This window comes from Rosa rugosa, chromosome 3, assembly GCF_958449725.1.
Source record: "Rosa rugosa chromosome 3, drRosRugo1.1, whole genome shotgun sequence".
NCBI lineage: Eukaryota > Viridiplantae > Streptophyta > Magnoliopsida > Rosales > Rosaceae > Rosa > Rosa rugosa.
Genome location: NC_084822.1, coordinates 31,647,767 through 31,719,641, shown reverse-complemented (window position 1 = coordinate 31,719,641; position 71,875 = coordinate 31,647,767). Strand labels below are relative to the sequence as shown.

The window sequence follows — 71,875 nt, the reverse complement described above, 5'->3', positions numbered from 1 at the left end:
GCCCAATCCAAATGAATCAAGAAGTCATGGAGTTTTGCAAAACAGAAATCAAAGATTTACTCCATAAAGGAATCATCAGACAAAGTAAATCTCCTTGGTCGTGTCCTGCCTTCTATGTTCAAAAAAATGCTGAATTAGAAAGAGGCACTCCACGCTTAGTCATCAATTATAAACCTCTCAATACAGTCCTCGAATGGATACGATACCCTCTCCCAATAAACAAGATCTCATTAACAGATTAAACAATTCTGTCATTTTCTCCAAATTTGATATGAAATCAGGATTTTAATTGGCAAATACAAATTAGTGAGGAAGACAAATACAAAACTGCTTTTGTCACACCCTTTGGTCATTATGAATGGACTGTAATGCCATTCGGTCTCAAAAATGCCCCTAGTGAATTTCAGAATATCATGAATGATATCTTTAATCCATATAGTCATTTTTTCCATAGTCTACATTGATGATGTCCTTATTTTGTCACAGTCCATCGATCAACACTGGAAACATTTACACCAATTCTTTACTATTATAAAAAACAATGGTCTAGTCGTCTCAGCTTCAAAAATTAAATTATTCCAAACAAATATAAGATTTTTAGGATTTAACATCCATCATCTCCAAATCAGTCCAATAGATAGAGTAATCCAGTTTGCTGACAAATTTCCTGATATAATCTTAGACAAAAATCAATTGCAAAGATTCTTAGGTTCCTTAAATTATGTGGCAGATTTCTACCAAAACCTAAGGAAAAACTGCAAACCTTTATTTGATAGGTTACAAACCAACCCCCCTCCTTGGTCATCAGTTCATACCGCTTTAGTCAAAGAAATTAAGAGTTACGTCAAAACTCTACCATGTCTAGGCATTCCCCTAGCTAATTCCTTCAAAATTGTAGAAACTGATGCTTCAGAAGTAGGCTATGGAGGTGTCTTAAAACAACAAATCTCTCCTACTCATCCTGAGCAAATTGTTAGATACTATTCTGGAGTTTGGACCCAATCACAGAGCAATTATAGTACTATAAAAAAAGAAATTTTATCTATTGTCTTATGTATTAGTAAATTTCAAGATGATTTATTAAATCAAAAAATTTTAGTCAGAGTTGATTGCAAAAATGCTAAAGATGTTTTAGAAAAAGATGTTCAAAATATTGCCAGTAAACAAATCTTTGCCAGATGGCAAGCAATTTTAAGTATTTTTGATTTCAAAATTGCATTCATTAAAGGTAGTGACAACCATATTCCAGACTTTCTAACCCGAGAATTTCTACAGGGTTCCAAACATGAAGACCCGATCATCCACAGGGAGAAATCCCTCAAATCCAGTAAACGAAGACCCTTTTGATATTTGCCCAAATGCTCCCAAAAATACAGTCAAAACAGAATCATCAACCCCAGTCAACACAAGAGTCATCCTCTAGTCTTGTCCCATATGCTGGACATCCACCACTACCATTACCACCCAATAATAGATTCAATACCATTAGTAGCACCCTTGGTACTAATCGTCCCAATTACCAGTCAGCCCTAGTCAATCAATATGACCCATTCAAAACTGACTCTCAAACACATTACAAAAAAACCTCTCCATATATCCAGCGATTTAGTTATGAACTCTTCTATGTTGAACCAACCATGAGTCACCTCAAAAATCCAATGTCCCTAGTCAAAGCCTATTACCCTCCTGGTTTTCACTTTTTACCTAGTCACCCCACCAAGTCATTAAAATTTTATCGAGATATTCTCTTTGACACCAAATTAGTCACCATTAAACCCATTCCTGACGCCAAGGATCCAACCAAGATCTTATATCATTCTCTATATATAGTACGCATTATTTCTCTCTCCCAATGGGGTGATCCTCCATACACCTATCACCAAATGGGAAACTTATCATTCAATTATTATGATTATAAAGAAGCCTGGAATACAATATTCCTTCACCAAACTGAAGATTCCAGTCACTCCTGGTTCCTAAACTTTGGTAAAGTATTCAACCGACAATTCCCACTATGGTTTCTCGGTTGGTGGAGGTCTCATGGATGCCCATCTGATATCCTTCCACAATAATTAAAAAATGCAGTTACCTGTTTTTCAACAGTCATGAAGTTCACAAATTATGATCTGAACTTCCCAATCACACTACATTTCATGTCCAAATACAAACTCCCCTGGATCTTTAAATGGCACTATGAAGTCAAAGAACAGGTAGTATCCAGACATCTCCTAGTCAAATGGTGGGATAAATTCAAAACATACAGGATTCTTTCCCAATTCAATGAAGAATTTCCAGTCACTCCAGCACAGCCTTCTCAGTCAAGACCTCTAGTCACTCCAATACCAACTCAACTAGCATCCACTTCTCAGTCAAAGTCACAATCCCTCAAGTCATCTTCCTCTTCCAAATCCAAGGGGAAAGTGAAATCAGATACATCCTCCAAGTCAGAAGAATTGAAAGAGTTAGCCAAAAAACTCTTAGAACAAGCTGCTAATCTCAGTAATGATGAAGATGAAGAAGAAGAGGAAGTCTCTTCCCGTTCCTCATCCTCATCTCGCAGTCATCCAGGCACTCCCGGTAAACCAGTCAAATGGGCTGATTACCAAGATAGTCAAGATCGATCCATATGAAGATTTCGAGTAAAGTCACTACCAGACAGTTCACAGTTCACTTTTTACTATTCACTCACGAGGCAAAAACACAGCTAATCGTGTTGCTTCCTGTTTTTGGCATTTTCCTAGTAAAAGCAGATTCCCTGATCCAATTGTCGGGGCGTCAAGTCCTATATAAGGAGCATCCCTCCTTCAGTTAAACCAAGTTCATTCACAAGTTCATTTTTCAAGTTCATTTTTAGAAGTTCCATCTTTCCATTTCTCTCTAGTTTTAGAAGAGCAACTCATGTGTTGAGTAGTCTCTGCCTTCGTCATTCCCTTTCCCTTTTGTACTCACTATAAACCCTTCATGCATTCAAACTAGTAAGTTTTATGTTTTGTAATTTAAAAAACAATTTTATTATCAGTTATCAGTAATCTAATTTAATGTTAATGTTATTTTTATTATCAGTTATTTTTATTTCCACTTCCGCTCGGTTTCTGGTATCAGAGCCGTAAGAGTTGATTATACTTTATAAAACTTCTCAAACCCCAGGTGGCTGATTACCGCCTAGGAGAGGTATATATATATATGTAACCACACACACACACACACACACACACATATATATATATATATATATATATATATATATATATATATATATATAGAGAGAGAGAGAGAGAGAGAGAGAGAGATATGTAAACACACACACACACACACACATATATATATATATATATACTTTATATAAAGTATAAACATACACACACACATATATCCATATATATATATATATGTGTGTGTGTGTGTGTGTGTTTACATATCTCTCTCTCTCTCTCTCTCTATATATATATATATATATATATATATATATATATATATATATATATAGATGATAAACACACACACACACAGATAGATATATATATATACAGGGCCCTTCTAGTGAGGTATCCATTTTTGGGGTCTTTTTTAGGGATAGGGCATTAGACTAATTTTTCGATCATATTTTAGCATTTTAACCGTTTAGTTTTTAGTTTCTAATGTATAGATCACTTGTGCAAATTTTCAGCTAAATTGATTATCATTAAGGCATTCAAAACGACGACTTAAGATTATAAGTATGAACGGTTCAAGTTTGACAGATTTAGTTCTTTCATTGAGTTATTCTAGTTTGATACCTTAACGATCACCGATTGGCTAAAAATTTCCAGAATGATCTACACATTAGGACATAATGGTTGAGATGCCGAAATGTGATCAAAAAATTGGTCTAATGCCATATCCTTATAAAAGACAAAAAAAAAAGATATCCATTAGTGGAATGGCCCTCTCTATATATATATATAGATCTTATCCAGAGCGATGCCTCGCTTTGAAATTTCAGAGCAAGGTTAGGGTTTAGGGTCACTTTTCAGTCTCATATCCACATCTCGACCGTTCAGGCTTTAAGTACTAATGTATAGATCATCTCTGCAAAATTTCAGCCAAATTAACGGTCCTTAAGGTATCTAACTCGTTTAAATCAATGGACGAACTAAATATGTCCAACTTGAACCGTACTAGCTTTACGGCAATTATCAATGCCTTAACGACCATTAATTTGGCTGAAATTTTGCAGAGATGATCTATACATTAGTACCTAAAACCTGAACGGTCAAGATGTAGATATGAGACCGAAACCCTAAACCCTAACCTCGTTCTGAAATTTCAGAGCGAGGCATCGCTCTGGATAGGATCTGTATATATATATATATACAGATCCTATCCAGAGCGGAGCTCCGCTTTGAAATTAACGTGTGAAGTTCGAGTTTTGGGTCACTTTTCGGTTGCATATCCACATCTCGACCGTTCAGTTTTTAGGTACTAGTGTATAGATTCTCTCTGCAAATTTTCAGCCAAATTGATGATCGTTAAGGTATCTAACTCGCTTAAACCAATGGACGGACTAAATCTGTCAACCTGAACCGTACTAGCTTTAAGGCAATTATCAATGCCTTAACGATTATCATTTTGGCTGAAAAATTGCAGAGACGATCTATACACTAGTACCTAAAAACTGAACGGTCGAGATGTGGATATGCGACGAAAAATGACCCAAAACTCAAACTTCACACGTAAATTTTCAAAGCGGAGCTCCGCTCTGGATAGAATATGTATATATATATATATATAAACTGAACGGTCGAGATGTGGATATGCGACGAAAAGTGACCCAAAACTCAAACTTCACACGTAAATTTTCAAAGCGGAGCTCCGCTCTGGATAGAATATATATATATATATATATATATATATATATAATAGTTTACGGGCTTTTACTGGCTGGGCCTAGTGGGCTTTTACGGGCCGGGTTTCAAACCCCTAAACCAAGCCCGACCCTCTACCCACCAGGCCGGGCCTATGGCGAGCTTTTTGACGGGCCGGGCGGACAGGCCTCTATCGGCCCATTTGATCCGCGGGCTTTTTGATGAGGCCTAACTACTAGGTTTTTCAATTTTATAGTGGTAAACTTTGTACCTTTATTTTGTACATATGACATCAAGTTTTAGCCATTTTTAATCAAATTATGTTATTTAACCATCTTTGACCAGGTTACTTAAAATACATGTGCTATTAATGTAGTATATGTAATAATGTTCATACTATTACGAACATTTTTTTGTTTATTTCTTAACATACATGTATGTGGATTGAAAATTATAATATATAAAGCTAATATTTAGATAATCGGTTGATTCGGTATTTACCAAAATCAAACCAACTTTTTCGGTAATTTTTGATTTCAGTTTTATCAGTATCGATTACCAAAAGGTTGGTTTACCAAACCTAAAACATTAGTTGGTATCAATGTTTTAAAACGCTGAGGCGTAGGCCGAGGCGTTTTTCGGTGAGCCTCAAGAAGGCGTTTGCCTTGAGGCGTAAGGCATAAGCCTTACGTATAAAAGACCTATATTGATGTAATTATTACTCTTATATATACCACATTAAGAGTAACTAAGAGAACATTATTAATTATCATTCACTCGTAATAAATACTAGAATATGATTCAACAAAGCCACCAACACAAAATGAAATCAAAGATCTAAAGTTGAAAGACCAAAGATGAAGAACAATTGTTGAAATCTACTTCATGCTTGGAAATCATCATCCTCATCAACTAGGAGATCGCCATCCCAACTATATTACTACCTAAATGGGTGCCAACTAAATGCTGCTTGAATCTGAAAATACCACCGGTATTTTTTTTATCACAAACCGCACACAAAAAGTACACTTTAACTCCCCCGGAATTGGTTTAGTTCATTTCCAAGCATGATCTTTCTTTGTTGTCCAGAACTCATCGCTTCTTTCACTAAACATAGCAGCATATCACCATAATTGATTATACAATTGTAAACAATTATGATAGCATATCAATTAACACAATTATGATAGCCGAATACAACTAATAACTTCAATGAGTTATTTGACCAAAAAAAAAAAAACTTCAATTGATCCATTAATCTAGATTAGTGAAAAAAATGACTAAATGCATTGATGAAGGCCCCTACCCGCTTGCACGGAAGAGGAAATAAAGAAAAATGGTAACAGGAGAGAGACGGAAGAGGTCAAAATTAGCCCAGAAATCCCAGAAACGCCGACCCGGAAACCCGCGAAGGAGCTCGGCCGGAACTTCACCTTCCGGCCATCTCTGGCCGGCAAACCGGCGCCAATCTCTTCGCCTCGGTGTCGTCGTCCCATCTCCAGTCTTCGTTCATCGAATCGTTAAGTTTGGAGAGCAAATCAACGGTGAGAAGCTTGAAGACTCCGGCGGTTTCGCAGCAAATTCCGGCGACTCCGCGCCTCTGCACCTCAGCTGTAAAACAGAGGCGTTTTCCCGTACGCCTCACGCTTTCGAAGCCTTAAGGCACGCCTGACGCGCGCCTTTTAATTCACTGGTTGGTATTCAATCGGTTTGGTAATTACCAAACCAAGTGGCAACCCTATAATTTACTATGTGGGGGTACATATCAGTGTGCTCTCGACTCGTTCTATTAATTTTTTAAGTTTAATGCTGCTTTTAAAGTTATGTTCATTGAGGTTTTTTTTGTATAAACGGGCCAACGGCTTTTCATTAAGGAAAAAAAAAAACCAACAACAACAACAGTGGCAAAAATGATAAGAGTACTCAGTACTTAATTTACTACTGATCGATGTGATGTGGTATGATAACAGTGGCAATCTCCAAGTCCACCCAAATCAAAATGAATTTTGATGATGCATGCGATGAGAAAAATGGTAGAAGAGGATTGGTGTAGTGTTTTGTGATCATAATGGGGCTTTAGTACTAGTTCGAGCGATATCAATTAAATCAGTACAAGGTAACTTCTCTTCATTTGCAACTGAAGCGTTAGTAATTGAAAGACGACCAGATCCTCACCTAAGTGAGGCTCTGGGCTCAGATTCTGATTAGTTGTTGGCGTTATGCACCAGAAGTTTCAAAAGTATCGTTCACCACGCCAACGAAAGTTTAGTAGCGACAGCTAGCTAATACCGTATGCGATGCGAGAGGTCCACTCCGGTTGATAAGTCTAATTGAGGAGGAATTGATGTAGTATTTGAGGCTTTTGATTAAATTCCGGTCTATGCTGCTCTTCTCATGCCTATGATTTTTTCAAATGGTTATTTAGGGAAACCTTTAACGAGGCCACTATTTGAACACTCATTGCCAATGAGTTGTGGCCTATTGATTTTTTGGAAAATCCAACAATGTAAAGATCACATATTCGAATCTCATTGGCATCATAAGTGGGCAGGATGGAGTAACACGAAAAAAAAAAAACAAAGATGGAAGCATGCTACATAAGGTAACTGATGAATTTAATAAAGTTAGACGTTGGTTATCGGTGTGTTGTGACATGTCGGTTATCTGCTCTAAGTCTATAACTGACAATATGAAATTTGCAAGTTCAAATCTAACTGACACCATAGGATGAATATGTGTGGTATAGTAGAGTGGGTAAAGTGGGAATTTAAAAAAAAATTGACTTTCGTTTTATGTAGCCGATTTAAAGAGAGCAAAAAAAAACCGTTTATTTTTTCTCTTGTTTTTATAGAAATATAACTACACTAACATCAATGGCATAGTTAGAAATCTTCTCGAGATGAAACTTATAAAAAAAGGAAAATTGAAGAATCATTCCTTATAATAGCAAATTCAAAGACCCCAAATTCGCTCAATAATGATTTATTAGAGGTTCAAAGAAATGAAGAGATTTTTTGGCTCAACGAGCTAAAGCTAACTGGCTAGCTCTTGGTGACAAGAATACTAGATTTTTCCAAACTAAAGCTACTATAAGAAAAAAAAAGATGAAGCTCCTAAATTGGCTAAAGTGGGAGAACACGCTTGCACGCGCCTGAGAAAGAAGAAAAGTTCCTGCTCCCTGTCTGGCGGCGAGCCCTTACGGCGCCGTCGTCGGACGGGTCTTTTTCCGACTCGGGTGGGTCTGATGTGAGGCTAGGGTCCTCGATGGCTGTCTGTGAGTGGAGGGAGGAGAAGATTGCGGCAGTTATCAGGCCTTGGTTCCTACTTCGCTGGCCTGATTGGCGGATTGGCTTGGAGGCGTGGGATCAGAGGCTGCTTCGTGGCGGCAAGCTTGTGTCGGCGCGGTCTGGATCGGATCAGAACGATCTGATCTGGATTGGGTCCCATGATTCGGATCTGGGGAATGGTTTGGGTGGAAGGGAGCGCGTTTCTCCATGGCTCGAAGGGGAACGTGGTACGACGATGACGACTGTCCGGCGAAGGGGGTTGTGCGGCGCTAAGCGTGGTCCGTCGGTGGTGGCAGGGCTGGGCCAAGCTTGGTTGGCCGACTGCGATCTTCTTACTTCCTGTGTGGCTGCTTGGGCTTGCGCCCTCCTTTTGGGCCCAACCTGGGTTGCTGGCCTTTTTATTTTTGTTATCAGTTTTATTTACTTTAGTATTTTAATCTTGTCTTGCCTCTGGCGTGTAATAAGTCCCTACATGTATCTTGTAGGGTTAGTCGGGCTCAATGCTTGTGTGTGCACTCTAAGTGCCTTGTCTGGCCTAGTGAGGCGACAATCCATTGTTAAATGGGCGCAACCTTCTAGTGGCAAGATGAAACTACGTGTTGTCGGATTTATCTTCCGGCGGCAACATAGGAGGAAAACTGTGCTAAAGCTGGTAATTATGCTATGTTGTAATCGGGTTACATATCGAGTTATCTTTCCGCTGTGTCACTGCTATGTTAAAGCAAATGAAGTAGCTAATTGTGCACTCTTTGCTAGTTGGTGCTTGTTAGAATACAAGTCTCCTGTAGAGATTTCTGATATTATTTCGGAAAATACTCTAGATGCTTATTGTAATCAGGGGTTTAGGCTCAATGTCCCCCCCTTGTATTCGACAGTTTCATTAATCAAGGCTTGAGGGCAGCCGCACCAGCCCTTTATTCAAAAAAAAAAAAAAAAAAAGGAAGAAAAATTAGTAGAATCAAGAATGATGCAGGATTTTGGCTTGAGAACCATAACGATATTGCTGATCTCTTTGTGCAGGATTTTCAGAAAAGATACAAGGTTATTAACCAAGCTTCTGCAGAGGATATCTTTAACTTTATCAATATTATAGAACCAATTATTACAGAGGAAGATAACAATAGATTATTAAAAGAAGTTTCTCAAGATGAAATTCTGACCCTGAAGGCCCCAGGACCTGATGGCATTCATGCCATATTCTACCAGAAACATTGGGAAATAGTCAAGGGAAGTCTCTCTTCTCTTGTTTGTGATTTCTTTATGAACAAGTCTTCTTTAAACTTGCTGAATCATACTAATATTGCCTTAATCCCTAAAGTTGAAAAACCTGACCTAGTTTCTCATTACAGACCAATAAGCCTTTGCAATGTGGCTTACAAGGTGATTTCGAAAATTATAGTTACTAGATTGAGGAAGATCTTAGATAAATGTATTTCGAAAAACTAGGGGGCCTTTGCTCCTGGAAGATCTATCCTGGATAATATATTAGTGGCCCATGAGATGTTCTCAAATTTTAACAAAACCAAAGCGACTAATGGAGCAATGGCTGTTAAACTTGATCTTGAAAAAGCTTATGACTATCTAAATTGAGACTATATTAGATGTTGTCTTGCTAGATTTGGTTTCCATTCTTTTTTTTTTTTTGAAAGGATTTGGTTTCCATTCTAGTTGGATTGAGATTGTAATTGAGTGCATTTCTTCTGTTTCTTTCTCTCTTATTATTATTAATGGGAAACAAGAAGGACACTTTACCCCTTCTAGGGGCTTGAGACAGGGAGACCCTCTCTCCCCTTTATATCTTCATTCTTTGTATGGAACCACTTATAAGACATTTGAACAGTGTTTCTGTGAGAACAAAAAATCACATTGGTCTCCTCTCCTTTGCAAGAGGATTAAGAATTTCTAATTTGATGTTTGCTGACGATTGTTTAATCTTTGGCAGGGCCACTTCGTCTGCTGCAAATAACTTAAAGACTATTTTAACCAGATTTGCCAAAGCCTCTAGACAGAAGATCAACTTAGATAAGTCTTCAATCTATTTCTCTAATAAAGTTTTGGCTAATAGAAAAGTTGTTATTTCTAATATCCTTGGGATCAAACACAGATCTACTATTGGTAAATATTTGGGTATCCATAACATTATTTTCTGGAAAGATCCAGTGAATGCTAAGGAATTGTTACTCAAAGTAACTAACAAGCTTAGTGGTTGGAAGAATTCTACTTTGTCTAGAGCTGGGAAACTAACCTTGATCAAATCTAATATTTCAGGAATTCCTAATCATGTTATGTCATGTTTCAAATTCCCTACTAAGGTAACTAATGCTTTAGATAAAGAAGCTAGAAATTTCTTCTGGGGGAAGGATGTCCATTCTCCTCCAGTTGCTTGGAGTCAGGTTTGTCTTCCTAAATCTGCTGGAGGTTTTGGAATTAGACCTGCTACCTTCTTCAACAAGTCTGCTTTAGCTAAATTAGGATGGAAAGTTCTCACTAGCCCTAACAACTGGTGGGTTGAGCTTGTCAGGAGAAAGTATTTTAGGAAACATTTGTTCTTTACTTTAAAAAATCAAGCCAATCACTCTTTGGCTTGGAAAAGTATTTTGGATTCTAGAGATCTTATCTTAGAGGGTATGAGATGGATTGTTGGAGATGGTCAAGATATTATGTTTTGGACATTTAATTGGGTTTTTCCTTTTCCTCTTATTAACCTTGTTGATACAAATGTTAGATATCGTGTTGATTTGAATGAGAAAGTGTGTGACTGTATTCAGAATGGTTGTTGGAATGTTCCTAAACTTGGACTTGTTTTAGATCAGAATACTATTAGTACTATTCTTAGTACGTATTCCTATTCCTTTTAGTGATTTTAAGGATGAGTTTGTTTGGGGCCCTGTTGCCAATGGACAATTTTCTATAAAATCTGCTACTTGGATGCAATGTAGTGTTATTCAACCTCACTTGAATGCCAAGATTATGAATGCTATTTGGAAATTAAATATCTCTCCCAAGGCAAAAATCTTTGCTTGGCTGCTTGTGAGGGGTAGATTGAAAACTAAAGTAAGAATTGCTAGTTTTAATAACAGCCTTGATACCAACTGTGATCTTTGCCATTTCGGTTTGGAAGATATAAACCATTTATTTTGCTCTTTCCCCTTTACCGCAAGGGTTTGAAATTTGTCTAGACTCACTGCTGACTCCAATCTTCCTTGCAATTTTAACAATATCTCTGATTGGTTTCATCAGATTTTTAACATTTCGAAAAATCTCACCTTTATTGAGAATGCTATTGTGCTTTGTTGGAAAATCTGGCAAGCCATAAATAATCTCATCTTCAGGAACATATCTGCTAACCCAAACATGGTGGTGCATGCTGCAACTGCAACTGGGAATTCTTATAGAGCTCACAATCCTTCCCACATGAAGGGCTTTGTTAACAACTATAGACTGATCAGGTGGCTTCCCCCCTTGGAGAACAAATTCAAACTCAATTTTGATGGCTCTGTGAAGCATGATAGGATGGCTGCAACTGGTTTTGTCATTAGAAACCATGCTGGCTCCCCTGTGGTGGCTGGAACTAGGAAGATTGGTTCCACTACTGTTCTTGTGGCGGAGTGTAGCGCGCTCAAAGATGGTCTCCTCCATGCGCTGCATCTCAACTGCTCTAAGATTCTAGTGGAAGGTGATTCAAAGCTGGTGATCGACTGTGTTAACAAGATTAGTGACCCTCCTTGGAAAATTCGTTCTCTTGTTCGTGACATCCAAGGCATCTCTAGTATGTTTGAGGAAATCTCTTTCTCTCATATTCCTCGTGAAACAAATTTTGTGGCGGACGCAATTGCCTCCTTTGGACATCAATCTTCGGATGCAATCATGGCGAGACAAACTTCCTCTTTCAGCTTGCTCGGCTTTTAATTTAGACCAATTTAATTAGTTTTGGTATTGTTAGAGGCTTTGTGTTGTAATTTTCTTTTCCTCTTCAAAAAAAAAAAAAAAAAAAAAAGACCATTAATCTATGTTGAGGGAGAAACCTTCTCCACTTTTCATTTCTTTGAAAATTTTTCTTTATAGAGCTTCAATTACTACAAGACCCATCTTCTTCATGTTAGATCAAAAGTGGACTCATCACAAGTTATCCTAGAGCAACTAGGAAACCATCAAAGCATTAAATCGAATACAACATGGATTTGGAAAAGAATCAACCTAGATATCTAATGTGATAGTGTATTTATCATTGGATTAGGAATCCATTAATTGGACTACAAGAAAGTCCTAAACTGTGATGCATTAGGATTCTTAGGTACAAGACTAGATCCTTAAGGAAAACCTTTATGGGAGGATTCTTAGGACTAGTACTTGTATAAATAAGAGGTTAGGGTCCCTGTTATCACCACCGTCTACAAGCATTGTGTTCTGCCCATTCAGAAGCTACAGTTGGTGAATAGCAGAAGACTTCAACCTCGTTTTCATCCTTGATTTTTGCAGCTGCAACAATGGCCTCAACTTATGACGTCAATGGTATGTTTAAGGTTAATCATGAACATGTTTTTTTGTGTGAGCTTGTTTTGTAAATTAGTTTTACAATTGGTATCAGAGCTTAGGCTCACAAATTGTTCTTCAAATTTATTTTCGATGTAAAAATCGTTTTAGGTTTTCAAACAAAAACAAAAACAAAAATTTTGTTTTGCAATAAACAGGCCACGTTTTGACCACCTCAAGAAAACCCTTCTTGACCCAAGAAGCAACATAAGCTGATCCGAAGCCCAGACCCGGCCCAAAAGGCTCCTTCAGAAACTAAAGAAAGTGACCGTTATCGTAACGGTCACATGAACTGGGATTGTTTCTGAGCATTCAGAATCGGAGACGCACATGATGAAATCATCTTGTAGGGATTCAAAACCCCTATGTTGCCTGATTAAGATGTCAAGAAGGATGATTTGCTGCCTTCTGTTTCTGAATTCATGCTTCCGCGAAGAGTGTTATTGCAGCAAATTTGGAAAAATTGCAAAGATCAGGTTTTTCAGAAAATTCAGTTTTCGATTCAATTTTGTTTTGTGGATTGTTGAGCACAAGAACCCTAGAAGCATTCCTGGCGTGCGCATAGGCTAGAGTAGATGGTGACCGGATGAAATTTAAATTTCTTGGATGCTTCTGTGCCTTGTGAAATTGGTTTTGTGTTTGCATATCTGTGTTACTTCTGCTTGTGAACTGATATGCATGTTTGAGATGAATTTTTGAGTTTTGTATCTGTGTTTCGGTATAACAATGTATGCAGAAATCTCCCAAAATTCTTTGGCATTGTTAAAATTTTACAGGTACAAAGAGCTTAGTTTCTTATAAAGATCATTGATCCGGATAGAAAACAAGTTTACAAGCTCGTTTTGGTTTGTGTTTTCTATAGGTTTGAATGAACATATTGCACAAAGCATTCTTCATTAATTCTTGCAGAAAGCCTTGAGTTAACAAAACCTGAAAAATTGTATCTTGTGTTTTAAAATTATGCATATAATTTGGTTCCAAAGAAGTAGTACAGTATGATTTTAGAATGCAAATAGCAATATGCATAATTGTTGTTTTCAAATATGGATACTTAGAATACAAATTTATGTCTAAAGATGTGATTTGTTTTCTTTGGATAACTTGTTTTCAACAGATATGGCTTATTGATTTGGAACCTTCAGAATATTATGTCTTCTGCTCAAAAGTGTTGCATGATATTTATTTTGGTTAAAGGGCTATTGATATGTGACATTGCTTGTGTTTTGTTTTCTGTTTGCATTGTTTTGGTTTTGATATTGCTTGAAGTTACAGAAAACATAAAACTTAAAATTTTAACAACTTTACAGATGGAAAACTTACAAAGCTTTACTTTGTTTTGCTCTTTAGGAATCCCTACTGTGACCTTGAACACCATTCAGCTCCTAACTGGCTATAACTACAAGAAGTGGAGAAACCAAGTAGATTTTTACCTAGCCATGAACCAGAACATGGATCTTTGCATAACTGAGGATGAACCTGAAAAGCTTACTAGTGAAAGTTCAGATGAAGAGAAGAAATATTTTAAGGAGTGGCATAAGGCTAATAAGATGGCAAAGAATGTTATTAGGACTACCATGTCAGACACAGTTAGAGGCAGTATAGAAGAACCTGATCTAGCCATGGATTTTTTATATGCCATCCATGATATGTACCGGGTAAGTGATAAGGCTGAGGCGGCTAGGCTGGCAAAGGAATTTAAAGACCTTAAGTACACTGGAACATGAAAAGTGAGAGAGCATATCATGAAGCTTATTGAGATTAATTCTCAGCTAAGGGACCTCAACATGGGGGTCACTGATGATTATGTAGTGCACACTGCACTGCATTCCTTGCCTAATAGTTTTAGCCAACTAAGAACCAGCTACAATGCTCAGAAGGAAAAATAGAGCCACAAGGAGCTGATTGCCATTTGTGTAGATGAGGAGGACAGAATTAAGAAGGAAAGAGAGCCGAGTACCTCAGTGAACCTTGTTGAGAAGCCTAAGAAGAAATACCAGAACCAGTCTAAGCTCAAGCCTACCAAAACCATCTTCAAAGGATCTACCTCAGGTGCAGCTAAAGCCAACAAACCATTTAGGTTCAAGTGCTATTTCTGTAAGAAAATATGGCACATGAAGAAAGACTGCACAGGCTTTAAGAATTGGTTGATCAAAAAGGGTAATTTTTCTAACTCACTGTTTTCTTTAGAAATTAATTTAGTTAATGTTGAACCAAAAACTTGGTGGATTGATTCAGGAAGCCCCTTACATATTACTAATTCTCTGCAGGGATTCATAAGGAAGAGAGTCCCAAGAAGTAATGAAGTGAACCTGTGTGTAGGCAATGGCATGAGAGTGGCAGTCAAAGCTATTGGAACCTTAAAATTAGATCTTGGTTTAGGAAAGTTGTTAGTTTTGGATAATGTTTATTATGTACCTTCCATGAGAAGGAATTTAATTTTAGTTTCTCTTTTGGTTAAATCTGGATGTAGACTTCTTATTGACAATAATGGAATTATTATTTCTAAAGATTCAGTTCAAATTGGTTCTGGTGTTATATTGAATGATTACCTACAGTTAAATTGTTCATACAGTCAACAAGAAATTTCTCTTGTTGAAAATAATAACACATCGAGTAACACTTTAACTGGTGTTAAAAGAACTAAATGCAATGAAAAGTCTGCATATTTGTGGCATAGAAGTCTTGGCCATATATCAAAACAGAGATTGAAAATTTTGGTTAAAAACAATATCTTGAATGAACTTGACTTTTCTGATTTACAAGATTGTGTTGAATGTTTTAAGGGAAAAATAACTAACTTAAGGAAAAAGACTGCATACAGAAGCCAAGCACTTTTAGAGCTCATACACACTGACATTTGTGGTCCATTTAGAACTCAAACAATCTATGGAAACGTATATGTCATAACCTTCATCGATGACTTCTCTAGATATTGTTATGTTTATCTACTTTCAGAAAAATCTCAAGCACTTAAAGCTTTTCAAATATTTAAGGCTGAAGTAGAAAAACAACTAGAGAAGAAAATCAACACTGTTAGATCAGATAGAGGTGGTGAATTTTATGGAAAATACACAGAGAGTGGACAACAAAAGGGTCCTTTTGCCTTGTTTCTGCAAGAACAAGGCATTAAGGCTCAATATACCACACCATATAATCCTCAGCAAAATGGTGTGGCTGAGAGAAAGAATAGGACACTTTTGAATACGGTCAGGAGCATGATGTGCACAACAGGCCTACCTAGGTTTTTATGGGGTGAAGCTTTAAGGACTGCAAACTATGTTTCAATAGAACACCTAGTAAAGCTATAGAGAAAACTGCTTTTGAGTTATGGTGTGGCAGAAAGCCTAGCCTCCACCATTGTCATGTGTGGGGCTGCCCTGCAGAAGCTAGAATCTACAATCCAAACATTGACAAACTTGATCCTAAAACAGTAAGCTGCTATTTTATAGGCTACCTTGAAAAATCTAAGGGTTATAAGCTTTATGCAGCTCAACACTCACCAAGAATTTTTGAAACACATCAAGTAAAATTCTTGGATGAGAAAATTCACAATACAAGTTTGGAAGATTTATCTTCAGAATTTGAAGAAATTGTGGATAATGAGCATACTGAAAGTATATTGCCTATAGTTCAAGATACACAAGCAGCCACTAGTGTTCCAGAAACTCAAAATGCACAAGATCAACTTGTTGATCTACATTGTTTATTTGCAAGAACATGAAGTTGAAATTGATCTTGCAGATGACAATGATCCAGTCACTTTCAATCAAGCTGTTGAAAGCAGTCAGTCAAGTGAGTGGAAACAAGCTATGGAAGCTAAGATTGAATCCATGAACCACAATGCAGTTTGGGATTTAGTGAAATCTGACCCCAAACAAAAGGCTATAGGCTGCAAGTGGGTGTTTAAAACCAAGAGAGATGCAAATGGGAATATTGAGAGACACAAAGCTAGGTTAGTTGCTAAAGGTTTCACACAGAAGGAGGGTATTGATTTTACTGAAACTTTTTCCCCAGTTTCAACCAAAGACTCTTTTAGGATCATTATGGCACTTGTAGCTCAGTTTGACATGGAGCTACACCATATGGATGTCAAGACAGCATTATTAAATGGAGAACTCGATGAGGTTATTTACGTGAAGCAGCCTGAAGGGTTTATAGAACCAGGAACAAAAGACTTAGTATGCAAGCTAAGAAAATCCATTTATGGTTTAAAACAAACTTCTAGACAATGGTATAAAAAGTTTGACTCTGTGATTTCTTCTTTTGGATTCACTGAGAATTTAGTGGATGAGTGTGTTTATCTCAAAACATCTGGAAACCAATTTATATTTCTGGTACTTTATGTTGATGACATTTTGTTGGCCAGTAGCAATTTAAAGCTACTTAAAGAAACCAAAGCCTTTTTGTCAAAGAATTTTGACATGAAGGATTTAGGTGAGGCATCATATGTACTAGGAATAGAAATTATAAGAGATAGGGCACAAGGTTTGCTAGGATTATCCCAGCAAAACTATATTGCTAAAATTTTGAAAAGATTTGGCATGGAGACTTGTGCATCAGGGGAGGTTCCAATGTCTAAAGGAGATAAACTCACTAAGAAACAAAGTCCAAAGAATGAAGTAGAAAAGGTGGATATGGAGTCCAAGCCTTATGCAAGGCTTGTTGGCAGCCTAATGTATGCTCAAGTCTGCACTAGACCTGATTTGTCTTTTGCAATTGGTATTCTTTCCAGGTTTCAGTCTAATCCAGGTCAGGAACACTGGGTAGCTGGAAAGAAAGTACTCAGGTACTTGCAGAGGACTAAAAACCACATGCTTGTGTATAGACAAGTGGAACAGTTGAAGCTTATAGGATACACAGACTCAGACTTTGCAGGAAATTATCCTGATTCCAAGAAATCGACTTGTGTATATGTTTTTATGCTAGCAGGAGGAGCTGTTGCTTGGAAAACTATGAAACAAACCTTAGTGACAACATCTACAATGCAGGCAGAATTTATTGCAGTATATGAAGGAATGTGTGAAGGGCTATGGATTAGAAATTTCTTGATGCGGACTAGAATTTTAAGTCATATAGTTTCTGATGCTCTTGTAATTTATTGTGACAATGAGGCAACTGTGTTCTTCAGTAAAAACAGTAGAAGGTCAAATAACTCAAAGCATATTGACCTCAAGTATTACAGTGTGAGGGAGAGAGTCAAGCATGGTGAAATTTCAGTATTGAGTATAAGCACAGACTTTCAGCTTGCATATCCATTCACTAAGGCATTGTCAGTTGCAGCCTTCAAGAAACATATTGAGAACATTGGTGTTTTACCTAGTTTAGGTTCTTGAGTTCAGTGGGAGCCTATTTAGTAAGAGCAAATTTTTATGAGTTTTGTAATTTTCTGAGTTCTTGTAATTTTGATAGTTGTGATTTTCAATTCAGTTATTATCACAACTTTATGTATTATTGAATTTTGATTATCAATAAAATTTCTCGAGGTATTTCATTCAAGTTGTGTTACTGCAATTTTATTAAAATTCTCTGCAACTTTTATTTTGTGTTCTTGATTTACCTTGATATCAGATGGTCTTGTAATTTAAGTGAACACGTTCTTTTAGTTAAAGTACAAGCATTGAGACCATCAGTGTTTTCAGTTATGCTTGAGTTTCATTTTGAAACATTCAGTTGGACCATTTAGGTATATGATCTTCTAGTAATACACAATGTTCATATACTGCATCATTTTGTTTTTAATAGCATATGTGAAATGCAGGAGGTTGTGTTAGTAGTCTGGAAGTGCTGCATTTTTGTTAAAGTGTATGCTTTTCCTTGCTCTGCATAAGCTACAGTGTTTTGACCATATTGAATGGATTTTGAGACTTTTCCTTATTCTGGTGCACACTACAGTTGGTTGTAAACGAGTTAATGTTATTCAGTTTTGGTTGTCCTTGATAACCAGTGATAGTCCAAGTGGGAGATTGTTAAATCAAAAGTGGACTCATCACAAGTTATCCTAGAGCAACTAGGAAACCATCAAAGCATTAAATCGAATACAACATGGATTTGGAAATGTTTCTGCTGAAGAATACGGAACGGGAAGTGTGTGTGGGTCATGATGGGGAGAGAGAGAGAGAGAGATAACACCGCATGTATAGTGGTTCACCTTGCCCTTGAGGCAAGGCTACGTCCACTTAGATATTTTACTATGTAGTGAGGCCAAGTAGCCTTTGATAGTGATACAAGTGAGGGGATCATGGATCCATCCTCTCTAAGAAGGGGAGGACTTCCTCTTATAGCTAAGGGAAGTCCCATTCTATTCTATATTTCCGATGTGGGACATAATACACATATTTACTTCTCTTGAAGCCTCTTGGAGAGCATGGGAGAGTAGCCTCCCGTCTAGATACCGGCCGACCTCCACCATGGCAACGTAGCTCGGGTGTCGGCCTACCGGATGCATGTCATAAGCGGGGCTAGCCATGCCGCGGGGCCCACCTATGAGGTCGTTGATTATGCTTGGCGGTATGTAATATAGGTGGTATGTACAAGTCCCCCAAGTCCCCGAGTAAGAGGCGCTTCTTGGTTGGGGAGTTTAAATGTGATGCCGCCAAGTATGAGTGATGACCTTGTTGAACGCTATACCCATACTAGTCCCCCAACTCAGTAAGTAAGAAGGGACTCTACGAGTATGTTGGTGCCACGGGGCCCTCATCACGCTAGTACCTGCAAATAAGATAAGAGTGGACAAAAAGCATATTGATTGCGCTAGGGCAATCGAAGTGACATTTGAATCAAATGCATCAAGGTGCATGAATGTTTATGAGATGCATGATGCAAAGATGTGTGATGAACACGGTAAGACATAATGATATGTAAGTGTTGTATGTACGTGATGCACATGTGTTAGGACCGGGAGTGTGGTTACTCGCCGAGTCCCCCAAGTCACGTAGTAAAACAGGAATTTGGATTTAGGTTACGTTCGACGAAGCCGGTAAGGCTGAGAATGAAGCTCCGGTATCGAAGTAACCATTGACAATACTAGCGAGACTATGGCGTGACCATGATAGTTCCCGAAGGATAGGTTAGAGGAAGGAACACTAACTTACTTAACCCGAACGTATAAGCCATAACCTGATTGTTTGGCTCATGTGTAACGGGAACGTAAGAGATGAGCTCGCTCATGTTGAGTGGGTGTGAGTTTTGTCCTATGGTCTTATTAATGGGATGTAAAAGAAATTTAATTGTTGCGATCAACAATAGGTGAAAAATTTCAATATTTCCATTAATAGACCATAACACGAAAGTATGAGCGTGAAGCTCAATGATAGTCCCGGTCGGGTACTACCTCCACGTGTGATAAGTGGTATGAATAAGTCCCCCAAGTATAGAGAATGCTCGGGAGGTGAGGACTTGAGCCTATGGTTCCCGATGGGGTAGATTGAGGACTTGAGCCTCTGATACCCGGAAGGGTAGAATGAGGACTTGGGCCTCTGATACCCGGAAGGGTAGAATGAGGACTTGAGCCTCTGATACCCGGAAGGGTAAATGAGGACTTGGGCCTCTGATACCCGGAAGGGTAGAATGAGGACTTGAGCCTCTGATACCCGGAAGGGTAGAATGAGGACTTGAGCCTCTGATACCCGGAAGGGTAGATTGAGGACTTAGGCCTCTGGTACCTGGAAGGGTAGAATGAGGACTTGAGCCTCTGATACCCGGAAGTGTAAATGAGGACTTGAGCCTCTGATACCCGGAAGGGTAAAATGAGGACTTGAGCCTCTGATACCCGGAAGGTGTAGAGTGAGGGCTTGATGCCTCTAGTACCCGATGGGGTAGCATGAGGGCTTGATGCCTCTAGTACCCGATAGGGTAGAGTGAGGGCTTGATGCCTCTAGTACCCGATAGGGTAGCATGAGGGCTTGATGCCTCTCGTAACCGATGGGGTAGCCTGAGGGCTTGTACAGCGTGGCCCGGTGGGGTCACGTGAGGACTTGAGCCTCCTTAACCCAATGGGGTTGAATGAGGGCCTGTAGGCCTCCTTTACCCGGTGGCTTGGCCCCGGGTAGAATCAGAGATTGAGCCTTGTAACCCCGTTGGGGTATCCGGTAGCTTTCGCCTCCGGTACCTGGTGGCGTGGCCCCGGGAAGAATGATGGCATTGGCCTTGTAACCCCGTTGGGGTACCTCGCCGATTGGAGAGGATTTGTGTAATGATATGACCTTGACTTACCCCTTGGGGGTACCGCGCTCGGGGCGAGGATTTATGAGATGCATGTTGCATTTATTTTAGTGAGTGTCACATGTGTATATGTAGCAATTTAATTGGATTGCAATTAAATTAAATCTTGACATTAATACATAGTCGTAATAGATATGATATCGAGACTATCATATATCGTAGGCATGCTTAGATTATAGAAACCGTTATTTGAAGCATGTAAAGCGTTGCATTAGCTCAAAGTGAAAGAGCATCAGTGAGAACTTATCTGGAGCCGTTCGCAAGTGGTGAAGATATTGTAGAATGATTGGAGTTGCCGATGTATAAGACATGTCGCCTAGCGAGCACCGATAGTACGTTTGCTTGAGCTTTCTCATATAAGAAGTTGCCGATTGGGTGATATACCTCTCAAAAATACATAAGCAAGTGAGTAGTAGCTTTGTCAAAATAATTAACTATTTTAGGTATGAGATGCTCATATAGCTTTTGCTTTTGCTACCGTGTTTGAATAATTATTGTGTGCACCAATCAAAAGTACGGAAGCATAAGTGGTATTATCAGCATATAATGTACATTGGTGGCCATGACTTGATGGTATGACGAGTTTATATGAGCAATCAATTATCAGAGAGCGAGAGAGCAAACTCATAAATGTCGATGTATATGTAGGCACTAGGGCCTATATGGATGAGCTCGGGGGTACGCATTATGACTACCCAACATGACGTGTTTAATTGTCGATACCGTATATGCATGGCAATATGGAGCAATTGATTGATTTAGTTAAAGTAATTATGAGTAGGCATAAATGAATATTATAAAGCTAAGGCCGTACTAGAGCTTGCAAGAATAAACTTGGCCAAAGCCTATGCTTGTACGTGTAAGTGGGGTGTGCATGTATATTTTATTTCTATTATGGATCATGCCACCAGTATTTAATAAATGCAGCATGCTTGTGTGTCTACTTTGTGTTGAAAGTGCATAACCAAAACAATTTTGTCATAGCATGTGCAACTTAGCTCGAGATGCGGTTTGTGAGTCTCTCACAACCTGGGCATGTGTCAAAAAATGACCCCCATATGCCTACACGTACCGCTTTGCTAAATAGTATAATATACTTGGGGGGGGGGGTGAAGATTGATCTCATGAGTCAAATAAAGCAGATGGAAGCATCGTGACTTGATGAACCCAATCATGATTATGCGTCTCGACAGGTATATATAAGTGGTGCTCGTGTTCGATGAGATAGAAAAAGAGTTCTTATCTTTCTGAAGTGGTTCACCTGTCGTGTGGAAACCACGAACCAGTGTCTGAAGTTTGCTGAGGGAGAGATTGCAAGCTGCATCTCTGGCAATATCAGTTAGTAGGGGGCCTCGCTTCAATTCCTCTCGAGAGCAGGACCGGAGGAAACATTAGTTTTGTTTCACTGGTGGCGAGAAGTCTAGGCTCTGGGTGTACTGAGTACTTTCTGCTTCCTCTTTTTTTTTTGGATCGGTATCGGTGAGGCAGCAAGTACATATGAGGAACAACTTCAGTTGGAAGGACAGAGTTGATGACGATACCGGAATAGTTACCGAGAGGAGGTACCGGGTTGGTCACCGAGAGGAAGTGGAGGAAGTGATATTGCTGCCGGACGAATCCGCTGGGAGGAAGGCAACGAGAACAGGTTTGATCAGTCTCCGAGACCGAGTGGTGTGTGTCATCGGGACTGGTGAAGATGAGTCACCTAGACCGAGACTTTATGAGGTTGGCCAGCATGGCAAATTTCATACCGGGATGAGTTGAGATGACGGCTAGATGGTGGAGTTGCCGGAAAGCCTGTTTGCACACCGGTGTCGCTGCAAATATGGGGATGGGTGCCCAGAGCAGAACCAGTCCCTTCTATACCCCCTCTTTTTTTTTGAATCCCGGAGGGTCTCTAATGCCCGGAAAGTAGGAGTTGGTGAAGGAAGGAGGTACCGGTGAGGCATTAGGTACCGGCGAGGGATCGGAAGTGGGTACCGGTGATAGTTGACACTTGACAATGGTCTGCTGGGACCTGTGAGGCAACGGGTACCGGTGAGGGAAGCGGGTACCTGTGATGGTGTCGTTACCGAGAAGCTGGGATTTGTTTTGGGTTTGAACCGAGGTGTGAAGATGATGCCGGTGAGACTGTCATTTCTTAGGAGTTGGACAACCTGGGAGTTGAAACATGGTTGGGCTCCCGTACAGGAGTATCATGGTGATTGACGAGCTTGGCCTGGTCGAGAGCTAACCGTGTCGGACCCAATAGCAAGAGTCGGTCGGGAACTAGTGGAGGGGGTTTTGCAGGTGAGTCCGAGATCAGGAACTGCTGGTGCCGGGAGCTTTGAAATTTTTTTCTTCCGTGCTCGGAGAGCTTGAGCTAGTGCCCGGACGAAAGCACTTGGAAGTTGTGATCGACAAGTTGGACCCCCATGGAAGCAGCAGGTGCCGGAGGTTTTTTTTTTTTTTTTTTTTTTGGAATGGTGGACTAACCATTACTTGCGGTAACTGAGATGATGATGTTCCCGGAGGAGAAGAAGTCAAAGAGGTCCCGGAAGAGTACAGGTAGCTAAGGTGCCGGAAATATGGCTCCTTGACCAGGGTCGTGTTCCGGGTTGGTCAGAGAAATAGCAAGAGGAGCCGAGATGGTGGTGATGATTACCGGTGAGTATGCAATAGGCAAAGTACCGCTGCAGATGCATGGGCAACTGGGGAGATGAAGTGCTGGGGAGCGAAGCTCTCTTCTCCCCCTTTTTTTTTTGATAACTTGCATGGCAGCATGCACGTAGTGATTGCAGTTGTGCACATAGTGACCGAGTAGATCAATTATAGACATGTACCTGGGGTTGCTCAAGTTGCTGCAAGGTTGCATGCACGAGTAAGAGAGCCGCTGGCTCATGGTACCCGATGAGGATCATGTACCCGGAGGCTTGGGTGAGGAGGGTGAGGGGTCTTGCGTGTACCCTGATGGCTCATGTACCCGGATGGCTCGTGTTCCCGGATGGCTCGTGTACCCGGATGGCTCATGTTCCCGGATGGCTCGTGTACCCGGATGGCTCGGAGGCTTGGGGAGGGAGTTGGGGTATGGTATGTACCCATGTACCCGATGAATATGCTGTACCCGTACATGACTCGTGGTACCCATCCATGACTCTTGCTCAAGATCGGAGGTGTCTCTTGCGTACATGATTGGTGGTTCCCGTACATGACCCATGCTCAAGGTCGGAGGCTCGTACCCCAACTCCTAGGGCCCCTCCTTCTAGCGCCAATGTTTCTGCTGAAGAATACGGAACGGGAAGTGTGTGTGGGTCATGATGGGGAGAGAGAGAGAGAGAGAGATAACACCGCATGTATAGTGGTTCACCTTGCCCTTGAGGCAAGGCTACGTCCACTTAGATATTTTACTATGTAGTGAGGCCAAGTAGCCTTTGATAGTGATACAAGTGAGGGGATCATGGATCCATCCTCTCTAAGAAGGGGAGGACTTCCTCTTATAGCTAAGGGAAGTCCCATTCTATTCTATATTTCCGATGTGGGACATAATACACATATTTACTTCTCTTGAAGCCTCTTGGAGAGCATGGGAGAGTAGCCTCCCGACTAGATACCGGACGACCTCCACCATGGCAACGTAGCTCGGGTGTCGGCCTACCGGATGCATGTCATAAGCGGGGCTAGCCATGCCGCGGGGCCCACCTATGAGGTCGTTGATTATGCTTGGCGGTATGTAATATAGGTGGTATGTACAGGAAAATAATCAACCTAGATATCTAATGTGATAGTGTATTTATCATTGGATTAGGAATCCATTAATTGGACTACAAGAAAGTCCTAAACTGTGATGCATTAGGATTCTTAGGTACAAGACTTGATCCTTAAGGAAAACCTTTATGGGAGGATTCTTAGGACTAGTACTTGTATAAATAAGTGGTGTCTCATCTACAAGCATTGTGTTCTGCCCATTCAGAAGCTACAGTTGGTAAATAGCAGAAGACTTCAACCTCGTTTTCATCCTTGATTTTTATAGCTGCAACAATGGCCTCAACTTATGACGTCAATGGTATGTTTAAGGTTAATCATGAACATGTTTTTTTGTGTGAGCTTGTTTTGTAAATTAGTTTTACACTTCAAAGAAGATCTGAATAACCCAGAACCTCTTTTGCAGTCGTTCTTATATAACTCATATGGCGGCACACTCATAGGTAGTTGCTTGAAATCTCACATGAAACTGATTTAATTAGATATAATTAAAATGAATGTATGATAAAGTATCCGGTCACATTAGATTTAAAATGAATGTATGATCATAACTTATTCGAAATTTAGGATACATGTTGTTGTGAATAGAACCAAAACCTTAAATATAAATTTTTATTGAAAGTTTAGTTACCGGAATCGACTCTATTTTAATTTTTGAGAGAGTTGTCCAGTTACGTGGTACCAGAATCGATCTCATTAAATTAAAGGTTATTTCCTTTAAGGTAATTTATATTACAAGTAATCATTCCCATTAAAGTAGGCTTGAATTCTGATCCTCGCATTACAAATACCTCTCGGAAACCTCCTTAACATCAAGCACATACGTAGAACAAACATTTATTTCATCTCAGTTAATCAAAATTATGGGTTCTACTACAGTTCTGTCACTCTTTTTGCCCTTGTCCATTTGTTTCCTCTTCAACCAATTATCCATTGTAGCAGCTGAAAATTCTTTGATACAGAAAGTATGCCACGCCACCCCATATTATGATCTTTGTGTATCTACCCTCTGATCCGATAAAACAAGCGAAAAATCTGATACAAAGGGTCTAGTACCCCTTGTGGTGAAACAAGCAGAAGCTAGTGCATCAAGCACATACACGTACATCTTGAACCAACTGCTTACAAACGGAAAGGTACTCGGATCAGCTGGTGAGTTGTGAGAAAGCCACTATGGTTCTGCAAGACAGGCACTTCAAGAGTCAATCAAGGATTTGGAAAATGGTAACTTCGACTCTGCATGACGCAAGGCAAGTGATGCTAGAGAACAAGTTAAGATCTGTGGAAGTGATTTTGCAAGGTTCAGTGTCACTTATCCTCCAAACTTGGCAAAGAGGGAAGCGCTGCTAGAGCAACTGTGTGATATTGCTTCTAATATTATTTCTAGTCTTTTGGTTTGATTTTGGAACTTGTATCATTTTTCTCTAGCCAAATTAATAAGGATTAGGGTGTGGCTATTGCCACCCTACCATTTTCTTAGTTCACCCTACAAACATTTGAATTATTGAAAGACTATATTACCCCAAGTGCAAAATGACTAATAGGTACATGTTCAAGTAAATCCAGAATATGTGTCTGGCCCAAACTTGAGGTTACTTGCTCTAGTTGAAATAGGGCTTATATTAAAGATATTTTCGGAGAATCTTAGGAGATATCCAATCAATATACGATTATGTTTCCATGTACAACTCTATCTCTATGCTTGTAAACCTCTATAAAAAGAGGTCCCTATTACCAATGAAAGCACGACTCAATTCTCTCCAAATTTCAGTTTTCCTTAAACACGTTATCAGCACGAAGCCCTAACCCTGAAACCCTAATTTTGTAGCCTTCAATCCCTAGCGACCACCACTACATATATTGAAGCCACCAATCCTAGGATTCCTGAACCGGCCTCCACCCAAAGAACCGACCGGCAAGACACTGAACCGGCCACCAGAAGAAGCAGAAAATCCCCTGCCCGGTTCGAACCCTTCCAGACCACCGTTGACCACCATATTTTGTCATCATCAGGGCCTTGATTTCAGTTTTCGAGAACCAGAAAAATTACTCCTGGAACCAGTCTAAAAGCACCCGAACCGCCCTCCAAAAGCTGCTGCACCTTGGATCGCTGCCTACCTTTTTCAGGTTTAATTCCCTCTCTGTCCCAGACTTCCAAACTAGCCCAGAAGAAAGCAAGGAGAAGCAAACCCAGCCCAGAGGTGAGAGAGAGAATCTCACGGCCCAGAAGAAAAAGGAGAAAGAAAAGGACAGAGGCCCATTGACGTCACGGCCCACTGACCTGCGTGGCCCACAGACACTCTGCCTCACCAGCAAGTGAGCCCCTGCCACGTCAGCTACGAAGTGCCACGTCACCACCGACACTACCACTTCACCACCGGTCGACCATCGACTTTTTTGGCCAGAGTTCCGGCGACTTTTCCGGCCAGAGTTCCGGCAACTTTTCGACTACTTTTCAGGGCACTTTTCTGGTGACTTCTTCCGGTCAAATTTTCCGGCGACCTATTACGAGTTATTTTTTACTAAAATTAAGTTCCCTTTTTTGGAGTTTTTATTTCTTTTCTCTTCTTTTTCTCGGGGACTTGCAAACTCCCTTCTTCTACCCCCCTTTCTTCATCATAGGGGAGACCTAATTAAGCCGAACTGTGGGGGTTCGTGCTCACTCCAAGCTTGGAGCTTGTTGAGATCTCCAAACTTAGAGTTTGTAGAGAATTTATGATTGACCACTTACGTCATTGTTTCGATCTAATCCAATACCTCTTGGAATTGAATTTCTTGGAAGCGACTATGCTAAGAAATTTTATATGTTTTCGTGATAGCTTTTTCCGCTCCGAAACTAACTCTTTTTCTTGTTCTCTTTCAGGATAAGTAGCCTGAACAAATTGGACTTTACTCCATTGGGAACAACTGGCTCTGGTTATCACAGCTGGGTTTGTGATGTCCGCCAGCATCTCAAGGCCGATCACTACTAAAAAAAATTGCATTCGCTTCGGCAATTTACGACCGCATTGGTTTCCGTCACAAAAGCCTAGCATTAGTGACGGGATACACGACGGCAGCTTTGCTGTTGCATACATTTGAGAAGTGTGCTACGGCAATTAAAAAGGGTCGCATGATTAAGGGTGGACACGACGTCGTATTCCGATGGGTGTTGTTTATTCAAGAGGACTCGGGTTCACACTCTATTTTCCGTAGCTCTGCCTCTCTCTCTCTCTCTCTCGCTCTCTCGATGCCGACGTTCTTTCTGCGTTATATGTGGTAGGCTCCGACATCGTTTTCAGATCTGTGGCAAGGCTCCCCAAATCGTTATCTGTGTTGCACTCTCTCTCTTGGAGTTGGATCTCAAGATACTTCGCATCGTTTTCAGATCTATGGTAACCTATCCGTTATTTCTTTCCATGTTGCCATTATCGCCATGTTGTCTCTCCTCTCCTCTCTCATGCTCATCTATTGTGTTGATCTTTCATTGTAATTTGGTATTGTGCGAATTTATGTGGATTTCATTTGGGTCTGTTTAGGGCTCAAGATCTAATTTTGATTCGCTTTTCTTTCTGGGTATTCAGGATTTAATATTGGGAGAAGGACCTTTCCCCAAATGATCAGTCTCTCCGATTCGCCCCAGAAATCGATTTTAGCTCCAGTAATGGGCATCCACTTAGCGCTCTGTCTTTCATGGTGGTCTGTTTCTTTGTTCTTCTCTTGTTATATGCTTTTGTTGTTCCATTTGCTCAGTTCTCATGAAATTTCCTTGACTAATTAGTTCCATTAATTATTTGATTGGTTGCTTAGAAATTTGGATAGATAGATATTTCATTTCATGGTTAGAGTTATCCCTATATGAAAGGAAGAAGCGTTCTTTAATTATTGGACATTGTTCATTTTCTAATTCTAAATAAGAAAATAAATCACCTAGTGTCTACCCATACAATTTTTCAATCAGTGAATGTACAGTAACTAGCTTTGGAAGCTTGAGGTGTTTAGATCGATATTCAAAGTTACGAACTACTTTTTTTGAGCTTGATGGTCAATTTGGTTATGTGAAACATACAATTAATTGTGCACTTGGTCAGTTGTCTTTGTTTAGCTTATCACTGCTCAATGTTAAATGGGTATTTGCAAAAACCCATGTGGAACGAGGTCGAGGATTTCCAAAAGGATCCGCCTACCTCGTGTAGTGCTGGTATAGGCTCCTTTTACCCCTCTCTTTCATGCTTATATCTCAATTTTTATTATGAAAATCCTGATTTCCGTTTCAGAATATATAAAATGACATGGGATATAGAAGGTACATATTGACTAGTTAATTTTAAGGCAAAGTACTTTTGGTTGATCAAGTGCAATTGACGTTACAAGACATTTATCTAGCAAATGAATTTGCTGCTTTCAACTGAAATTTTCGAGGATGGTTTTAGTGAAGTTGCTATTGTCCTTTCTTATTAACTTCCCAGTAAGTGAATGGATACAAGTACATTACATCTGCATGCTATTTCAGTTTTTCTTGCTCTGGACTTAATTATTTTTTACTCCAATCTGGAAGGCAGTTTCCTGAGCATGCAATCAAGGGATTGTTGAAGATGAACTGGCAACCTTGCAGTCCATCGTGGTGAAGCTTATTCTTATTACAAGGACTTTGGGAGACATATTGCTATGGTATGCTTCTTGCACTTCTACTGTTGTTTATTCCCAAATGTATTACTTGTACCATGAAGATGGAATTTACTAACCATGATTGATGTTAAACGTTGATTTCACTCACAAGCTTTGTGCCTCTTTGATGCTTCCTCCTTTGAGGTTCCTGTTCCATTTCATTCATTCTTATGCATTTTTCCTGACAAGTTTCACTGGTTCATTAATCGATTGATTTCTTTCCTTTTTCTTACAATAATGGGCAAGACTGCAGGAGCTTTCTGGTTTATGTCCTTAATATGGTTTTCTCCTAAACCTCAAGCTTAAAGTCTCAACTCTAAACTATGTGGTTGAGTAATGTCATAATTACTATAAAGGCTCTACTATGTAATCAAGTGTGTGTGTGTGTGTGTGTGTGTGTGTATTGTTCTTTTAGTTTGAAGAGATAAATTTGTGTTTTTTATTCCTGGACATTCACTAAACTCTTGATTTCTTGTGTCTTTTCATAAAGCAGAACAAAGAAAAAACCAATAGAAACAGTAGAAGCCCCAGAGTGACATGAGCAAATAGACTGAATTATCGAAGGGAAGGAGGTGCTGGTTAGTAAATCTCTTTTCCATACTTTGTACTTCTATGCTTTTACTTTAGCATGTGGTTCACGCATTATAAGCTTTGGTTTTGGCTGTAGCTCCTAGTATATAAGGTTTTTATGTTATCTTCTTATATATCTATGATATATTTCATAATGAAGAGTGGTTATAGTTAGTAGTTTTTATCTATGATATATTTCATAATGAAGAGTGGTTATAGTTAGTAGTTTTTATTTGTATACTGTCTTCCATAATTTATGATAGGCTCGAGTATTATTTAACATTTCATGTGGACTTTTACAGCTATTCATTGGAGAGATTTGAGCACTTTGGAGCTTGCGTACATCATTGTTAATTGAATTTCAAGAGGGAAGGAAACACGAGAGCATAAGTGAGATGATGACTGCTTACTACTTAGCTGCATTGTGGCTACAAGATCAATGCTTGCCACATTAAAAATTCAGGCAACTCAAATGTGGTGGCATGTTAGAGAGGGAGATAGGATTTATGAACAAGATTTCACAAGGGAGAAGAGGGTATGAACAAGATTTAATGAAATGTGTAGTTCGGCTCCATAAGCCATCATGTATGAGAAATTTCTGATGAAGGGTCTCAATGACTTTTGCATGTTCTTAGAAGAAATATATGGTGCAATTAGCACCAATTTTTTTTATATAAAAAATTTCTTTTTTGCGACGGCAACCTTGCCGTTGCAGTAGGTTTTGTCTTGCGACGGAAACATTTTCCGTCGCAAATACTTTTTGCAACGGAAATTTACCGTCGCGAATAGATTTTGTGACGCCACCTATTGCAATGCCATCATTTCCGTCGCAAATACTGAAATTGTCGTTGCAAAAAGTATTTACTACGGCAAAATGTAATTTTGCTGTCGCAAACTGCCGTCGCAATTGGAGTTTTTTTTAGTAGTGGATGGAATGCTGGATACGATTCTCGAGCCTAGCCAGGACGTGCTAACTGTTGAGCAAGCTCAAGCTTTGGAAGCAAATAGAGCAGCCTTAGAGGCAAATAAGGCACACATTTGTAGAGCTCGTGAAGAAATTGTCACCGCCTACAAAGCATATTGTGAAACAAGAGAAGCTCATTATGTGGAACAAGAAGATCATGAAGATGATATTGAGTGAAGGGTTGAAGACTACAAATCTGGCTGGGATCAATAGATCGCCAATTCTATTTAAGTCTTTATTTTTCCAAGAGATGTAATAGGCAATTGTCATATACTTTGTAGTAAATGCCATTGATTTAGTTTTTCTTCACATAGGCTCATTCAAAATGAGTATGATGTCTAGGAAGGTTTTGAGATAAGTGGTACTTAAGTGAGCTTTGCTCCACCGACATCTCTTTACTCACCTAATGAGTATTTTGGATTAGATTCTCCTAATGGTCAAGAGACAATGATGTACTCCGTTGGCTTATGAATAAAATTTCGAGTTCTTTTCATTATGAGTCCATTTTAATTCTGAGCATATTACTTTGTGACTACGATGGCTGGGCCATCGGTATTAATTCAAGAACATGGAATAACCCAAGTTCCCCTTGCCAAATGGCACCTTGATTACTGTCACAAAAACTCTCTACGCTCCTAGGGAAAATCGCACCTATGAATAGCCAATGGATTCCATGCGAAAACGCATGTAGAGAACAGAAATGAGTTCCTTTGCAATGCCTCTAACGATTGCGAACAAAGGTGCATCTTAGAGAAGTTTGTGTGTCTCTCTAGTGGACTCTATGTCACTATTCGAGCTATTAAATCCAATAAAGTTAGGAGAGAAGATCTCTTGGATTTAGACACATATTGGCTTTGTCACGACATGATAGGTCATCATAGTCATGATATGATGATCCGTCTAATAAAGACTTCACATGGACATCCTTTCTCTAGAGCGAAACGAAGCATGAATCAAAAGTTGATTCCTGGACTAAGTGTGACCGCCGCCGCTGCCTCTGGCACCACCGCCATCCACCACCAGCCATGGGCTGGCACAGTCCCTATCCATGACGTCATGGATGGCGTCCATCATAGTGATGACGCCCTAGGTGATGCTGCAATCACCAACTTTGCTTCAAATAGCGTTTCAGACGCTCAAGCCCAACCACAATCCTCATTGGTTGCTTCTAAAGCCTCTCACTCATTTTACAAAGCCCATTCCTTAGGGAAATTAGGACTGAGACTGTCGTATGCAAAGGATATGAAAATACTCATTCTGTTCTTACATAGAATCCATGGGGATTCTGTGGACTGGTTCAACCAACCTGCGGGAGTTTAAATATCTCATGATGTTGGTTGACACGCAAACACGCTGGTCACGTGTTGTGCCATTGTCCACGTAAATCCTGCTTATATTACATTCCTAGCACATATCATATCACAACGGGGTCACTCCCCGGATCATCTTATTCAGTCAATTGGACTTGACAATGCTAGAGAGTTTACATCGAAGACTTTCGATGGTTATTGCATTGGGACTGATGTTGGACATCATATTCCCATAAACACACCCAATTGGTCTGGCGGAAACGACTACGATGGTAGTCCGGACATTGGTAATGTGCACCAATCTTCTTATATCCACTTGGGGTGATGCAATATCGCATGCAGCTATGCTAATTCGTCTACGACCCACCACCACTCAATCTACCTCTGTGTTACAGCTAGTGACTGGGATACAAGTATCGTACTTACGCATCTTTGAGTATGCCATTTATGTGCCAATTGTGCCGCCACAGCGCACTATGATGGGTCCTTACAGCCGAGTGGGCAACTACATTGGATTTGAGACTCCAACAATCGTCCGCCACTTAATGCCCTTGCTAGGCGATCTCCTTACCGCTAGATTTGCAGATGTCACTTTGATGAGCCCGTCTTCCCGTCGTTAGGGGGAGATAAGAACACAGATGTTCAGCAGGAACGACAGGAATTGTCGTGGTCTGTCCCCACTATGTCTCATCTCGATCCCCATTAAAGTGACGAGATCACACATCTGCTGCAAATATACCTGCAAGGAAGAACGTCCCTACGAGAGGACGTAGCGCCACCCTACACGGAGGTAGGCATGGCGCCAACGCCAAAGAGAGTGGCACTCTGGCGTTATAGGCCATGGCCCCAGTTAGGATGCGTGGGAGGCTCGTGGGTTCGAAGGACACTTTGGCACAACCCAATCCTTTGATCATGAAGACTCAAAATCTGTCTCATGAGTATCTTTCGGATTATGGTTATCGTTGGGGGACGCCTCAACGTCAGAACATATTCCTGAGAATATAGAGCTCTTTGAAAATTACACTAGTGTACATGAGACGTGGGATAGAAACTCCATCATAATTGATGATGGAGTTGCGCATGAGTTTGTTGAGTGCGATGATATCGAATCACGCTCCGTTGATGAATGAATGCCAACGTAGAGAAATTTGGCCTAAATGGAAAGATGCGATCCAGGTTAAGTTGGATTCTCTAACGAAGAGGAAGGTTTCCGAGCCAGTGATGCCAACACCTCCTAACATCAAACCTATTGGCTAATGGGTCTTCATTAGAAAGCGTGATAAGAAAAAGATATGACAATCTCGCCTTATGGCGCAAGCTTCTCACAAAACGCCCTGGAATCGACTACAATGAGTCATATTCTCTCGTAATGGATGTCATTGCACTCCACTACCCTGTCAGTTTGGTAGTTTCCGAATAACTGAACATGCATCTTACAAAAGTGGTCACTACGTATCTCTATAGGGATCTAGATACGGAATATGGTGAACTTCATTTACCCAAGTCAAGTGGCTCTAGACCACGGAGCGCGTTTTACAAAGAGGTTGAAACGTTCACTAAAATAACTACTTGATTGGGAAGGGATATGCCAGCGCGTTTACCTAACAAGTTTCGAATTCTATCACGGTTCATGTTGGACATGATCTTCATTGAAAGCCCTTAAATTAAGGGAAACCGCTGAACACTTGAAATCCGATTTTGAGATGAAGGATTTTGGGAGAACACGATTATGTCTTGGTTTGGAACTTGAGCATCTTGTTGATAGATGCTTAGGCATTTTGACAAAGTCAAGTCTTCAAGCACCCCCATGATCGTCCGTAGTCTTGATCCTGAAAAGGATCCTCTTCGTCCGAAGTATGATGACAAAGATGTGCTAGAGGCAAAAGTGCCCTACTTAAGCACAATAGACGCATTATTGTACTTAGCTCAATGCACAAGACCGGACATCTCATATGTTGTGAACTTGTTAGCTAGATATAGCTTTGCGCCAACGCAACACCATTGAATTGGTGTAAAGGATATCTTTCGGTACTTGAGATGTACGATTGATATGGGCTTGTTCTATCCCTACAGAGAGACGATGGATTCGGACCCATCACACACCAGGAACGCCGCCAACACTGGCCTGCATCCACTATCCCCATCCCAAAACGACATGTGTTTTGGAAGGTTTTGCTGATATTGGGTATCTCTCTGACCCACACAAAGGTCATTCCCAAACTAGTTAAGTGTTCACCATGGGTAAAGACCATGATATCTTGGAGGTCTACAGAACAGACCCTAGTCGCTGTATCTTCGAACAATGTAGAGATTATTGCTCTTCACGAAGTAGTTCTTGAATGTTTATGGATTGGATCCATAATTACGCATGTTCGAACAATTGTGGTTTGAAGTCTACCACAGATGAGCCTACGAGCATTTAGGATAATGTTGCTTAAGTGAAGCAAGGAAACATCAAAAGCGACAACACCAAGCATAATCAGCAACAACAGACTCTCCTCAAGATTAAAGTGAACAAGGTTCAATTTGAGGACAGTGCGGCAGGCTTGCTCACTAAGTCATTGCCTAAATTCCACTTTTGGGAAACATGTTCGTAGCATCATTTGCGGAAGTTATCCGAACTCCCATGACCGTTGTCATCAGGGGGAGATGTCTACATGTATGGTCTGGAAACGTGAAGGGTGTGTTGTACTCTTTTTCCCCTTCGATCGAGATTATTTTTGTCCCACTGGGTTTTTGTTACTCGGCAAGGTTTTTAATGAGGCAACGAGATGAGCACCATGTTTGGGCGACACAAGGGGGAGTGTTCAAGTAAATCCAGAATATGTGTCTGGCCCAAACTTGAGGTTACTTACTCTAGTTGAAATAGGGTTTATAATTGAGATATTCTCAGAGAATCTTAGGAGATGTCCAATCAATGTACGATTATGTTTCCATGTACAACTTTATCTCTATGCTTGTAATCCTCTATATAAAGAGGCTCCTATTATCAATGAAAGCACGACTCAATTCTCTCCCAATTTCAGTTTTCCTGAAACAGTACACTAATTTTCTAAAATCTAAATTTGTAAAGAAAACTAACTACATAACCAGTTAATTAAATACAGATACTATTTAATTTCCATTGGATAACACTAATCTTCTTCTTCTCCACCCAAATTTAAATTTATTACTTTCTTTTTTTTTGTCTTTTTGTTCTCTCCTCATGGTCAATTTGTTATTCAATTCACAAAACCATTAGTATTAACTTCATCAAAATCTTTGCAATATTCTTTATGAACATTGAAAGTAAAAAATTAAAACACGAAGAAAAAAAATCAATTTTTTCTTCATTGCTCATAGTTGTTAACTTACGAATCTTTTGATATAGATTGAAATAGACGAACATTGAAACTGAAAGAAAAAAAATGAAAGTAAATCAGATTATGGTAATAAAAACTTTAATATATTTTAGTTTGTTATTGGTACAAATTAAATGAGAGATTTTCGTTAAAAAAAATATTTTTAAATTGGATATGTCATATCACTATGTCAAAAAGGCCTTCAGACGACAGAACTGTTCTGTCGTCTGAACGAACAAAAATATGTCGTCTAGTACGATGTCGTCTCTTGGGGGCATCAGACGACAGAAGTGTTATGTCATCTAATTTTTCAGACGACATAAAAAAATAAAAGTCTTGTGTCGTCTGATGAGTTTTGCATTTTTGGAACATTGTGATCTGTATCTTTAAAAGCATTCAAACAACAGTTTTGTATTGTCCGATAAACAAAACAACCACAGAATTTTTTAAATACTATTGTGTGAAGCATATTTGCAAGACTTATTTGTGTGGTCTGAATGTCCTTAAATAAGAAATATGAAGACTCGTATGTAGTGTCTTCTCTCATACAACAACACTTAAAGATTGTGCTAATTTACTTTACACGACAATTATATGTGGTCGTAAAGAGAATCAGAGGACAATTAAGTGTCGTTTTGGGGTAGGTTTGTATGACATTTAAGTGTTGTGTGAAAGATTTTGAAATTATACATATGTGATGTTGGGAAATGGTTTAGACAATAGATATCATATTCTTTTTGTTATGTCAATCTCATTACGACGACAATTTACTGTCGTTTGAGATTATTTAGACGACAAATTTTTGTGGTCTGAATATAACAATAACCACTAATAGTACGTGTTTTATATTGTCTGTAATCACATCCAATCACACTTATTTGTTGTTGTTATACGCTTTAGCCAATACTTTCATCTAACTTATGTTGTTGTTTTGCCTTTTATACTACAATTTTATGTTGTCCCAATGCCAAAAAGACAATAGACTTCAAATTGATTTTTGTGTTGTTTTTGTGCAGCTGCAACCACACGTTTTGGTGTGCTTTTGTTGTAGCTTGCAATTTGAGATAACGTTAACACATATTACTAGTCCCCTGTTAAAATTGGTATGCATGCATTCTGGAAATTAAAATTGCCCATTCATGAAACCATAATATCCACATCAAAAATCATTCATTGTAATTTTCATGAATCCACCATTGTCTCATGTACACAAACCTATTCATGAGCATCAGTTCAAAATGGCCCATATCTATTAATCTGGGCAGCCAACAAAATATATTGATGAATCAAGCTTTCATACCCTCAGTTATATGGCACCCAAAAAATCTGACTAGGCTTCCCTCTTTAATAAGAAGCTAACAAAGAACGAGCTCGTTTAGTCGGATTTTCACAACCAATGACACCAGTCTGAGCAGGGTCTACGAAGCCAATCATGTCAAGCATATTCAATTTGTTCAACACTTGATAAAGGAAGCTGTAAAACCACAAGTCCCAAAATATCATTACAACAGTAACGAATATCACACAACGTACAACATAACTAAAATTGCAAAAGTAAACAGAGATGTGTCAAATTTCCCATTATGTAACCATTCATTTAAATATATAGAAGGTTACAGTAGAACTTAGAATGCAAGTCAGGTGTACAACTATGCACCTTCTTGTTCCTTGACAAAATTGATGATAATAGTGGCAACCAATAACTAAGGGAAATAACTAAGTAGCAAAACAAGCAGAACCAAGAATATTTATCAGAATAAGACCCCAAAAGAAAGAAGTCGCGATTCGACAGAGAGAGCAAAAGATCACATTTTGATAGATTTAAGGATCTGACAAACTTAGGCTATTTAATTTGGATTGTAGAGCAAAAGAGTTTGGATCATTTTCATAAAAATTGAGACATTGGAGAGCATGAAAAATGCTCAAAAATAGGTAAGCTTATAATAAATAAAACAAGAAGGTGGCTACACTCACAAAGTGGTTGCCTTCATTTACGAAGATATCCTCCATGTGAAGGAGCGATCTCCACTGACTTGAGAGATCAGATTAAGTTTTGAAGTGTTGTTTGCATACTGTGGTCCCTTAGGATCAAATCTCCTTTCACCTGAAATAATGACACGTAGATAAAAAGAACTAAGGTCACCAAACCATATGTAGATATCAAACCGTGATGGGCACCGAGAATTCGACTCTCACAATAGCACCATGCCTTAATCAGTATGATACTACGTTTAAAGAGATGATGTTTGCCAATGAGGCGATCAACCTGTATGGTAACAGCACCAGGAAGATGATCAAGAATAAAAAAAAAATCCAAAATCACAAACGAGCAAAGAGCACCAAAGTCCAATATTTTTACTTGCTATAATAGACTTGAAAAAAATAATAATAATAATAATTGCATCTGATAAACCAGAGCTTCCTAGGAAAGCATCCTTTACATGAACCAAATCTGGTGACTCATTCAATCATATGTAGCAAAACTGGACTAATAAAACTCAGCTTTAGTGGAAGACTACCTGCTCAAGAAAGCATAACGTACATAGCCCTCCTAATTGATTGAAGGATATATCAACCACAATATTTTGCACAAGGCACTTTACAAGCTTAACCTGCCACCAGAAAACACAACAATCTTTACTGAGGACAACTAAAATTAAGTGAATCTGAATAGAAACAAAGAATAATCTCATAAATGTTGGATCATAATTCATATACATATTTGTCCCCTAAAACATGGAAATTACTTGTTCTAAAGTCCAAATTTAATGTTGACTAATCCAATTTCATTATTTCCCTAATCTTGTACTTTTGCTTAACCTTTGTGTTTATTTATATATATTTATTATGTTTTCCTTATCATGCTAGAAAATGATGGAGAAAAATGGAAATGCACTAAAAATGTCAACTTTACACATTTTCCTACTCCGGCTAGGAGAAACCAAGCCAAGCAAGGAAGAAGAAGCGACCACCTGACCAAATGAACTTCAAATGAGCTGAAACCTTCCAGATCCATTCTAGACATCCTAAGAAACATTTCTTATGAAGAGTGCAAGAGCCAAATAGAAGTGGAAGGCCTTCAAACAGTCAGCCCAATTTTATGCAGAAGCAAAACTGGAAAACTGGACCTGTAAGGAGTCCAGCAACGATTTTGGCCCAATGGCATGGAAATCAATTCTGAAAATTTGACACAATGATCTACACTCATGGTGGATCATTTCATATGAAGAAGTCACGGGCAAAATCTGAAGTCTTGGTGGAGAATTAATTGAAGGAAAAGTGAGTAGAAAGTGACTCAAACCTAACAAATTCCATTAGTGTTTAAATATTCAAACCTAACAAATTCCATTAGTGTTTAAATGCTTAAACCTAACCCATCATAATTTGTTTACAGCCAAATAGTTTTGCTTGGTAGCCTATAAATAGAGGCTACAACAAAGAAGAAAATCACCAATTCCTTCATCCATTACATCTTCTTTCTCTCTTCATCTCCTTCACAAAACCTCCATCTCCACCTCCCAAAATCCAAACTCATACTATCCATACTACTGTATCTCCTCCATCACCACCACCATTTCTTATCCTCTACCTCCATTAACACCATCACTATTACATCATTTCTCCACTCCCTTTTCTATCATCATTTTCTCCATCTAGTCCACCTATTCACACAATACATAATACAAGTTTCACTATCTTTTATCATCAAATCTTCAAGAGCAAGAAGGAGAGGGAATCACCACCACCACCATCACCACCAAGACGTGAGCTTGGGGACCATCCGACACACCACTAAGCCAACTCTATCCCTTTTACTCTAGATTATATTTTGGTGTTTAATTTGATTATGAAGTTAGTATATGTAATTATGAGTGAGTAGTACTTTGTTGGGGCTAGGGTTGAAAGCCCTAGCCAATCTTGTATGAATTGATGTTTTAATTGACATTTGATGTTATTTATGATTTTCATCTTCATATGCTAATTCAAGAAGTGAATGCATTCATTCAAACTTAACTATTTTGAATGTGTTGTGTTTGTCATCTCATGAAAAAATGTTTAGGGAGTAGTTAACCTTGAACATTAATAGCATGATAGCATCCTCTATGTGCATGTGAAGGTTGTGAGTTAAAATCACCTAGATCTAGGATTGGTTTGCTTGCATGATTATCTAAACTCAAAACTTTATGCATCTAGGAACAAGGAATTGACACTTAACCGGTAATAGGATTTGTTCTTAGGTAGTTAATTCTAGACTTATCCGGTTGGAATTGATACCATTAAAGGAGTTTAAGCCTTTATAGTCTTATCCGGATGCAAAGAGGATAATTGGGAAATTAGAATAGCATCACTTGTATTTGAACTTCAATGCTTGCAAGGGAGGTTAGTGGTAGACAATTCAACCCCTAACTTCATCCATTATATTACTAGTTTAGTTTACATTTGAGCATTTAATGTAATTTGGTTCACCACTCTATCCAACAAACAATCTCACTACCACCACAATGCACATACTCACCATGAGCCTAGATTTCTTGTGAATTTAGGTTTGTGATTGTACATTTGCATATTCTAGCTCTCCTTAGGTTAACACCCTAGCTAGTGAAAGGAATCCAATCCTCGTGGGTTCGACAACCTTTCTTAAATCCCTATACTATTACTTGTACCCCTTATACTTGAGGGTGGCTATTTGGCTAACAATAAACACACATGCATTTCCTAAAGGTTTTTAGGAAAAGCAAATTAAAGGACATACTAGCTGTGAAACAGAAATTTTTTATGGACATGATGGTGCTACTGTAACGCCCTGAAAGAGTTGACGTCACAGCGCCGTGAATCTTACGAAGCTTAAGTATTGACAAAGTAATAGTCAAACTTCTTAAGATGCGCAAGGCTAAAGATAACGAAACTAATCAAGTGAAGTTTGATGACTAACTAAGTTTTTTTTCTTTTTTTCTTTTGGGTAGCTTCAAAACTCGATATTTGGAATCAATGTATCTCAACCTTTGGTGATGAAAAAACTACATAAACTCAAGTGAAATCTGATGTTAAATAAACTCGAGATAGTCAAACTAAATTGACTACAAAGAGGTTTGAAATCTGAGGCTTCAGACTACAATTGGTGGAAAAATTTCAAGCAATGACAATAGCAATTAGGATTTATCCAACTGAAGTAACAAGCTCAGCAAGAGTAGACAGAAACTTAAAAATAGGAAATAGAAGGATACATATGCATAATGGGGTACCCACTTTCCTAAAAACCGATGACAGAAATACTTACTTGCCAATGTAAGTACACAAATAGCCAGCAAGAAGTAGCAAGAGTGGCCGTTTACACCATACCACCTAGGAGTGACGCCACACCTCAAAGGATGTTAGACATCCTCCAGTCCGTATAGCCCCTCCGGAGGTTTAGGGGATCGAAACCCAAGGTAGTCGTTTTGCTCCCTTCACTCTCAGGTCACCACTTAACAACAATGCAATGTGTATGCATAAAAGCATAGAAATCTTTTCGAGAAAAGCTCTAACGAGTGAAGACCCCCTACCTGGAATCCTTGATGTGTAACTCCCAGCAAGTACCAAAGGACCAATCTTCAGTCCACTTGAGCCCTTGATCCTATTATGAACATGTAAACCATCATCGATCTCAATGTTCTTTCTCCCTTAAGATGAAGCCACACTTTTATAGACTTATTTTAAAAAGAAGACACTGATCAGAATGCACTAATCAGAATACACAGAAAACAGAGCTTTGTAGTTACTTTTGAACATGGATGAAACCTTTCGAACTGAAATTTAAGACTCAAGGAATGCTTTGCATGTTTAGTCCAATGTACTAAAGATTGAGGACTGACAAGAGAGTAAAAGTTTCTCAAATCATTAATCTTGTACCAAAAGCTGCAAGTTGAAACTGTCCAAAAAGAGCATACATACTCTAAACAATTTTTCTATGGAGAATGTTTACTTTTTCAAATAATTCTGCTCTCTAGAGAATGTTGTAAAGATAGTCCATAGCTTTTACAAATAATACTACTATAGTGCTATATACAACTTTTGCCGAGGAAGTAGCATATACCGTAAATAAAATAAAAGACTCATTGTAAAAAAAAAAAAAGAACAAAAAAATTGATTCACTAAGCATGAGAGAACTTGGAGCAAAGTAGGCTCTTATACCAAAAGGTATATATGTGTTGTGCAAGTCCGTGTATATTTATTGTGCTTGCTTAAATCTTGAGATAAAGACAAAATGACCAAATTGAGGCTAGATTGTCTCAGAATATATCCAACATATTGATAATGCATGGCAACAGTCCTGATCACATGGTCAGTTGCTGACCATGGATTTTCTGGTCACTGACCGTCCGATTGAGATTGGACGGTTGACAGCTCTCATCTTAAATCTCATTACTTAGCTGTCAACCGTCCGATCTCAATCGGACGGTCAGTGACCAGAAAATCCATGGTCAGCAACTGACCATGTGATCAGGATCATGCATGGCAATATCGTTGACATGCAAGTTTGCACATGCATCAAGAAAGTGCCACCTTTTCAAATTTATAATGTACCCAAGTCCATTACCGTATAGGTTGAAGATCCCCCACTCATCGTGCTCTTAACTCCAGCTTCACCATATTGATCATATAAAGCCCGCTTCTTATCATCTGATAGCACCTGACAGTGTTGTACTTTAGAATTCATAAAGACAATATATATATATATATATATATATATATATATATATATATATATATATATATATATTTCTGCACTTACCAAGCTTTATGTCATGACAAAATTAAAGAGAACTAGTACCACAAGTATACCCAACACAATGCAGTAATACACTTTCCATAAAACCCATCTTACGGTATTAAGTTCATCGCTTCATGCCTTTGTCTAGAGATGCAACAAAAACATGTCTTCGATACAGATTACATAAAAGAATAAAAAAGAAGAAATTAGCCATACCTCATATGCAGCACTGATCTCTTTAAACTTTTTCAGTCGCTCCAGGGTGCTAGTTGACATCAGGGTGGAACTTGAGAGCACAATAATACACATATGCGGTCAGAATTACATAAAAGAAACTCAGACCATACACAAGTCCAGTTGTAAATATTACACTAAAAATATACTGATTACAGATAGACGAGTAACTGCAATCACAACCACCAAAGAGCTCCTGTACCTCAAATGACAACGGCACTCAAATTCCCTCTAACACAAAACAAAAGTAGACCACTAAGTGAGGATAAGCACAGCGAATCAAAGCGTAACTAATATCAAGCTTATAGCATCCTAAAAAGTTATTATAGGTTGATTCAGACCGAGAAGTTATCTTTATGCACCAAACAATTAAAGTCCTGAAAGAGCTAGCGGAGTTTCCAGTAAGTTTGGTTGCTGAAAAATGCCTCAAACTACGTATTAACAGTTCCATTCTATCAAAATTCGATGCCTAATTTAATTCACAAAACGCTAAAAGATGTTTAGTAGTGTGAAGAAGTAGGTACCTGGCAAGCTAATCTCCGATAAGTGGTTTTGATTTCCTTGCTAGTGGCGGCTTTATTAACCCCAAGAGTGGCGTAGTTGTCACCGGAAGCGGCGAACACCGTCCCAACGTGGCGTTTCCTACTCAACTTGTTCCACGGACGAGTAGTAGAATTGAGTGAGGCGAAGCTCTTGTGGGACCCGCCGAGCGCAAAGGAAGAAGATGAAGATGAAGATGAAGACGGCGACGGCGGGAAGAGAAGGTGAGGAGAGGAGGAGAGAGAGGGCCATCGGAGTGTGGGGAAATGTGGTTAAATTGTAGTGTCTATTGCCTGGGATTTTAATGTAAATAGTTAGAATCATAAACTTGCTAGTTTCATGGGGAAGTATAGCAGAAATCAAGAAACCTATATTATCACAATTGATTTTAGACCAACAATCTAATTTTGACAAGAGCAACACGGCAATATTAGAGCTTTATCTAATTAGAAACCATATGTACAGAGGGATATAAAATGCAGATTTAAACCTGGAGCTCAGGTGGAAGATATCTGGACTAAATTCAGTGTATGCTACAATATATCGGTACAGCTCCTAAATTCCAATCGTGTATAACATTACATTCAATTCAAAAGAAGCAGAATAAAGTCTACAGCACTTAATTCCTGATTAATAATATGTCCCCAAATTACCTAGATTGATGTTGAACTCTTCAAACTCGTCATCGTCCTCGAACATATCCACCTTGGGGTCTTCAGATGCTACCTTCTGATCCTTCTCCATTGGAACAATTCCTGCGAATTTGCAATCAATGAATCAATTAACTCACTCAGATTTAGACCCAATTACCAAAAATCATTCAAAAGGCAATTGGCATTATCAAAATCAAATCTTGAATCTTTGTACCTAGAAACAAGAAGATTGAATCAGATAAACCCAAATGAATTGTGATTCACCGTTCCCAAATCAGAAGGTACAGAGTTTTGAGAGAGAGGGATAGAGAGAAACTAACTATTCAATAAAGTGGAGGACTATGATTCTAGGGCTTTTTTTGTTCCTCTGACCAATCTTGATTGTGAGCTTTGAACAGTAAGTTCTTCTACTTATGTGTTTGCGAATGATGGAGGCCCCGACTCGGTACAACGGTTGAACTTTTAAATTTGTCCAAATGACTGAGTGGTATAGGAATTAAGGTCACATACTTCGATTGGGCAAATCCCAGAACTCGATTAAACAAGACCCATAAATTGATTGGGGAAAAAGACTCCCCAGAAATTTAGACAAACAAGCCTTCTGTTTTTTTGCACTACACTACGAGCAGTGAGCCTTCCCAGGAAATCCTTTTGTAGCGTTTCCCTAACAAGACCAACAAAACAGAAGAAACGTGTTACAAAATTGAAGAACTATACCCAAACTCAAAACCCCAAAACACAAATCAGCTTTAATTGAAAGAAGAAAGAGTTCTTGTTTGACAACATGGAAGAACCCAGTCGAAAAAACCCCAAAACACAAATCATTTGCAGAAAAAAAAAAAAAAAACCCTAAAATCAATCGAAGATTGAACCCAATCGAAACCCTAAACTACAAAATGATTGAAACCCTAAATTGCTTACCAATATCCGATTTGAAAACAGCTCTTGCTGGAGAGCTCCTTTAGTACGAACATGAAAGATGAAGTAGAGACTAAGAAGAAGAAGAAGGAGAGACTACGAAGAAGAATAGAGAGAGTGAGAATCGAGATCTGAGAGAGCACAGTGAGAAAGAGAGAGGATGGTGTTTGAGTTTTCTAGTTTCGCGGGTTATAGGTCGAACTGAGTGAGAAGGACAGAAAGTGATTTAATTGCGAGGATATATGTCGAATAACACAAGTCAAAATAACTTGGGAAATTTTTAAACAACCCCCACATTCAGACAACATTTAAATGTTGTCTGAATGTCACAACATTTTCCAGTCAATTAGGGCGTGGCTATTTGAGAGGGAAAAGACTCAATCAACTTTTGGATATCCCTCCAAATTTGAGATAGGAAATCACCACCTTCTACAACTACACAAATGTGTTGTCTGAATGCTCACCATTTATCCAAATTTGAGATAGGAAATCACCACTTTCTACAACTACACAAATGTGTTGTCTGAATGCTCACCATTTATCCAAATTAAACCAGTATGGTTTTAGTGTATATTCAGACGACATAAAACAAAACTTATGTCGTCTGATGCGTGTCGTCTGAACACCTTTTTGGCATAGTGTATAAGGATATTTCTGGAAACAGAAATGAGTTAGATAAGTAAATTTAATAATTGTAATTAAAATGTAGGGTGTAATAAATAAGTATGGTGAACAAAGTAAATAATAGGGTGATAATAGCGGCACCCTAAGGATTATCATGATGTTACTTAATTCTTTTGGAGGGATTATCACTGTCCCTTTTAAATCCTCTTATGGGCATAGCCCTTCTAACTTTTATTGTTTGGTAACCAGAAGTTGCCCCGTTAGAAATCATAGAAAAATCAAAATTGATACAAGAGTTGTTTGGAGGGTGCCACTCGATTCACTGGGCTTTACATAACTTCATAGGACAAGGGGTAGGATTATATCCTTCCAGTATCTGAAGTAACTGCAGCTGCACTGAATTTAATCTTTGCAGAGTGCGGTTCTACATACATTTCTAAATATGAGATTGTCTCGGCTTTCCAAAATTTGTCAGCAAAAATGAGTTTGGTCTTGAGCTCTTTATCATAAGTTTGGAGAATCAAAGGTTTGGTGTAGCCTAGTCAGAACGTTTGAGGCCTTATAAGGATTATCATTGTTGAATTAAGCAGTTCAAGATCTCTTTAATTATCACTTCAAATTAGCATAGAAGACGAGAAGGATCCATGGATAGCCCTTGTTTTTAGCCCATGTCTTGTTAAAAGCCACCCAATACATTCCCTAAATATTTAAGGTTCATATTTTTTCATTAACATAGCATTTAAGAGAGAACAATTCTGGGCAGTAAAGCGGACTAAAGCCAAGTAGCAGATTTAATATAGTACTTACTATTAGAAGCATGCCCCCAAATATATTCATCACGATGTATTAAAAAAAGTAAGAATGATGCCTCTAATAACAACTTCAGTATCTAAATGCAGGTTCAATTTTTCAGTTTTCCAATTAAAATTTGTTAATATAGTAACTAGCATAAAAGTTTAAGTTAATGTGAATTCTTAAAGAGTTGCAGATCAAATTGATCAAAGAAACATGAAAAACCTACTTATAAATAATGCTTTAAAATTGTAAGGCGGTAGGCGGGCGGTGGAGAGGGGTCTAGTGTCTGGGCGCTTAAGTTGGGTTCAGGCGGGCGTCTAGGCAAATGTTGATTTTATTTTAATTTTATTATATATAAATTAGTGCAATTATAATTAAAAACTATAGAAAATTACACACAAGTGTTAATTTGAAACTTAAATTAGCTATAAGGCCACCAATGTTTTCTTGTACACATAAGGCCACTTGTGGCTTTAAATTATTTTCAACCTGACAATTTTACCCTTCCACTAACTCCATAATCATCCGGCCAAAATGAATAGAAATTCATTCCTTCTCCTCTCTCTCTCTCTCTCTCTCCCCGATCTCTTCTTCTTCTCTTCCCTCTGCAATCACCAGAAAGAATCAATTCCGGCCATCATCTCTCATCACCGTCACCATCAATTGAACCACAACACAAACCCGATCAAAGCCCAGCCACCCCCCCCGCCCCGATTCCGATGACCACTGCCTCTGATCTGGTGAGATTCCAAGCTTACAAAACCTCGAAACGGCGCCGCGATGCCTGAAGACGACGACGTCGACGAAGAAGCTCTGATCGGAGCTACCTCACTGGAGTCCAACTCAGATCTCTCTGATTCTCTACTCATCTCCGATTCTTTCCGATTCTCTCACTGGAGACGATTCTCTACTCATCTCCGATTCACTCAGATCTCCAATTTCGACTTGAGACACCTCACGAGCCTCGGCTCCGGCAGCTCCTTTCCTCACATCTAGCTCGGCTCCGGCAACACCCTTCCTCCACCGCCACCATCTCCTCTTCCTCCACCTCACCTGCATCGGAAACCTAAATGAGCACTGATTCTCCGGCGACGAGGACAAGGCCCGCGTCCTCTTCATCTCCAACCGGAAAGTCGCTCCAGCTCTTCGACATGGCCTACAGGTCAGACAACGACTACCACTTCAAGGTCATCTTGATCGGCCATGCCGGTATCGGCAAATCCGATTTGTTGTCCAGGTTCATGCGTAATGAGTTCAACCTCGAGTCTAAGTCCACCATCGGTGTCGAGTTTGCCACCCGGAGCATCCATGTCGCATGTCGATGATTAGATTGTCAAGGCCCAGATTTCGGACACCGCCGGCCAAGAAATGTGATAAGCTTTTCAATTCCATTCATTATTGTCATTGTATTTGGTTTACTTATTGAGGTTGAGACCAAATCCTTCTGGTATTTTTGTTGAAATTAATTAGACGGCATGATTAGAATTTGTTTAGTTTGGTTTGATTTGATTGTGATTTATTGGAATAAATGGGCTTGGATTTGTTTGAATTCATCTGTTGTGGAATTTTGCAGGGGAGAGAAAGAGAGTTGTGCTCTTGTGTGATGGGGGGATGGTTTTGTGGTTGAATTCTGTTTTCTGATGGTGTTGTGATGTATTTTGATTGATGAATAATGAACCATTTCTTGTATGTTATTTGTTGCAGTTAGTAACTCTCTATAACTGTTATAGCGGCTTTTCAACATAGTGATAGTATCTTTCTATATCTATGTTAGTATTTTTTCAACATGATGTCAATAGCTTCTATTTTCATTTTCATTATTTCAAGTTAGTAGCTCCGTATAATTGTTCTAGTAGCATTTCAATATCGTGATAGTAACTTTATGTGTCTATGTTAGTATATTTTCAAGCTAATGTCAATAGATTTTTTTTTTCAAATCAGTAGCTCTCTGTAACTATTTTAGTGGTGTTCCATCATAGTGATCGTAGCTTTTTGTACCCATGTTAGTAGCTCTGTAATGTTAGTGAGAGTAGCTCGTTGGTGTTAGTGACAATAACTTTTGTTGTTGGTAAAAGTAGTTTTTGGTGTTGGTGAGAGTAATTTTCTGGTGTTGGTGAGAGTAGCATTTGTTGCTGATTAGAGTAGTTTTCGGTATCGGTGACAGTATCTTTTGTTTGTGAGGATAGTAGCTTTTCGTTTTGAGGAGCAGAGATTTTTTGGGTAAAGAGTAGCTTTTGCTGTTGGTGATAGTAGCTTTTGTTATCTCGCCGGAGGTTGCCGGAAATCTCACTAGAGTAGCTTTTGTTACTAGTGACAGTAGCTTTTGTTGCTAGTGATAGTAGCTTTTGTGACCTCGCCGGAGGTGACTAGAAATCTCATAAGAGTAGTTTTTGTTGCTAGCCACAGTAGCTTTTGGTGTCAGTGACAGTAGCTTTTGTGGTCGCCGGAGTTCGCCGGAGATCCGCCTGAAGTTGGTCGGAGGTCGGCCGGAAGTTGGCCGGAGTTCGCCGGAGGTCGGCCGGAGACCCGCCGGAGTTGGTCGGCGACCTCGCCGGAGAGGAGAGAGAGAATAATTGTTGATTTTGTACTCTAGTGGCATTTATGTAAATATGTTGGTTTTTCATATCCAAAATATAACACCTTTTTTAGTCTAGTGGCCTTATGAGGGAAAAAACTAGTTGGTGGCCTTATGGCTAAAAAAACAATCAAAGATGCACTTATATGTAATTAACCCTAAAAACTACTTATTAGTAGTATAATTGATTGAAAATAAATATTCTCTAACCTAGCCGTCTTCTTTGCTAGGGTTTCTCGTTGACTCTTCTTCGATAAAACTAACCTCTGCTTGGGTCCTTTTCAACTCATGAATTCTTTTAAAATAAAAAAAAATTATATTTTCTTCCAATTCTAACCTTAACTCAATCACTTTGGGACTCCTTGTGTTATGTGGATAGGTCTCCAAGATCAAACAAATTTGATCGAATGACCCTTTTTTTTTTTTTTTTTAATAAAGATGATAAAGGTCTGAGGTTTCTCTTATCTTCTGTTTCTCTTCTTCTCTATTTGCTCCCAATGCCTTTGCTATAAGAGATGATAAAGTAGTTCTATACGGTGACAAAGGTATGTTTCTAGTTTTTTTTTTAATAAAGACGATATAGGTCTGAGGTTTCTCTTATCTTCTGTTTCTCTTCTTCTCTATTTGCTCCCAATGCTCCCAATGCCTTTGCTATAAGAGATGATAAAGTAGTTATATACGGTGACAAAGGTATGTTTCTAGTTATATAAACTAGCTCATGAAATTTCCATTCATATATCAGATTTTGGATGCTCAAATAAAACCCATATATATATATGAATAAAAATTTCATGAGCTAGTTTAGTTGGTCACTGAATATTACAGACAGTGTTCTAACTTCTAAAACTCGGCCGCCCAGGCCGCCTAGGCGCTGGGCGGTGAGGCTCCGACTCGATTAATGGCTAATCGGTGCTCTTGGGCGGGCGCCTAGGCGGACTGGGCGGGCGCCTGGGCTTCTGTGCGGCTGGCCGGAATTTTCTAGGCGGTGACTCTGGGCGAGTCTCTCTCTCCTTCAGTCGACAACCACGCCTCTCTCTCTCCTTCAGTCACCCGCGCCTCTCTCTCTCTCTCTCTCATTCCTTCAGTCACTCACTCTTCTCTTTCCACTCAACTTTCAATCTCTCTTCATTCTCAAGTCTTCGGATAGTTGGGATTCTATGAATTTGGCTTGTGAATGTTGGGTTGAATGTGAATCTGATTATTGGGTTGAATTGGTTTGCCTGATTTTCACAGAAAGGGTGTTTCTTTTTTGAATCGAGATTCTGGGTTTTACTGGGTTTGGACGAATTTTTGATGGTAATTGCTTCTATGTATTATCTTTTGTGTGGACGCGGTGATTGAACAATGATAAAAAGAAGGAAAATTGATGAAGAGAGAGATGAAAGAGAATGTGCAGGTGGTCGCTGTTGGTTTCGCGCAAGAGATGAACAGACGAGACGAGCAGGGTACTCAAAGGGAGAGAATTCTATTTAAAAAATGTGTGGCTGTTGTTCGTATAGAGAGCGAGAGAAGAGGGACAAGTGGTGTGAGTGTGACGATGTGCAAGCCTAAGTACAATTAAAAGCATAATTGAATACTACTCCTTCGGTGTTTGCCTTGTATAATTAAACAAATATTCAATTAAATAAATGTTCTGTTAACAAAAATTTAATAATTTAATTAAATATATATTTTTCCTCCTCTTATTTTATTTTTCTTTATATATATTATAAAAATAAAATAATAATAATATAAAACCGCCTAGGCGCCACCTAGGCACCCGCCTAGGCGTCTGGGCGCTGGTCACATGTCCACCGCCCGACTAGCGCCTAGCGTTTTTTCGAACCTTGATTACAGAATATATTGTTTTTTTTAATAGCCTGGCACTTTAATCACTCAAACTAGTTTGATATAAAATTTACTGGTTCATATGATGATGTCTTAGATTACAGTCATATGCAAAATTCAATTTTTTTTTTATTTTTTTATTTTTTATTTTTTTATGTAACATATGCAGGCTTCAAACACCACTCGATGTCAGACATGTCGAGGTTCGAAGAAGAGTAGGCTAATCGGCACAGAGATCGCTGATTTAGGGTTAGGGTATTTCTTATGCTATTAGTTTCATTGGTTACCTACTTTATGTTTTTTACTTTTTTTTTGTGGTGCACTCAATGTATTCGGTGAAATTGCTAAGAGTTTAGTTCTATAATGATTGTTATTAGTTCCATACCTACCATGGAGGTTTGTGTGACTATACGTCTATATTATACCTATTATACCCATGCTAACTTGACAGTTGGATAAAAAAACGTGACTTTTAGGTGACGATTAAAAAAAAAATGTAGTATGTATGACTTTCAAGTTCTAAAACTTTAATGCTTACTGATTTTTTTTATGCTATTAGTTTCATTATTTACCTAATCCAAATTTATGACATTTACTATATACTAAAGATGAGTTCCACTGTGCCACTATTCATAAGAGTTACAGTAGGGAACAGTGCGCGAGAGTTAGAAAAACGGTCTTGCCCTTGGTTGAGATATATGGTTAACCAAAACGATCGAGGATTTTCAGGAAGCCTCCATTTTCACCGACTTCAACTATTCTACTGTTTCGAATTTTGCCATCAGGATCGACATTGACGAAATTAAGGTAAAGACGTTAATTTCCAATTTAGGTTCATCAATTTCCGATTCAATAAACCAGACACTCAAATAGTTTTGAGGTATTTTCTGTTTTCTTTCATTTGCTTTGCTGCATTTTGTGGATGTATGTCATCTTCTTCGAAACCAAGCTTCAATTCTACTGTGAATACCTGTTTCGGCTTTGCATAGTGCCAATATGAGAATGACATAGAGGATGAAGAGGATCAAGAAGACGCTGATGAAGATGAGGCGAAGAGGATGATGCTCAGGATTGATATGGGTACATACTGAATCCGGCTCCTGTGCATCTTCTAGTTCTGCATCGTGTTTTTTTTTGTTGAGGCGGGTTGCTACTATTATTTCAACAGAGTACAACAAGATGTTTTTGAAGAGAACATGTTTTCTTGAAAGCCACTACAATTCCTTAAGTTCACCTTATTCAGAAGACTTGGACGATCACTCGCCAAAGACATGTTGGAGAAGATTGGTGTGTTATGGAAGAAGGGCTAAAAGTAGATGGGATTATGCTACAGGTTTCTTATCATTATCTATTATTTTTACGATGGGTTCTGTATGTTCTTTTATTCCAGTATAATGTATTCTATTCGTTTTATTTTATTGTCTCATAACTTTGAACATCAAACTTGCCCTGGTTGCTTTTTGTTTTACCAAATTCAGACAATAACATATACCTGCAGCATCGCGCTGGGCTTGTTACCTAGTTTAGCATTGTTCATGGCTATGAGATAGGTTGTTTTCTGCCATGAGTTTTTTTCAATACCTTATCAAAAGCTATAAAGTTTTAGATACCTCATACCTATGTCATTTATTGGTTACCTATTCTAGTGATATGTTATTTAGTGTCACGACTATGAGGTAAGTTGTTTTATGCTATGAATTTTTTTCAATACCTTGTCAAAAGGTATATAGTTTTAGATATAATTAAAATAATATCTTCTCTCTCTCTCTCTCTCCCCCCTAGAGAAACCCTAAATGCCGGGTTTTTTTTTTTTTTTCAATTGAGAAATCGCTCTGTTATGGCGACACCCGGACGCTTGGGTTGGCCTCTTACCTCGCCGCCGTCTTGGGGTCTGCTGCCGGACGAGTGATCGATGTTTTTGTCAGATGGGTTCGGCTGGGCTAATGAGAAATCTCAGGGTGGTGGTCGTGCTTTACTGGATCGGAGAACCCCCCCCCCCCCCGGTTGATAGTTTCTTGGACCGACGGCACCGTGGGTTCTGAATCGATGGCTGTGTAGGTTGTGAGGAGCTGGATCGAGGTGGTGGTGTTTTCGTGGTGGCGTAGGTTGTGGCGGCATGCATCGTAGAGACACGGGTCGTGGCGGCATGGGTCGGGTGGAGCTCAATCGAGAGTGCTACGTATAACAGGGGTGATGGAGATGGAGACTGGGCCTAGCCCAAACCAGGCTTGACGGGCCTTGAGTTGAACTTTCCCTTGGTGTCTGCCCTCTTGGGCTTAGAGTTTTGGGCTGGGGTTTTGCCCTAAGCCATTAGTTATGTTTTAGTTTAGTCCTTTACAATAATTTTCTTTTAGGAATCTAATGTACGTTATGTGTACTCTATGTGTCTCTAGCACCTCTGGAGTAGTACTAAAAGAGGATTCATGCTGTTTTTCTATGTAATTTGATGTCTAATGAGTAGACCTATTGTCTATGTCCCACCGTGGGTATTACCACACCTTCTTTTCTGTCACTCTTGCTTGAGATGACAGCAGAATGGTATGTAACCGCCGCTTGAGATGAATATATTACCGCCCCTTTTGATTGATTCCAAAAAAAAAAAAAAAAGGTATATAGTTTTAGATACCTAATACCTATGCCATTTATACTTTTAATGGTTACCTATTCAATGAGTAGATGCTAAAATTAAGGATCAGTTATACTTTTCACTATTCCAAAGATAAATCAGGCATGTAGGACAACAGGAAAAAAATATTAATTATTCATCAACACTCTACAAGGAATGTTGGCCTACGTAGAACTACCCCAACAGTAAATCAAGCATATAGGACAATAGGAAAAAAAATATTAATTATACATCAACACTCTATCAGGAAGGCTTGCCTACGTGGAAATTTTTTTTTTTGAAAGAAAAACTGGTATTGGATAGAAGTTAACGAGCAGAAGAGTACTCCAGCCGAACAATGTCAATAATACAACTGGGAGTGCAATGCAGCCAGCACTCCTTTTGAACAAAATCAAAGCCTATACTGGCAAGTCTATGTACCACTTTGTTATAGGTACGAGGAGCGAAGCTAATTGTTACATTATGCAAAGCTTGCATGGATTAATGATGAATATCATCCAAAAGGTTACCAAACTCAGACAATGCCATTGAAGTATTCTTGATGTCTAGCACAACTTGATGACAGTTAGATTCAATAATAGCTCCAGAGATATTAAGTTGCTGCAGTAGATCAAGTCCAACTCGAATAGCAAGCAATTCTACCTGTAATGCCGAGGTCACATGTTGTACAGGTTGAGAAAATGCAGCAAGCACCTTGCCATTTTTGTTACGAAAAACTCCTCCTAGTCCTCCCTTTGGTACTTGCATTAGAAGGGCTACATCTACATTTAGCTTGAAACCATTTAGAGCCGGCTTCCACCGGTAGCTTTGTTAGATGTTGAACCTGTCATTCTGGCTTTCTGAAATTCCTCAAGCCATGTCATGCAACTTAAGAAAATATCAGTGGCAGATTGAACTTTGTCCTCCCATAGCTTGTTATTTCTATTTCTTCACAGGCCCCAGATAACCATTAAAAGCTTTTCAAAAATCTTAGGTTTGAGATGTAAAGCTTGTTCTAGCATCCACTCCTTAAAATTAATATGAGGAAGCATAGTAAGATTAAAAGGAGCTTGAGACAGTAAAAGTGAGGTTGTTGGACACTTACAAAACAAACAAGCATTGTCTTCAAGTTGATAATTGCCTACGTGGATTAGGTGTAGATTAATAAGAAAATATATACGGGTTTTTTCCAATACCTCTTTAATAAACCCAAGTTTCATCTAATTTTCTCACAAATTTAAGTATATATTGAGTGCTCACAAATAAAAAGTCATTTTGAAGTATTCAACCACAAAAAATAAATATATTGAACATTTTTCAGATACAACGCGCCTAGGCGCTGACTAGACTAATTGAGGCGGCTGACTGCCGCCTATTGCCTAAGCAGGGCCTAGGTGGCCGCTTAGAGAGATTTTTATAACACTGCTGCTAATGTAGGTTGTGGATCTGTTTTGCAGGTTGAAGCCTAGAGTTTACTGTTTGGTTTAAAAATATCTTCCACTGCCATCATCTTTTGGTTGACCATGATTCTGAGAGCGGTGATTTTAATCAACAATGGAGTGGATGAGCTACATACTCAAAAACCACCATTGACTGCTGCAATTCTTTGATAAGACAGTTTTGGAGTTGTGAGATAACACATGTTTAGATAAAAATTAACAAAAGTTGTTGATGTGCTTTTCAAGGCTGGTTTGGACATTGACATTAGAGTGCACTTGGAGCAACCTCCTCTACAAGTGATGCTCTTCTAACTGGATGACTTGTGTGAAAGTTCTAGATTTAAGAATGTAGTTTGCCAAAAAAAACTATATATATATATATGAATGTCGATGGTACCAAAGACAAGGTAATACGCTGTCAATTACCCTTTCAAACACGCCCTCACGTGCTTCCACAGACCCACAGATAAAAAACCAGAAATCCCTCCTCCCTTTCTCAAAACCACAGCACCCTTGGTTTTCCTACTTTCAAAATTACCTTACAACCCCCTCTTCCTACTTTCCCGGTTAAAACCACTGCCTTCTGCGCCCCTGGATTTTGACATTATGCTTCTTTCTGATGCAGACAACACGAAACAAAAAAATGGCAAGATAGTAATTGCATTCCAAACTTGGGTCAATCACCAAACCATCACCGGTATAAATATGTAGCCACTGCTCACTGATGTGTTAACTAGTGACCGAGAGCTTCTTCCACCTGCACTCTAGCCATGCAAGCTTCCCTCTACCTGGAAACCAAGACTCTCGCATGGCCTTCACGTGGCCACACCTCAACCCACCACATATTCCGGCCAACACCCACCGTCAGATTCAGGCCAATGCCACCAGTCTCCGCCGTGGCCACGTCACCTCCGCCTCTAACTCGGCAGAAGACGCACTCGTTGCCACCGGAGAAGGTGGAGCTCTTCAAGTCACTAGAAGGCTGGGCCTCCGAGACAATCCTCCCATTTCTGAAGCCGGTGGACGAATGCTGGCAACCCAGTACCTTCTTGCCGGACCCGTCGCTCCCTAGAGAGGAGTTCTTGGACCGGGTTCGGGCACTTAGGGACCGGACCGATGGGCTGCCCGACGAGTACTTTGTGGTGCTGGTCGGGGATATGATCACCGAGGAGGCGTTGCCTACGTACCAGAGTATGATCAATGGGCTCGATGGGGTGAGAGACGAGACCGGAGCTAGCTCCAGCCCTTGGGCGCGGTGGACTCGGGCTTGGACAGCTGAGGAAAACCGCCACGGCGATCTGCTTAAAACCTATCTGTACTTGTCCGGTCGGGTTGATATGTTCAAGATCGAGAAGACTATTCAGAACCTTATTGGAGCTGGCATGGTGAGTCTGTATTATTTTCTTCTTCTTTTTTTCTTTTGTCGTGTGAATCGCATTTTCATAATGTCGGTAATTACTTATTTACAAATTCATATATACTGAGAAAAAGAAATTTGAGATTTCAAATATTGTTACTAAATTTGTTCTTTCAGTTACAATTTACAAAAAGTTTAGCATCTATTATATATCTGGATGTTATATCTTCTTTTCTTACATAAAAACTGTGAGGATGATGATGTTATGTGTCATTTACCACTAATGTTAATATGTGACATTACTCTAATATAATTGTTTATCATGTGCGTGTGAAATGTTCTTGTTCTTATTTTTAATCAAGTTGTTCAAGCAGATGGATTTGGTGGTCCGATCCAGTTGTAATAAAAATTAACGTGTTCTTTTTGTTTTTAATTCAATCAGGAGCCAGGGACGGAGAATAACCCATACTTGGGTTTCGTGTACACTTCATTTCAAGAGCGAGCCACGTTCATATCGCATGGCAACACGGCTCGGCTGGCTAAGGACCGCGGCGATCCGGTGCTTGCCCGAATATGCGGCACCATTGCATCCGACGAGAGGCGCCACGAGTTCGCCTATTCCAAGATTGTGGAAAAGCTACTCGAAGTGGACCCAACCGGAGCAATGGTCGCCATTGCGGACATGATGAGGAAGAAGATCACAATGCCGGCCCATCTTATGTACGATGGGGAGGACCCCAAGCTGTTCGAGCATTTTGCGGCCGTGGCTCAACGGCTTGGGGTGTACACGGCACATGATTATGCGGACATTTTGGAGTTTTTGATCGGACGGTGGAGGCTGGAGAAGGTGGAAGGAATGACGGGGGAGGGTAAGCGTGCACAGGACTTCGTGTGTGGGTTGGCGCCGAGGATCAGGAGGCTAGAAGAGCGGGCCGATGAGCGAGCAAGGAAGATGGAGCCGCATGGCGTCAAGTTTAGCTGGATTTATAATAAACAAGTGGTGCTGTAATCAAGTGTGCGTTTAAGTAGTTTCTCTTTTCCCTCTCCAACAACCATCGTGAATTTTTGTTCAGTTGCTTGATGTGTGAGATAAATAAAGGAAATGTAGAAGTCAGACGGAATGGTATGTTACTATTATAGTTACCTGAATAGTGATTTCAGTACTTTCTTACTCAAATTTCAAAAGGTAATTAAGGTATATTTCTAGACCTAAAACATGCTTTTCTACAAAAATTGATTGGAGATACTTATGATGTCACACAGCCTTCTCTAAGAATTTCAACCCAAAAATGAGACACTTTTAACAAAATTTAGTACACTCATCTTCAAGGCGTGCCAAACCTGAAGACGAAGTCCCCTGGATCTGACCGATGATTTATATGATAAAAGTTCAAAAACAAAGGAGGGAGGAAATCCCTCGAGTCCAACCTGGGTGTTGGATCGAAGGTTTGCAGCTCCACGGTAGCGAGCAACGGAGGAAAGACCGATGGCGGAATCCAATGACGGATCCAGAATCTAAAATTAGGGTGGGCTAATCTAATTTTAGTCGATAATGTTTAAAAGAATTTTAAGATTGGATTTTAGAAAAAAAAAATTAAAGAAATACTCAAAAATTAAAGAAAAAAATTTAAAAAAATTAAAAAAAAAAAGGCAAGATTTGTCTTAAAAGGAAAAAATTTTGAACAAATACTAATAGAATAGCAAAAAATGTTGTGACTAAAGAAAAAGAGCAAAAAAGAAAAAAGAAAAACAGGAAGCACTTGCCTACAACGAGATTGAACCAAAGTCGCATATTGAGAAAGGACAAAACAGCAGAGTTATTTTGCCAACTGAACCAAAATCTACTTTTTTTTTTTTTTTTTTTAAACCCCACCCCTGATGGAGCTCGAACTCTTGACCTCTTATATATGAGACCAAAGCCTTACCCCCCACCAAACACACACACCCAACCAAAATCTACTTAATGTATCAGTATTCAATATATCAATTTAGCATAGAACTTCCTACGTTTGATACAAATGTTGTACGTGACTATATTTTTCTTAATCATTGGGGGTACTTATTAGAAAATAATGAATTACATACATCACTTCAATCTCAGTGATGAATTTTTATGAATTACATACATCACTTCAATTTCAGTGATGAATTTTTATGAATTACATACATCACTTCAATCTCAGTGATGAATTTTTATGAATTACATGGAAGGAATAACAGCACACGACGTTGAATGTCCATAACACTTTTATAGACCGGCCTTGTGTACAAGATGGTGATGACCATCTTTACCAGATCTCTCGTTCTTGCTTATCTCCTCATCGACATGAATATCATCGTCAATTGTCAACAGCATAGCTTTTGATCCATGAGGACCTTCGACAAAGCCTTCTTTCACCTTCTCATGTTCATCAACATGAATAAAACCAGTTTCTTGGACATTTGAACTCGAAGAAGGCCATCTCTTATCAGATTTCTCATTTTTCCTGATCGCCTCATCTATATGAACATCATCCTCAACTGATAGTACCACAGCTTGTGGTCCATGGGGACCTTCTACTATGGCCTCCTTGATCTTCCTATGTTCGTCGAAATGAATGACCTCGGTTTCTCGGATAGTACTCTTCTTCTTCTTTTTCTTGATGAAACAACATAGAGCAATTGCAAGAAATGCAAGGAAGAAAACAGAACCAAATGAGATGAATATAATGATTATGACGGTGGGGTGATTCGGCGATGGAGAAGGTGGCAATGGTGGCGGTGGTGGGGCTACATGGGGTGGCAGTGCTGGTGGTGGGTGTACATGAGGTGGCGGTGGGCTAAATGGCTGATGTGGTGGTGGTGGGGTCGAGTGACTTGGTGGCTTTGCTGCCGGGGATGGTGGTGGCGGGGTTGAGGGGCTTGGTGGCTTAGCTGCCGGGGATGGTGGTGGTGGAGTTGAGGGGCTTGGTGGCTTAGCTGCCGGAGGTGGTGGGGTTGAGTGGCTTGGGGGCTTTGCTGCCGGTGGTGGCGGGGCTGAATGACTTGGCGGCTTTGCTGCTGGTGGTGGTGGGGCTGAGTGACTTGGTGGCTTTGCTGCTGGTGGTGGCGGGGCTGAGTGACTTGGCGGGTTTGCTGCCGGTGGTGGAGGCGCTGGGTGACTTGGCGGCTTTACAGCTGGAGGTGGTGGAGGGAAATATGGGAACCGAATGGCCATTGTTGCAAATGTTTTTTTTTCTAAATGTTTTTGATGAGGTAGATATGAAAATTAGTTTGTTGTGGAGAAGGTTGTGTCCATGAATGCCTATTTGTACTAAGCATTTTATGCTAAAATAGTTGGAATTTCATCTGTAAGAAGCTTAAAATTTGGTGACTTGACTCTCATTCTAAGATTTGGGGAGGGTTTGTTTGCATTGGAATGCACTTCTCAAAGTTTCTTGTTCTATTTTTATTTCCCTAAACGGAATGGTCAATGATAATGATGCTAAACACTAGCTAAACTAGCATATGCTCATCAAACAAAGATTATAGGTGTTAGCAAGTTAAATACAAAACTTCAAATACCCTAATACAGAATTCGGGCGCTATTCGAAGTTTAATTGGAAGAGAAATATCCTTACACAGAACTCGGGCACTATTCGAAGTTCAGTTGGAAGAGAAATATCATAAGACCACCACATGAATATTATGTCATTACTTAATTTTGTTCATTGAATAACGAATGATGTGAGAGTCGTCCTCATCAATACATACATAGTCCAGCGAAACCTAGGGTTTCGAGTCTAGGAGCGGCGCCGCGTTCCGGCCGGATCTGTTGTGCATAGCGACGCCAGCGTCGAGAGGAGTTCGCCGAAGGTTTCTGCTCTGATCGTTGGTGGGTGGAATTGGATCCGGGTGCTTGATCGATTGGCGTTCGGATCTGCGTTTTGAGGGGATCGGATTCTCCCGATCTCTGGGTTTTGCTTGGGCTTGGAGCAGGCGCGGTAGTTCTGCACTCTTTTGTGCTTGACTGCCTCCGATCGAGGTTTCGAGTTTGGTTTCGTTGGTGTCGGGCTGTTGTGCAGGTGCTCGGAGGCGTTGGTTGGTTTGTGGCTTGAGTCCACCATGGTCAGGCTCGGTTGCGGTCGGCCGCCAGAAGGAACGGCGGCAGCGGCGGCTTGGTTCCTGAGGGCTAGGGCTCCTGTTTGGGTAGCTCGGGTTTGGGCTTGGGTTTTTGGGCCTGGGCTCAAACTTGGGCTGCTGGGCTCTAAGCCTAGGCTTAAGTTATGGGCTGCCAAGGAGGGTGTCTTGCCACCCTCATTCATTACTTAGCGCGTCGAGCGGGCCTGACCTGAGATTTTGACCTACTTGGGTTATTTGGGCTTTTTTAAGGTCTTTAAAGTGCTAGTCGTACTTTAGATCATGATTCCACGGAATTGGTAATTATCTTGAGTGGGACTGGAGGAAGCGGCTTATGGATGAGGAACTGACTCTTATTTGTTTGCTGGGAAGTGGCTTTTCTGTTGATACCGCAATTGCGCGCCTGGCTGATGGGGATGCTAGTCAATGATTTTGTCCTAGAAGACACGGAGTTGTTCTTTGTTTATAGGTCCGCTTCCAAAGCAGGCTCAAAATCGACTTGTAATGAGTTTACATTACTTAGATAGGAGCGTGGTAGTTACCCCGCCATTTTTCTGTCTTTAAGTGTATGTTAGACTCTGGCTTTTTGGCTGGTCATCTAATGCAATGAACCTTTGTTTCAAAAATAAAAAAAAATAAGACCACATGTAAAGTGAGATGATTGATTAGAGCTGAATAATATGTTCAAGTCCGGCCACGATATGTATCTTGCTTAAAACAGATATGTATCTTGCTTAAAACATTAGCATATTATATACATGCACGTAACATGCGTTCATGAATCATGATTACTCTTCTTGGCTTTAGTTCTTGGCTTACAAGTTACAAGAAATTAAAGCGTATAAGCATTATGCATATCAAGTCTAACAATTATATGCATTAGGAAATGTATCTATCAATAGTACACAGCAAAGAGCTAGCAGATCAACTTAGAGGCCTCTGAAACTTGCCTTCATCACCAATTTGTGTTTGACCAAAAGAAAAAGAAACTCAGAATTTGTGGCCGATGTATGTATAGAAATTTCTATTTCAATTTACAAATAATGCACCAACTGGGCATTATAAGCACTTGCTTTCATACAAATTACAAATTATACTCCTAAATACTAGATCTGCTGAGCAACTATGTTGCAGCAAGGGAAGCTTCAACTCAAGTTCCATTGATTTGGCCTTGTTCTACAGCCACTGGCATTAAAACAATGATGGTATGACAAAGAAAGATTTCTCTGAGGAGATAAAATTCAAATTAGAAAGGCAGGATATCTCTCATTCTGTAATGTATCTGCTGTTCCAACAAACACAGTGATGCCGGCAGCAAAAGGAGGAGGTCTATTTGCAACTTCATGGTAGCAGATATGACAAGAGAATTTCATTCCACATATCAGGTACGCCAGGTAGGCACCAATGGCTACAATCAGGCACAGATGGATTATCACTCCAAATACCCACATGACCATCACTTCGGAATGCTCCCATAGGTGTAACATGCATAATTGTTACAGGAACTGCCATTTTCCTCACAACCTTTATAATGGTGTCTGAAACTGGGCTTCGGTCCATTCCCCAGGAGCTTAACCAAGGGCGTTGACCCACTTTGCAAGAATGACGGTGTCGGCCACTGTTACAAATACAAGCATCAATAGCAGTCAAATTTTGCCTAGCTTATTTGTATCTCAAATCAGGAATTAAACTTAATTAAACGTATAATAGGTTGAATTATTTTAGATCAACCAATCAGACCAAGAGCATTCCATTAATAGTTAATCCCACAAGACATTACATGTCTTTTTGATCCGAGAATCCTCCAAAAATACCAAAAGAAATATGAAAGATAAATAAAAAGTTCAACTGTTTTGTCAGGGTCCATGAGGATTTTTTCTTTTCAACAAAATTACCTAACCAAACAACATTAACAGCAATAGTGAATAACAATTAGGAAAAATAATAACTTTGGTCACTCAACTTTTCTTTGTTTGACACTTTAGTCATTTAACTTTGAAAAATATCAATTTAGTCACTCAAATTCGACACCAGCTATCACTTTGGTATTACCGTTAACTCCACCGTTAAAATTTTGTAAATATTATACATTTTGAAGATATTTTCGTCACATCATAGAAATATTTTTATAAACATAAATAAATATTAAAAGAATTATTATTTCCATACATAATTAACCTACATCTCTTAGAAACCAAGACAAAAAAAGAAGAAAAGATACTACGTACATCTCCCAGACCTTGCATTAGTGCATTGCTGATCGCAGATGCAATTATAACCCATAATTGTGTTCACAAAATTGCACACCAGAGGAGTTCATAAAACATATAAGTAGAGCTTTATCAAAATGTCATATCTTTGCAGCTAGCAAATTAAAAACATCTATCTCACTGTAGAAGTGAACCACAAAACCCAGAAAAATAATGGTCTTTTACAAGGTTTGAGCTTTCAACTTGTAATGGATTAATAAGACTAGAGGGAGAGACTACTGTGTTTGGTTGTGGAGGCCAACTAAAAACCTTCATTTATGCGATTGCAATTTGCAAGAAAATAAATTCAAGAAGGCTCAAATTAATTTTAATTTTTTCAGATTTATCTTTTAATGATTTGACCAAAACGTCCTCAATTTTAATGGTTTGTGAAGAAACATTTAATGGCAGTGACTAAAATGTTCAACGGTGTTAAAGTTGAGTGATCAAAGTGATATTTTTTAAAAGTCAATGACCAAAGTGTCAAACAAATCAAAATTGAATGACCAAAATGATATTTTTTCCTAACAATTAATTACAATGAAAGTGGCATAGTATTGACACACTGAGCAGAATGACAAATTTGTGAGGGGAACCCAAAGAAAATTAATTACTTCACCAGAACAGATACTATACACCAACTAGAGATCAATATATTGTCAAAGATGACAGATTTGGTAGAACTGCATGCAATTAGACTGAAGCAACCATAACAAACTATAACCGAGAGTTGGCAACCAATATCATAACGAACTAAACAGCGCACCTCCAATGTGATGACTCAAAAGTCCTGAAGAAGACACTTGTTCTATTTGTGTTGATTGAGGTCTCAACCCAAGATGCCCAAGCGTTCATAGCTTTTTTGAAGGCAGTGGTGATCGGCATTCCAAGCTTCAGTGATTTACCAACCTGAAAATAGCAGCCCCTGTCTGAATCAAAGTTAGGCTCACTTCTTTTTTCCATCTGGTCTATGTGTGTGTTTTGGATTGTTGTTAAAAACTAAATAAATAATAAAAATATTAAAATTAAAAATTAAATAAAAAACCAAAAAGAAAAGGGAAAAAAAAAAAACTAGGTGGAAGCAATCTCAAAATGCATTTTAGAAGCTCCCTTCCTAACCAAAGCTCAATCTGAAGTTGTATATAAAGTCCATCAAAGATGATTGAGAAGTCAATGGTACGTTCACTATGTTGAAAAGCATAATCATAACAAAAAAAACCACTGATGCCTACACCATATTCTCACATATAGGTTGATTAGAAAGGAAAAGAATAATAGCAGAAGACTATTATCTTATAATAAAAAGCTCTAAAATACAAGCACATAAACAATGTGCTTTTCATTGGGATAACACAAATATAGCTGGAAAAGATGCAACGAGTCAAAGGGAAGAGCAAGAAAGTGGGATCATTGGGATAACACAAGTGGAGCTGGAAATATTCCTGTCAATTGTCTCTACTGGAGGAATCATATCTAATGGCAGGAGGTACTGTAATAAAGAAGTTGACCAAAGAAGTAGGACCTAAAGGGCAATGCAAAGTTAGAATTCATTTGTGCATGTTCTACCCATCGTTCATCACCTAATATGTGTTTAGATTACAATTGCAATAGACACCCTGTTTTAACTGCCTGGATTGCTTTGCATTCTATTGATGGCTAAGTATCAGCAGAAAAACTCAAACCAAATGCATTGTGAAACCATGATACTGGTAAATGAGATTTACAAGATCGTTTCTAAGTAATGTACAAAAATACTCGGGAACAACTATGCAAGAACCACAACAGTTTATGGAGTTTGCAACATCAATAAAATTCAACCAATATCTTGGTCACATCAGAACCAAGGTATTTCCAACCTTTCTTGGGAAATTTGGTCTGTTAGTCCTTGCAAATAACAGAAGGTCATTAGACCAGCTTATCAATATTAGGCAACATGCACATGCCTTTAAAAGTACCTTTTAGGTACAGATATAAGTTGAAACTACAGCAGCATTATATCAAATAAAATTGTGAATCAACTTTGTAAATATTGCTACTATCAAAAACCATTCTGGAGCTGCTGTGACTGGGTAAAACGCCAAAAACAGGACTTAAGAGAGACAGTGTTAAGAAAAATAAGAAACTCACAGTTCAAAAAGTTTACTCGGTGTCCACCAGTGCCCTGAATTGAAGATCAAAATATCTGAATCAATCCATTCTTTGCTAATGTCATCTATCCTGTCGATTCTGAGTGTCGACTTAACCCTCTTTGGTGCTCGCGCTGGCTTTGAAGCACGCTGCACTAGGAAAACTGACCGGTAAAAGTCCATTCTGAGATCAAATGTTGTAAACCGTACCGATAAAAATCTAATCTGCTTGGTGATTTTATTCCCATTCACTTCATAAACACTCTTCTTATCCTCCACCCCTGTCATGAGTAAACATATCAAAGACTCCCACTGTGTTCTACTTAGCGAGTCACCCACAAAAACAACTCGTTTTCCACGAAGCCCTTCAAGAACTTTACGCGCATCGAATCTTGGAATATCACAATTCTTAGGCTTCCACCTCCACTTGGCATAACCCCTATCTTCCCTTCCATTAGCCAAGCAATTAAATCCACGTTCTGCAAATGGACACAGTGATGCATTGTACAAAGGGTAACTTTCATCTGCAATCCAGCTTCCTTCATAAACATTGCACTTCTCTTCGGAACTACTTGAATTAGAACTACCTGAATTTGAAATCCCGTAACTTCGAACTACCGAGGGAACGGTGGGAAACAAATACATATATGCAAATGCCATGGCTACAACAAAGGACACCAATGAACCAATTGCAACTAGTCCATGGAAAGTCTGAAAGATCCAAACTTTCCAATAACCCTTCATCATCTCATTGCCAAAATTCAAAACTCGTTTGTAGAAAGACCTGAATTGGGCAAACGAGTCCCAATAAACATGCCTCACCATCTCCATCGTTTTGTAAGTACACCCAGATGAAAAAGAAATCCAATTGAATCACACACAAGTCATACAGCTAAGGCAGAGCAGAAGAAACCCATATATGTATCAATAAACCATCAACTAACCATGAAATTAAAACCAAGACTCAAACTTGAAGAAGACCAACAAGCACAGAACCTATAACAATCATAAGAACACAGTAACACAGCAATCTTACAGATTCACCAAAGTGGGTTCTGGCAAGAAAGACTTGTTTTAGTTACAGAAGCTGCTGGAAGCTGGAAGCAGGGCAGGGAGGGAAAGGTCAGAGGTGAAGGGAGAGGGCAGTTTGGTCACTTCAGTTTGGTGGCTCTGGTTGATCTGAACATGACCTCTCAACTGAAATGTGTAAAGAAATTTGCTTTCCAACTGGTATATGTAACAAAGTGACTATTGTCGGTGGTTTATATAAGCAAGGCATCAGAGACAGAGAGTTAAGAGATTCACTGTCGCCAGAAAAGGTTAGACTAATCAGGTTCCAAACGTGGAATAATTCTGTTGTTTTCAGTACTCTTAAACTGTCTTATCTTTCTTTACCCACCATTACGTTTACAATAGCAAATCGCTATGGTGGTCTCATTACTAATTTGTTGTTAAGGTCGCTTCTGAGATTGTAATCATGGTTATCACCAAAAAAAAAAAACAGTTTCTAATTGGAGTAGGGTGTGTTTCACGTTGTATCCTTTAGACACTCGGATCAAAATTAGTTTGTTCTCCTTTTTGTCCTTACGGAGAAGATACCAATTCAACTCAAACAGAAAGAAATAATCCCCTTTCAAAAAAAAGAAAGAAATAATCCAAATATTACTATATTTATAATTTATTTTTAAACTATTGTCACGTGATTTCGTGTTACAAGATTTATGTAGCTTTTGCAACTTTTTTCTTCTCCTTGGAGTATAGGACAGTGATAGAACCTTGAACGAAGTTATTAACTTACTAAGTCTGACCACTATGGTAAAAAATTAATAATATTGTAAATATAAGGTCCAAAACTGAATTAGAAAAAATAGAAAGAAAATATGAAATTTTTTCACTACAGCATGTATTTTTTTCTTTCTTAAATCAAATAAGCATTTCATTAAGGGGGGTGAAATTTGCACACCCTCTTTACATTTGGCACACCCTTCCTAATTTTTTAATATTTTCTAATCTCCTCTTATGTTTATTTCCTATATTACCCTTCTCCAACATTTTTCTTCAGTCTCTCTCTCTCTCTATCTCTCGCTCTCGTGCTCCTACCGGCGACCGGATTCCATTAATGAAACCATTAATATTCCTCTAGTCAATTAATCTTAGACTAATAATGCTGATAAAATAAGATGACAGAGCTAATAGTCCCCAGCTCGAAGTAAATATCAGTACTACATTTCAATTGTCTCTGATTTTACAAAATGTAGTCTCAAACCACAAAATGTGGCATTACAGAAACTGTACCTACAAATTACATATCTAATAGTTTCCAGCTTGTAGCAGAAATGTCTAGAAACTAAAAACTAAAAACAATGGCTGGAGGTAAACACATGTTTGCATGATCAAATTGATCTTAACATTAGAATTCTTCGCTGGGGAATCAATGACCGAAATCCTATACAACAACCTGAGTGGAAAGAATTGTTCAAGCTAAAGCATATTATCATCACTACATGATTGTTATATACAAATATCAGATAGTATAAAAACTTTAATGTACACTGAAGTTCCCATTCTGCATTGCATCAGCTAATTCAATCACTTGACGGAAAGCATCTTATCAACTTCACCATTCTTGTTGTAACTATCCACAATTTTCTTTGCATACGAAGGCATATGTCGATCAGCTCTGCATGAAGATCTAGGTCAAGGACGACTCCAGTGGTGTCCCGGTGGCTGGAATTCGATGACGACCGCCGAAGCTCCAAAAACTTCTCGTCGTCGATTCTTCCTCCACAGTCGACGATTGAACGAACTACCACAATAAGTGTGACGGCGACGTCGAGACGAAGAGAACGGCGCCGGTGCGCCGTCGTGGGGTGGTCGGACGCCGGAGTTGCCGGAACTTGCCTAGAAACCGTCAAAGGATCATGACCTTCGGGCCTTCGATTCTCTTTCTACAGCCAATGCCTGGATGATCCGAGACCACCAAGAGGTCGACGATGAAGAGACGCTTCGATTGGTGGTGGTCCGCCGTCGTTTCGTGGCCGGACGGCGAAGATGGAATCGGGTCGCCGGTAGGAGCACGAGAGAGAGAGACTGAAGAAAAATGTTGGAGAAGAAGGGTAATATGGGAAATAAACATAAGAGGAGATTAGAAAATATTAAAAAATTAAGAAAGGTGTGCCAAATGTAAAGAGGGTGTGCAAATTTCACCCCCCTTCATTAATCCAACGAAATTACAAGAAGAATGGGTATCTACTTTCCTCCTCAATACCTTTTTCTAAAGGAACTCAGAAAGAGCACCACACTCACAATGGACTTATCTCAATACAACTATGAAGCTCAAATGTAAACAAAGCATAGGATTAACTACATCAGGTAATTAGATTTGTCATTCTTTTTATTTTTATTTTTTTTATTTTCCAAATATAGTTTACTGTTTTGTCCATATTTTCTCCTAAGAGAATTTACTTTTTTTTTTTTTTTTTTGAAAGGGGTTTGGAAAGAGAATTTGCTTAACTAATATAGATTTGTAAACTGGGTTTTATTTAACTATCCTGAGTATTTATTTTTTTTAGAGAAAATGACAACTCTATTCCACAACCTACTGAATCTCCCTATTTGCTGACCCATTTCTTGTAGTAAATCATGCATCTCGAGTTTGTAATCAGGAAATGATGAGATGGTTATGAGAGCTCTATCGACTAGAACTCTTAAATAGCTGCTTCAGTAACCCCTTCAATAGCTGCTTTTTCATATCTATCATGTGTTTATGGTTTAAGATTAAGGATTGACAAATGTGATTGGTACTACAGCCATCTATAATTTTCAATGATGAGCTGTTCAGTAGATATTCCTATAAACTCTAAAATGTGATTTCTTTTTTAACTAGCACCAGTTTCTAGGGCTGGATTCGGTAAGAAACCGACCAACAATTCCGTCAACCGGCTACCGACCGATTTTGGTCGGTTTACTAAATCTGTAACCGAAGCCGAACCGCCGCCGTCGGTTACCGACAGATCGGAATACCGAAAATTCGGCTTGAATTTCGGTTACACCGGAGATTATGGATCTGGAAATCGATGATGATGCTGATGGAGATGAAGAAGATCTGATTATGCTAATTTGATGATTTGATGACGGAAGATCTGGAAACCAAAGTGGATCACTAATAGCTATTCGTGGATTGATATTCATTTCCTGCTTCATGTCCATTCATGCATTCATGGTGTCCCAATCAATGAATCATACCCTTCACTCCTCCGGTCTACTATGCCTTCATGGTCCCATCACAAAGTTACAATCTTTGTAAAAGAATTCTGAGAAAACAAAACCCAATCATTAAATTACTTTAATTGTTGAACCACCCAATCGTTCTTATCAACAATTTGAAAGAAAACCCAGATAAATCTAGAGCTAAAAACTGAGACAAACCTTTACAAAGTTGAGCTAAAATGTGGGGCTCTTCATTATGTTCTTCTACGCGAAATCCCAAAGAACTAGAGCCAAATTGGGTTACAGAATCTTCTAAACATTAAGACTAAGGCTGAGAAACTATTAGAAGATGTATATGAGAATTGGGAACCCCTTTTCGGGTGTGGATTTCATGAATATATAGGGGCATGAATCTGGGATTGGTGATTTTGAGGAAGGAGGCGCGAGAGAGGAGACTGGAAACGAAGATGAGGTCCAATTGGGAAATGCCGAATCCCTATCTCACTTATTGGTTTTGTCCTAATCTGATAGTAAGAAGTAAGATGGAATAAATATAAAATTTGTATATACTATAGTAAGAGCTATTCGTGCTCAGGTGGTTGGGGGCCGAGATTGTGTGTGAGAGGTGTAAGGTTCGATCCTTATTTCTTCCCCATTTTTGTGTATATTTGGTATATATCCGGATGTACGGTCGGTACGGTATACCGACGGTATGCGAATATTCATACCGTAGCCGAGCCGAGTATACATATTCGGTACGGCTCAGCCGAGCCGAAGTGGCGGTAAACCGGTTTTTCGGCCCATTCCGGTTCGGGCCGGTTCGAAAGTCGGTTGGTCCGGTTGCTTCGGCCCAAATTGCCAGCCCTACCAGTTTCCCCTGTTTCATCTTATTGATTTATATTATATTCCTTTACACCATGAAATACTCTGGAAAACTATTTTGATCTCATGCATTTCGTCAGGCAATGACTGTAATCAGCCTAAGCAAACCCAAGTGGGAAGAGTAAGACCACAAAGGCAATGATAATCAGCCTAAGCAAACCCAAGTGGGAAGAGTAAGACCACAAAGGCAATGATAATCAGCCTAAGCAAACCCAAGTGGGAAGAGCTTGAATAATGGAATAATGGAAATTAGCTCAAACTGAATGCCTACAATTTCATAACAAATTGTAATATAATTTCATACAATATAATAATAATGTATTATAACAAATTCATACAATTTCATAACAAATTCATAAGTGAAGGAGGACAAGCCATGACAAATTCATCAAGAGTAGGAAACTCAAGTGTTGCTAATGCTTCTTGATAGCAATCCGTAAGTGGAGGAGGACAAGCCATGACAAAATCATCCAGAGAAGGAAACTCCCATGTTCCAATATCAAAATCCTTGAAGAACACGAAATTATCATCACCACCACTGTGAGGTTCTTGTTGTTGAATAGGCACTGTGGGACTGGTAGCAGTTTGGCTTTGCCTATCAAGTAAATCTGAGTCCTGCATTACTAGTTGTCTGGAAGCTTTTTTCTTTCTAGGCTTCTTCTCCTCCAGTCGATCAATTTCTCTGTGTTTCCTCTTCTTTTCACTTGGAATTCCTGACGACATTGATGAAGCCGGTGCTTTGTACCGCTCGTTTTTTCGAAGAAGCAAAATTGCACCCTCATCAACAAGGCTTGTGTACTCTTCCAAATACCACTCCCCATGATGCACAGAGCCTTGGTTAACATATCTGAGTTTCCTCTTTCTCCCAATCGGCTTTCTTTCGCCTTCATCATCATACACCAATTTGGCAGCCTCCTTTTGGTTCCATGTACCAGACCCAACTCTTCGACCAAAATTACAAACCCTCCCCTTGGAGCCCAGTGACGATGTGAAAAAGTAGAGGAGATTTGGGTGGTTTTTAACCGATGAATACCTGTCCCAAATTTCCCAAGGCTCTTCCTAGTCAGAAAGAACGAGAGGATTGGGAGATTTTCAGATATATTTCTTCTCTAAGAATAGAGTATATATACATCAGATACATCAAATCCTATTACAAAAGGATATTATTACAAAAGGAATATTCCTAATATAATGGCATGATTCACGCCAGCATTCCAGCATTGTCGGCCATCCTTGTCGGTAGGACTCACGCCAACACTCCCCCTCAAGTTGGTGCATACAGATCACAGATGCCCAACTTGTCAAGTGAGTCATAAAAGGCTTTACTTGATAGAGCCTTTGTAAGAATATCTGCCAATTGCTCTTCAGTAGGAACGAAGGGAAACAAAATGATATGTCCATCCAGCTTCTCTTTAATGAAGTGTCGATCTACCTCCACATGTTTCGTGCGATCATGTTGAACTGGATTGTGAGCAATTTCAATTGCAGCCTTATTATCACAATAAAGCGGCATAGCCTTTTGTTGCTTGAACCCCAAATCTCTCAACAAATTTCTCAACCACAACATCTCACAAAGTCCTCGGGCTATTCCTCTATACTCTGCTTCTGCACTGGAGCGAGCCACCACCTTTTGTTTCTTGCTCTTCCAAGTAACCAAGTTACCACCCACAAATGTGAAGTATCCCGAAGTAGACCTACGATCTGTAATATTACCTGCCCAGTCTGCATCTGTGTATCCAAAAACATCCAAGTGATTGTGTTTTGAAAAGATTAATCCTTTCCCTGGAGCAGACTTTAAATACTGTAAAATACGAAATACAGCATCCATATGGACCTCACTGGGATTGTGCATAAACTGACTCACCACACTAACTGCATAGGCTAAATCTGGTCTAATGTGGAACAAATAAATCAACCGTCCAACTAACCTCTGGTATCTCCCTTTATTTGTAGGTACTTGGTCCAAGTACTCTGCTAACCGATGATTCTGCTCGATAGGAGTATCAACAGGTCTACAATCCAGCATACCTGTTTCTGCCAACAAGTCTAAGACATACTTCCTTTGACTCAACACAATACAATCCTTCCCACGAGCAACTTCAATTCCCAAGAAATATTTCAAATTACCCAAATCTTTCATCTCAAATTCAGAAGATAACTGACCTTGTAACCTTTGAATCTCCTCAATATCATCACCTGTCACAACCATGTCATCAACATAAATAATCAAGGCAGTCACCTTACCACACCGATGTTTAAGGAATAAGGTGTGATCTGAATTGCTCTGTCGGTATCCAATTTTCTTCATGAACTTGGTGAACCGGCCAAACCAAGCTCTGGGAGACTGCTTCAAGCCATAAAGCGACTTCTTCAATTTGCACACCACCTGCTCTCCAGAAGAAGTACCATATCCAGGAGGCAAATCCATATAAACCTCTTCATGCAGATCACCATGCAAGAATGCATTCTTAACATCAAACTGTTGCAAAGGCCAATCAAGATTAGCAGCTAACGAGAGAAGTACCCGAATTGTGTT

At 39.3% G+C, this 71,875-nt stretch overlaps 5 protein-coding genes and 1 long non-coding RNA gene across 6 annotated transcripts; 3 read left to right on the top strand and 3 right to left on the bottom strand.

Annotated features, from left to right (window-relative positions):
• Window positions 1–8,108: 8,108 nt before the first annotated feature.
• LOC133737566 (uncharacterized) lies at window positions 8,109–12,040 on the top strand. Its single transcript, XM_062165099.1, has 4 exons — window positions 8,109–8,443; window positions 10,074–10,658; window positions 10,990–11,185; window positions 11,372–12,040. The coding sequence occupies exons 1-4, from the start codon at window positions 8,109–8,111 to the stop codon at window positions 12,038–12,040; spliced, it is 1,785 nt and encodes a 594-aa protein (XP_062021083.1).
• A 15,775-nt stretch (window positions 12,041–27,815) lies between these two features.
• On the top strand, window positions 27,816–30,507 carry LOC133740145 (uncharacterized). Its single transcript, XR_009861041.1, has 4 exons — window positions 27,816–27,999; window positions 28,189–29,275; window positions 29,766–29,850; window positions 30,145–30,507. It is a non-coding gene; the product is annotated as an uncharacterized LOC133740145 (long non-coding RNA).
• Window positions 30,508–37,448: 6,941 nt separating this feature from the next.
• Window positions 37,449–42,490, bottom strand: LOC133736336 (uncharacterized). The gene is made up of 5 exons (XM_062163793.1): window positions 42,425–42,490; window positions 42,035–42,127; window positions 41,001–41,071; window positions 37,977–38,069; window positions 37,449–37,723 (listed from the first exon to the last, which is right to left on the bottom strand). Exons 1-4 carry the CDS (start codon window positions 42,482–42,484, stop codon window positions 38,057–38,059), a joined length of 237 nt encoding a protein of 78 aa, XP_062019777.1. The 5' UTR covers window positions 42,485–42,490; the 3' UTR covers window positions 37,449–37,723; window positions 37,977–38,056.
• Window positions 42,491–55,133: 12,643 nt separating this feature from the next.
• LOC133741312 (stearoyl-[acyl-carrier-protein] 9-desaturase 6, chloroplastic) lies at window positions 55,134–56,924 on the top strand. Its single transcript, XM_062169250.1, has 2 exons — window positions 55,134–55,803; window positions 56,218–56,924. Exons 1-2 carry the CDS (start codon window positions 55,189–55,191, stop codon window positions 56,782–56,784), a joined length of 1,182 nt encoding a protein of 393 aa, XP_062025234.1. The 5' UTR covers window positions 55,134–55,188; the 3' UTR covers window positions 56,785–56,924.
• An 899-nt stretch (window positions 56,925–57,823) lies between these two features.
• On the bottom strand, window positions 57,824–59,205 carry LOC133739930 (protein TRACHEARY ELEMENT DIFFERENTIATION-RELATED 7A-like). The gene has a single exon (XM_062167756.1). The coding sequence runs from the start codon at window positions 58,969–58,971 to the stop codon at window positions 58,024–58,026; it is 948 nt and encodes a 315-aa protein (XP_062023740.1). The 5' UTR covers window positions 58,972–59,205; the 3' UTR covers window positions 57,824–58,023.
• Window positions 59,206–60,858: 1,653 nt separating this feature from the next.
• On the bottom strand, window positions 60,859–65,598 carry LOC133739091 (protein trichome berefringence-like 7). The gene is made up of 3 exons (XM_062166814.1): window positions 64,250–65,598; window positions 62,889–63,047; window positions 60,859–61,491 (listed from the first exon to the last, which is right to left on the bottom strand). Exons 1-3 carry the CDS (start codon window positions 65,077–65,079, stop codon window positions 61,215–61,217), a joined length of 1,266 nt encoding a protein of 421 aa, XP_062022798.1. The 5' UTR covers window positions 65,080–65,598; the 3' UTR covers window positions 60,859–61,214.
• Between the last annotated feature and the right edge of the window lie 6,277 nt (window positions 65,599–71,875).

Coding starts and splice junctions, on each gene's coding strand:
- LOC133737566 (XM_062165099.1), top strand. CDS start 8,109: ATGGCTGTCTGTGAGTGGAGGGAGGAGAAGATTGCGGCAGTTATCAGG. Junction 8,444..10,073: donor GCAGGGCTGGGCCAAGCTTG/GTTGGCCGACTG, acceptor AATCTTTGGCAG/GGCCACTTCGTCTGCTGCAA. Junction 11,186..11,371: donor GGGGTAGATTGAAAACTAAA/GTAAGAATTGCT, acceptor TGGTTTCATCAG/ATTTTTAACATTTCGAAAAA.
- LOC133736336 (XM_062163793.1), bottom strand. CDS start 42,484: ATGTCAACTAGCACCCTGGAGCGACTGAAAAAGTTTAAAGAGATCAGT. Junction 42,128..42,424: donor AGATCAGTGCTGCATATGAG/GTATGGCTAATT, acceptor CAACACTGTCAG/GTGCTATCAGATGATAAGAA. Junction 41,072..42,034: donor GGGGATCTTCAACCTATACG/GTAATGGACTTG, acceptor TGTTCATAATAG/GATCAAGGGCTCAAGTGGAC.
- LOC133741312 (XM_062169250.1), top strand. CDS start 55,189: ATGCAAGCTTCCCTCTACCTGGAAACCAAGACTCTCGCATGGCCTTCA. Junction 55,804..56,217: donor ACCTTATTGGAGCTGGCATG/GTGAGTCTGTAT, acceptor TAATTCAATCAG/GAGCCAGGGACGGAGAATAA.
- LOC133739930 (XM_062167756.1), bottom strand. CDS start 58,971: ATGGCCATTCGGTTCCCATATTTCCCTCCACCACCTCCAGCTGTAAAG.
- LOC133739091 (XM_062166814.1), bottom strand. CDS start 65,079: ATGGAGATGGTGAGGCATGTTTATTGGGACTCGTTTGCCCAATTCAGG. Junction 63,048..64,249: donor CCGAGTAAACTTTTTGAACT/GTGAGTTTCTTA, acceptor TGATTCAGACAG/GGGCTGCTATTTTCAGGTTG. Junction 61,492..62,888: donor TTTGAGTCATCACATTGGAG/GTGCGCTGTTTA, acceptor TATTTGTAACAG/TGGCCGACACCGTCATTCTT.